Below are 62,200 nucleotides of genomic sequence, written 5' to 3'. Positions count from 1 at the left end.
TTAAAAACGTGTCTTTAATCTGTGGAAATTCAGTGATGATCTTTTTTATGTGGTCTGGTGAGGAAGTGGAGTTAAGGGGCAGAAATTTTCAGTGGCCTAGTTCAGAGGGGGTTGCTCGGTGGTGCTGAGTGATGAGATAGGCTGCAGAGGTCAGAGCGGCTGGTGGCTTTCTAGACCTCAGATTTGATTCTTGAAGCAGTTCTATAAAATAGACATTCTTATCCCTCTTCTGACTTCTCATCCCTGTGAGAAATGGCGAGTCTGAGTTGAGGTTAAAGAGAAGCAAGATGTAAATCCAGTCTTCTGATTCTAAGTCAAGTATCCTTTTTGCTGCCTTCCCCAGGGGAGGGTGGCTATGATGTGTCCTGCTGAGAAGTGGGGACAAGTTGGAGTAAGGGTGGTAAGCCCCAGTTACAGAGTGCGGACGTGAATTGGCTGAAGTGATCGGGGGCTGGCACAGAAGTCAGACGAGGAAGGGGGAAAGGTAGGGACTGCCACGAAGAAGAAAAATGGCCTTTTAGCTGAGTGGAGGAGAGGGCATCTGTTTTTTCCAGTCCTTTGATATTTGCATGTCATTGTTTCCTAAGAAGAGTCCACCTGACAGTTTCTAAATGAGAAAATGGTAGACATCTGAGGGACCCTGTCTCAGGTCTTTATTGCTGGTTAAAATACACCCTTCCTGAAGTTACTTAGCGAGAGATTGCAGGAAAGTAGTTTGGACGTTCAGCCCCAGCCCTGCCTCCCTCTTTTGTTTACTAAAGTCACCTGGCCGTGTCTGTCTCCTTAGTGCCTGGAGACCTCCACCTGCGCGCTCAGAGAACAGGGACGTTTCAGGATGCTAGGGTAGGCCTGGGTCCCTGGTGAGTACGATTTGGTATGGCCTGGCCAGTCGGTGGAGTGCTGAGGAATGGCAGCCCCTGCTGGAGTTGTTCAAGGGATGTGAGCAGCATTTGCATCAAACATGGTTCCTTGGATACAGACCTCAAGGGTCTTGTAGAGATGTGGGAGCTATGGTGGATACTTTGGGGGAACACGTCCAGAAGAACTTACGGGAACAATTGAGCCTGTGTACCTAAGGTTCAGAGGTTGGTACAGTTATTCAGACTGTGTGCCTAAGACTGACTTTGGTGACTAGCACTGTGATGGGTTTGTATTTTGATACAACTTCTAAGATTTTTCTCCAGGGTAGATGAGTTCCATGAAGGTGCCGTGAAAGGGGCGTCACAGTAATCAGTGTTTTCTCTCTGATCTTCACACCTCAGCCCCTCACTCTGGAGAAAATACATTTCCTTACAGTGTACTGTACTGTCCTCGCCCCTTCCATCTGCAGTGGAGATCTTTACATGCAACTAACACTGTAAGTAGGTTCCTTACCCCCATGCCAGTCTCTAAGGAAAGAATGTGTTTTATGTTAATTGCCCATAATGGGTCCTCCAGTACTTACTGAATGGATGTTTGGGTTACTACTTAGCAGGCAAATGGAAGTGGATCCTGAAAGGCGACCCACAGGTTCTCTTCTCATAATTAAATCCCAGTTTCAGGTAGCTAATTTTTAACCCCTTAGTTGTGAACTCAGTACTGAAGTGCTGGCTAACCGTGGGAGTTCAGCTCTCACGTAAGTGCATTTCTGCCAAAGAACACACAGTGCTTCATGTCGAAGATCTCTGCTGTATTTGTATGAAGTAGTGGTCGTGGGGAGGGGGTCCTCTATTGAGAAGTAAGCTGGCTTTGTAGTCCTAAAGGCTGGCTTTGCGACTTTGTAGCTCTGTGACCTTCGGCTCATCAGCTTCTTTGCAGAACCCAGTGTGCTTCCATTACACGTGGTTGTGCAAGTCACATGGGAGACAGTGCCTTTCAGAATGAGGGGAGTGCTGTACACACAAATGGTACTGTTGGTCTGGAAGACCTTTCCAGCTTGTCCTAGCCCACTTCTGTCAGTTTGTGGAACTTAACTCTCTGTGTTCCTTCATGATTTCGTGACCTTTGTGCTTCTTGTTCTCTATGCCTGGAATGTGCTTTTTCTACAGGGCAGACTCCGCATCTCCTCTCCTCCCTCGTGTTTCACGGTAGTTGCACTTACCCCTTATGGCACCAGTCACCCTGTAGGTAACTGGTTGCATATCTCTCCCATTAGACTGAATTCCTGGTTGGACAGGTATCTCAGTGATCCTTCCAACCATTTCCATGCTGGTGCAAAGCAGATGTTTAATAAATATTTTTTGAAGGAAGTTAAAAAACAAAAAACAAAAAATATCCAGAACCAACATTACAGGGTTGAGACTTTACATTACTAGTTCAAGATCCACATCCTCTGCAGGATTCTTACCCTCTGCTTTCAGCTATATTTAAATTCAAGGTCTTTAGTAACCTGCCTTTTTCTCTCTACCTCATTATACAGATTTCCTGTTAGCATCTTCTTATTAGAGTACTTTTGAGGACCCAGAACATCTATGTTCCAGCTCTCAGCTGGGCTACTAACTAGCTTCCTGATCAAAAAAAATCACCTTTGGCCCAGCATCATCACTTATCAGTAGTACTGCAGTATTCTGGAGTATTAATGGTTAATTAGGAAATGTTTAACAAGTAATATTTAAAGTACCAAAGCTTGTGAATTTTTACTTAAAAAAAAAAAATATGTGCTAGAATTTGCATCTTTAAAATAAAGGCAGTCTTGTTTACTTAATTTCTCTAAGAAAGTACCTGTTTTCTTGAGAGGAAAAAGGAATAATTTATCAAAAGCAGTATTTTCTGCTGGATTCATATCCTGGATTCACCCATGAGGCCACATCCTATTCTGAAACTTTCAGAATCTTTGATTTCCCTTCATACAGAAACATAAATAAGGGCTTGTTGCTTCGTTTTTCTCTATGAAGGATACCATAGCAACAGGGACCTTAGTTTAATGAGAAGGTGCGAATATATAAAGCCTTAAGAGCAGACCACAGCAGGCACTGAAAGGGAGATGAGCTACCTCTTTGCACACTCTGGCATGTTGTACTCAGAGGGGCACATCCACCCCGCACTGGTGACGGGTGGCCTCTCATTCCTCATCCGAGCCACTCAAGAGGGCTGTCTGGTAAGTGTGATCTGACTTCAGCTTCTGAATGCCAATGATTTCTCCTCCAGGCATCTTTAACCGGGTCAAATGGCTGTAACAGAGCAACAGTAAAAGCACATGACATTAGCTCTGAAGTCCCTTGTTCTCTCAACCAAGGATGTTAAGGCATCCGTTGGTTCTTAAAGCATTTTCTTTACCTGTCTGTAAAATACTGTGGCTTTCTGCATATCTCACTTCTTGGACACTGTTCATTGGTAGATGATTAATAATATTTAATGGTTAATGTCATAACAGACTAAACATAGGTCTCCTGTCTCCCACTTTATTGTTTTACTGGCCAGGCAGTAGAACTAAAGGAAAAGTGTGACCTTAAGCTCCCTTCTGTGTGGTGTGTGTGTGTGAAGTCTGTCTACTTTGGGGAGGGAGACTGGAAACTAGAAAAAATGAGGGGCAGCTACAACAGAACTAATTACTAGCATACCCCAAAAATCACTCGCTCCACAGTTCAAGGCCATGTTTGCTGCTGACTCAATGGGTGACTTCAATCAAGTTACTAAGTCTTTGAAGCCTTGGTTTCCCCATCTGTAAAACCTTACAGCACATACTTCATAGAATAATGAGGATTCAGTGGGATAATAGACATGCGGTTCTTACTGCAGGGCCTGGGACAGTGAGTGCCTGGGAATGGTCAGCTATTCTAGTAACCTCTGACGAGCACTTGAAAGCGCGCCTGCTGTTACGGCACTGATTGCCACATCTCTGGGAAGGAGGTGGGGCGAACCCAGGAATAAGGTGATGGGTTCAAAACAATGGCGGAGCGGCATCTGCAGTCCAGCACTGATGCCTAATTCGGTTTTCCTTTCACATCACAGCCTTCAAGTCCATCAGAACTGCCTTTAAAACCTGGGTCTGTTGGGTTACTATGACCAGACAGTCCTTTAACTTCTCAGAATCTCATCACCTTCCTCTGCAGCACTGGGCAGATAGTTGGCTCTCAAGAAGTGGTACAAGATAGCACTGCTTAGTTATGGAAGCTCAGTCACTGGAAATAAAAATGATGTAGTGTAATAGATTTTAGGGACAAGAGGTTGTTAGGAGGAAAAAAACTAGACAGAAGTTGTCTTCCCTTGGACTTACCAGAAAACGAGCGAGTAGCCGATGGCCACAATGCAGAGGGCAGCCAAGTAGTGCCAGCAGAAGCACATGGTGATGAACATGAGGTTTGCGTGATCTTTCTGGTCCCATTCGGGTCCTCCAAAAGGTGGGAAAAGCACAAACCCGATCTGGTGGGTTATACAGAGAAGCTGGCTTTAGTTGCTCCTGAGAAGTGAGCTCACTGCCTCCCCACACTCCCCCCATTGTCTATATCTCTCCCACTGCCTCGTCTTCCCCATACCTATACCGGAGGCAGAGAAAGGCCTTTTTGTGCGGGAGGATTACTCTCCTGGGTTTAGCATGAGCTTAAAGACAACATTTCAGGACGTCCATTTCAGGTGAGCAGGCAAGTGGAGCCTGTAACAGTGTCTGCACCACAGGGCAGATGGGGCGTTCTTTAATATGCTCACTCTGTGCTGCGTGGTTCCTCCTGTTAATCCATCAGTAAGATGCTACCGGATGAAATTACTTAAGGGTGGGGGGGTAGGCATGGGAAGACAAGTTGCCCTGCAGAGCCCTTCCTGTGCTGGCCAGGGGGACCTGCCTTACCTGAGCTCAGCGTGGCTCCTGGAATCCATGCGTGTGAAGAGCACCGTTTTGGATAATTACCTGCCAGAACCAGGTGCCCTGAAGAATAACGAGACTGGTTCGGAAGAGCTGCAGCACGATATTGTCCCGGAGGATCACCTCTACAAAGATGCTGAAGGCCCCTCCGAACACGGCGCACAGCAGGAGCGAGTGGATGTGCTGGTCCAGGGGTGGGCGGTTATGGACGTGGTAGTAGAAGAGAAAACCTGCACAAAGCAATTTCAGCCACCATGGGTTTGCGGCATTCTGCTCCGAAGGCTTCATCTGCACTGTTCCCATTCCTAGAATGCCCTCCTACACCTGTCTCAAAGCTCGATCTTTCTCAGCAGTTACGAAGTCAGCTGATACAACATTACAGGGCTACAGCAGATTGATTTCGTGTTATGTACAAAGTGGATCTGTGCTGCAAGGGATGGATCCTTTAAATGCCTTCATGCAGATGCGTAGGTGAAACATGTTGCTGATTTGTGACGGACTGTGTGCGTGTGTACTAGAAGTTCAGTTTTGCCCTCATTCAACCGTTCCACACCACCCCCCCCAGCTCTTCCTGAAGTACAGAAGTAGTAAGAGGAGGTTGTTGGATTACAAAATGCTTTTTCCTTATCTCGGTTAGTGTGAGTTCTGTTGGGAGATGGGGCCTAGCTGCTGAGTGGGTCTCCTGAGGGTTGTGATGGAGTCCAGACAGGAACACACTCCAGGGTGGGAGTTGGAGTGCAGTCTCTCTTCCCCGAGCAGAGGGAGTTCTGATGTGTGGTGGCATCTGGCCAGGTTTGGGAGAGCTACTGTGTGTGTGAGTGTGGATGTGCACACGTGCAAGCATGATGGGGGAGGAGCTAGGGAGTTTGTGCACCGAGAACCAGAGACTTGGGCTCAAAGCCTTATGTTTTCATGTGCTGTTTTACGGACTATGTCCCCTGTATCATCCAGAGCACAGGACCAAGTCCTGTTCAGGTTTCCGAAATTCAGCGATTGGGGCTTTCTGGGGGAAAGTTCCTGTATTTGCAGTATTTGTCTCTTGCTTTGTTCTTTTCCCCATCCGCACCACTAAGTTACCTTCGGTGAATGTCGCCACAGCCATAACCAGTCTGTCCAGCCCCAGGGGAACATGGCTGACGAGGCAGGTGAGCAGATCCACGATCCCTGAGACCGCGAAGAATAAGTACATGGTGCTGTGCTGCCAGTTCATTAACTTCACCCACTCGCTTTCGTGGTACAGGTGGAGGTGGGGCCCGTCGGGAACAAACTGCTCCGCCAGGATCCCTGTGGGGGATGAGAGCAGAGCATGAGAGGGAGGAGGAGCTCAACACAGACGAAAACACCTGCAGGTCATGAGTGAAGCTGAGACGGGTGAAAGTGGCCCACACTTCCTGGGCCTACTTTGCTTCCTCAGATGCAGCTATTTCAGTGCAAAATAAGGCTTTTGCCGGGGAACCTGTGTGGACATCTTGCCTTTGTTCCTTTGGGGATGGGATGCGGAGAGAAGCAGCAGTAGAAACAGTCACACAGGTCCCCAGGATATTTGTTTGGTGACTGAGCTGAAAGCAAGGCACAATCACTTCGGTGAGAATGTGGCTGATGCATTAATCTTTGGGCTAAGTGAGCAGTGAAGGAAATCCTGGAACAAAACCATTAGGTTGAAAATAAGGGGACCCGAGCAAAGACACTGGTGGTGGAGACAGCGGAGTGCGCCTGAAGGGGGAGAAGCAGCTCCCGGTGCGTGTTCATCAGGGCACGAGCCTTCGAGTGAGTGGTTTTCCTGAGCACAGAGTGAGCTCTGTGAGCTGTGAGCCCTTCCCGTAGCTTTCGGTCTCCGTAACCTAAATACTGGGAAAAGCAGGCGGAGGCATGTCACTGGGGTTTCTGTGTCTTACAAGAGGCAACCCTTTGAGGCAGTGGCTCATAGTTCTTAGCCCTCCTACTTCATCATCTGTTTTGGAAGGCAAAAGATTGGCCTTTATGCCCAGTGCCCTGAATGTTGTTGGGGCCTAGAATAATGCTCCATGACAACATTCTGGACCCTGTTCCCCAAACGTTTTTCCCTTAAACCCAGCCCCTTCCCAAATTTATATGTGAAGGGTCAAGGAATTGGTGGCAAGGACCAGGGGAAGAGGTCCCACTGACACTGGAATGGGAGCTCTGTGAGGGCAGGGACTCTGCTTGGTTCCCCACTGTATCCCCGAGACCTGGAATAGTGAGTTCCTGCTGGGTAGGAGCTCAGGAGATCTCGTTGGATGAGCAGTGGTTTTACCCAGCGAAGAGGCCAAAGACTTTTCTAGCTCTTTTTCTAGGCAACACTGATGCTGTCCTTAGCATTTAAGCTGTGTAGTTCCCGTCACTTCTTGACTCCAGCAAGACAAGATGCCCGAATGACTGCCTGGGGGATGGGAAAACCCAGCGGGGCTGGGCGAAGCAAGCTAGGTGCCTCCGCTCACTCCAAGAGGGGCAGCTCCTTCTGAGACGCTGTAGGCCTAAGATGGGAAGCAGCAAAACGCAACTGCAGAATGAAGTCCCATTACCCCTATGATGGGCAGATCCCGAGGAAGAACACTTTCTACTGTTGGCCCTGCGGGCCCCTTCTCGTGTGGCCACGAGTGGAGTGGAAGGGATGACAAGTCACCATGGAAGTGCGAGGGTTTTGCTGGAACGGGCACAGTAAAGGAAAATCCCTTTCCAACAGCCCTCTGCTGGCTTTCTTCAGTCTCTTCCCCTGCCTCTCTTACTAATCCTCTAGCATAAAGTCCCTGTCTTTGTGATTGCTTGAGATATGGGGATGGAGGATATGCCAAGGAATTAGGTGATAACAACTCTTGAGATTCTAGTAGACAGACAACTGGAAGGAAAGATGATTTTTCTAAACTCCATTTAGTACTTCCCTAATTCATGTACATGAGCTTACTCTATTTTTTTTCTATTATTTATGTTTTATCTCTTTCATCAAGTAGGTCTTCTATTCCTACAACTTACACCTATGTCCTTCTAGGGCAAAGAATGTTTATTTGGTAGTTTTTCACAGCGCACTATGGTGTAAAGTGCTATTAACTATTAACACTGACAAAGCTCGGATCACAATAGATACTATAAAATATTTAGTGGTGCACTGAAAATCCTTGTTTTGTTAACTGCCAGTGGAAACATTCCATTTCACAGAGTCCAGAAAAATGGGTTAAAGTTGCTGGGTGTGGTGGGGAGATCCCCTGGACCAGATGACCCCCTTCTTACCAATGACTGAAAACAAGGTTCTGATTGCGGCTTCAATGATCTCGAGACGCTGTTGGTAACGAGTCAGTCGGCTGCTTTTCCCCTTCTGGTGAAAGTATATCAGCGGGTACTTTACTGACCACCACAGCCCAACTATCAAGAAGAAACTCCCTGGGAGAGCATGGCCCTTAAAGTTCGCCATTGTGTTCTCCGGCACCTAAGAAAATAGGGGACAGCTGTCATGTGGCTGGACGAAGAAAACAGAAAAGGATATTTTGGTAGGAAACACAATATGTGACTGAGAATTCCAAATCATAAGCCCAGGGAAGAAGGCCCCCCTCATTCTCATGGGCAGGCGCTCAGCAGATAAGACTTCAAGGGCATAACATGAAGGCTTATTTTATGAGAATGACTATTCCAACCCTGGCTGTCAGGACTTCCACCCCCGAGCACTGCCTACATGGTCTGTTTCACATCTGATGCCCTTACAATTGAGCATCCCACCCTTCCTTAAGAACTTTCCCAAGTTTTAAAAAACCCTTATCATTAAAAACAAGTCAAACCATATTTAAAAGGCTTCTAATGGAAAGCAGCAGCCCTGTGATCCTTCCCTCCTCACCCACTAGTGAAATCACTCTAATTTCTTCTGGTGTTTGCCTGCAGGATTCTCGTGCATTTGTGCAGGCTGCCGTTTGCTCGTCCATCTCGGTGGGGCCTTGTCTGCCAGCTTCCTGGAGCTCTCCCTCCTCAACCCTCACAGGCACCGCAGTCACATGATGTTCATTTGCTTCAATCATCACTTTCATTATTATGGCTCTGTCAATCCAAAGTCCTTACCACGGCTGATAAGCCCTACATGATCCCAGCTATACCTTTGACCTCTCCGACCTACCCCTCCAGCCCCGCGCCATGGGGTCCCTTCCCAGGCCTCCATTCCCAAGCACAGACAGCTCCTGCTTCAGGGCTTGGGCCGTCTGTCATTGCCAGCGGGCTTTCCACGAAAAGCCAACAGGTCTCCCTTCATGTTTCTCAAGTCTCCATTCAAATGTTACTCTATTCCCAGACTACTTTGTGTAAAGTAGCAGGCACGTCCCATTTTTCAATCCAGGTATGCTTTTTTAAAAAATTTATTCATTGTATGTTTGTTATTTACAGCTAATAACTACTACCAAATGCTATCCAGGTATATGTCTAAATTTTCTTTAGAAAGCATGGATCACTATCTGATATTACATATTGATTTTTTTTTAAGCCCCCAGCTCTATCCACTGGAATGTAAAGTCCCTGAAAGTAGGGATTTGCTCTGTTTCGTTATTGCAGTTAGCTCAGTGCCTACAGGGGGGCCCGAGTAAGCACTCAAGTATTTGTGGAACAAATACATGCTCATCCAAGTAGTATATTACAGGATACATTTTCAGCATTTTTTTTTTTTTAGAGCTGTTGTAGGTTTACAACAAAATTGAGAGTAAGATAGATTTTTCACACAGCTTTTGCCTGCACACATGCATAGTCTCCCCCATTATGGATATCACTCACCTGAATGGCGCTTTTTTTCATTACTATGTTAGTCACCATACAGTACATCATCAGTTTTTGATGCAGTGCTCCATGATTCATCATTTGCGTATAACACCCAGTGCTCCGTGCAATCTGTGCCCTCCCTAATACCCACCACCCGGCCAACCCATCTCCCCTTCCCTTTAAAACCCTCAGTTTGTTTCCTGCAGTCCACAGTCTCTCATGATTCATCTCCCCCTCTGATTTCCAACCCCTTCATTTTCCCCTTCCTTCACCTAATGTCCTCCATGCTGTCCCTTGTGTTCCACATATAAGGGAAACCATATAATTGTCTTTCTCTGATTGACTTATTTCACTCAGCAGAATCCCCTCCGGTTCCACCCTGGAGGGATGGAGAATACCCCTCCAAAATGGTGGGTATTGATCCTTTCTGATGCCTGAGTAATATTTGGTGATTTTTTTTTTAACCAAGGATGAATCCACACTGACACATCATCATCACCCCAAGTCCACAGTTCACCTTAGGGTTCACCTTTTTTTTTTTTTTTTTAAGATTTTGTTTATTTGAGAGAGAGTGTGCAGGTATTGGATGGGGGTGGTGGGAAGGGCACAGGGAGAGGGAGAAGCAGGCTCCCTACTGAGCACGGGGCCTAATTTGGGGCTCCATCCTAGGACCTCAGGATCATGACCTGAGCTGAAGACAGACGCTTAACTGACTGAACCAGCCAGGTGCCCCTAGGGTTCACTCTTGATGTTATGCATTCTGTGGGTTTGGACAAAAGTATAATGACATGTATCCATCACTATAAATATCACACAGTATTTTCACTGCCCTAAAAATTCTCTGTGCTCTGCCTATTCATCTCTCCCCCTCCCCCACCCCCGACACCACCCCTTTTTACTGTCTCCACAGTTTTGCTTTTTCTAGAATGTCGAAGGTTGGAATCGTAAAATATGTAGCCTCTTCAGATTGGCTTCTCTCATTTAGTAATATGCACTTTTCTGTCTTTTCATGTCTGGATGTACCACAGTTTATCCATTCACCTACTGTAGGACATCTTGATTGCTTTTAAGATTTGAGAATCATGAATAAAGCTGTTAATCTGTGTGCAGGTGTTTGTGTGAACGCAAGTTTTTATCTCCTTCAGTTAAACACCAAGGAGCGAGACTGCTGGATTGTATGGTAAGTGTGTGTTTTGTAGGAACTGCCAAACCGTCTTCCAGAGTGGCTGTGCCACTTTGCATTCTCACTAGCAACCTACGCAGCACCAGCATTTGGTGTTGTCAGTGTTGCAGACACTGAATTTGGCCATTCTAAGAGGTATGTAGTAGTATGTCATCATTTGAATTTGCAGTTATCTGATGACGTACTATGATGGGGAGCATCTTTTCAGATGCTTATTTGTATATCTTTGGTGAAGTGTCTGTCAAGGTGTTTGACTCATTTTTAATTTTTTTTTCTTCAGTTTTAAGAGTTGTTTATTTTGGATAGCAGTCCTTTATCAGATGTCTTTTGCAAATATTGTCTTCCAGTCTGTGGCTTGTCTTCTCATTTTCTTCTTCTTTTTTTTAATATTTATTTATTTGACAGAGAGAGAGAGAGAGAGAGAGATCACAAGTAGGCAGAGAGAGAGGGGGGAAGCAGGCTCCCTGCTGAGCAGAGAGCCCCATGCGGGGCTCGATCCCAGGACCCTGAGATCATGACCTGAGCCGAAGGCAGAGGCTTAACCCACTGAGCCACCCAGGCGCCCCCCTCTTCTCATTTTCTTTCTTTCTTTTTTTTTTTTTTAAAGATTTTATTTATTTATTTGACAGAGATCACAAGTAGGCAGAGAGGCAGGCAGAGAGAGAGAGAGGAGGAAGCAGGCTCCCCGCGGAGCAGGGAGCCCGATGTGGGGCTCGATCCCAGGACCCTGGGATCGTGACCTGAGCTGAAGGCAGAGGCTTTAATCCACTGAGCCACCCAGGCGCCCTCTTCTCATTTTCTTGATTGTGTCTTTTGCAGAGCAGAAGTTTTTAATTTTAACATTATATAATTATATATAAGAAACACAGTTAGTTGCCAGAGTTATCATTATTATAGGAATCAAATGAGACAATGTATTATAAAGTACTTTAAAAAGCATATTACAAAATGTTTTTATAAACATTTTTATAAACATTAATTTTAGGGGTGCCTGGGTGGCTCAGTCATTGGGTGTCTGCCTTCAGCTTGGGTCACAATCCCAGGGTCCTGGGATTGAGGCCCCCGTTGGGCTCCCTGCCAAGGTGGAGAGTCTGCTTCTCCCTCTCCCACTCCCCCTGCTTGTGCTCTATCTCTCTCTCACTGTGTCTCTCTCTCTGTCAAATAAATAAATAAAATCTTAAAAAAAATTATTAATTTTAATGAAGTCCAACTTACCAGTTATTTCTTTCATGGATTATGTCTTTGGTGTTGTATCTAAAAAAGCATCACCATACTCCAGGTCATCTAGGTTTTCTCTTATATGTCTTCTAGGAATTTTATAGCTTTACATTTTACATTTAGATCTATGGTTCATTTTGAGTCATCTTTTGTGATGGGTGTCTAGATTAATTTTTTTGCAAGTGGATATCCAGTTGTTCAGAGCTACTTGTTGAAGAGACCATATTGCTCCATTGTGTTAGATACCTTGGCTCTTTTGTCAAAGATCAATTGATCAGGGTCTATTTCTGGGCTCTATATTTCTGTTTCATTGATCTATTTACCTATTTCTTTGCCAATACCACAGTTTCTTGATAACTGTAGATTTATAATAAGTCTTGAAGTTGGGTCACATGAGTCCTTTGTTCTTTGTTCTTCTTCAATATTGTGTTGGCTATTCTGGGTCTTTTGCCTCTCCATATAAACTTTAGGATCAATTTGTCTATATCCATGAAATAACTTGCTGGGCTCTTTTCTTCTTTCTTTCTTTCTTTCTTTTTTTTTTTTTTTTTAAGATTTTATTTATTTATTTAACAGAGAGAGAGAGCACAAGTAGGCAGAGAGGCAGGCGGGGATGGGGGGAAGCAGGCTCCCTGCTGAGCAGAGAGCCCTATGTGGGACTCAATCCCAGGACCCTGAGATCATGACCTGAGCTGAAGGCAGAGGCTCAACCCACTGAGCCATCCAGGTGCCCCAACTTGCTGGGCTCTTGATTGAGATTACATTTAATTATCAGTTGAGTCAGGAAGAACTGATATCTTGACCATATCAAGACCTTGTCTTCCTATCCATGCACATGGAATATTTCCCCATTTATTTAGTTCTTTTGTTTCATTCATCTGAGTTCTGTGGTTTTCTTCAGATCTTGTGCTTATTGTGTTAGTTTTACACCTAAGTATTTCTTTTTGGGGGGTTGCTAATGTAAATGTGTTTTTAATTTCAAATTTCTCTTGTTCTCTCATACCTTTTTTGTTCCTCTGTTCCTTATTTACTGCTATCTTTTGTGTATAACATAATTTGGATGTACTATTCTAATTCCTCTTTTCATTTTTTTTAGCTATAGTTTTGAAAATATTCTTTTCTAGTGCTGGCTCTAGAAATTACCGTATGCATCACTGTCTACGGTAGGTTAATATTAACTTAATTCTGGTAAAATATAGCCATTTTGCTAATTTATAGCTCCATATCCTACGCCCTTCATCATGCCATGTTGAGATATGTATTAGTGATGAAGAAATATAAATTTATGTATAAACATCTATATTATAAACCAACAGCATTACAATTATTGCTTTAAATAGTCATTTCAAAAAACTTCTTAATAAGTTTTTAATTTTAATTCCAGTATAGTTAACATATGTGTTATATTAGTTTTAGGTGTACAATATAGTGATTTAATACAAAAATATGTTTGCATATCCTGCTTGTGCAGAGGCTGTGTTAATCTTCTCTGTATCATTCCAATTTTAGTATCTATGCTGTTGAACTGACCAGTAAATAGTCTTACGTTTTTCAGGAAATAGAGACGGATATATAGCCTTTATATTTAATTACATATTTACCATTTCTAGTGCTCTTCATTCCTTCCTGTGCATTTGAATAACACTGTAATCTCATTTACTTCCAACAGGAAGGAGATCTTTTAATATTTCTTATAGATCAGTTCTGTTACCAATGAATTCTTTCTGTTTTGTTTATCCGGAAATATCTTTATTTCATTTTCATTTTTGAAAAATAGGCTGGATACAGAAGTCTTAGTTGGCAGTTTTTCCTTTCAACACTTTGATTATGTCATTCCATTGGCTTCTGGCTGATGAGAAATCAGCTATTAATTATATTGTTATCCCCCAGGGAGTTACTTTTCTTCCTGCATTCAAGTTTTTCCTCTTATCTTTGGCTTTCAGCAGTCTGACTCTAATATATCTTTTTGCGGTTCTTCTGTGTTTTGTTTTGTTTTATTCTTTGATCTTGGCTGAGCGGCTTGGGTCTGTAGCTTAATATTTTTCACCAAACTTGAGAAGTTTTCAGCCATTAATTCCTCAGTTATCTTTTCTGACTCCCCCCTCTCTCTGCCTCCCCTTCCCTGCTCATTCCCGTGTTTAACTCATAGAGCCAAAGATTTTCAACCCTCTAGTCACCACCCTAAACTGCATCTGTTTCTCCTGGCAGCAAAACTACTTGTTTACATAGCTAGCTCCACATTACTTCACAGACCTGTACCCCTGGGGCAAATAATACATTATATGTCAATAAAAAAAAAAAAAGGAAAAACAAGTCATGTTGACTGAGTGGAGGTGTTAATGGCAGCAGCCTCAGGCAAAAAGTCCATGGCCTCCAACTGTTTTGCCTGAAGATATAGTAGCTTTTCAACAACAAAAGCTGCTATTGGGAGTTTAGCTGAATTACTCCATAATACCGCTGTCTCCTCCACCATTTTGTGTGGGCAGGTGGCCAGCAGAGGCCTTGAACTGGCATGAGCCCGTCCTGCGAGCATGCCCCAGAGATCAACTGCAGAGTCATGAGTACACGGAAGTTCCTGGTACCACTATCCCAGGGGTGTGTCCCCACCCCCCAACCCCCTCCACACTCCCCCCCCCACCTCCCCCATCAGGGCCTTCCCCGTGTGCACTCTTTAAATAAGACCCCTATGAAGCTTACCAAATCCTGTTCTTTCTGATTAGAACTGAACAGTCCGGGCCTAGCCTGGGAATCCCAGGGGCTCCACTTGTGGATATGTGTACCAGGTCCTGTCACACTCTCTACCTGCGCTCTGCCTTGACCTCCCCATGTGGTCCCTCAAGGTGTGACTTGCACCTTCTCCAGGACCTTTGAAAAATACAAATCTCTGTTTCAATAGTCATCTTTTGGTGAACAGAGACTCGCCATCAGATGCCCCAGGACTCTTACTTAACAAACGTCAATTTAACAAAGTCACAACAATGTCTTGATTCGTGGTCTGACTTTGGTCAATTTCCAGTTCCTGGAAATGGCTAGTTTTGACAATTTTTTCTAGCTTTATACATTTTTTTGTTTGGTTTGTGCAGAAAGAAATTGCCTGTCTATTCATGCTTCCATTACTGGAAGGCTCTCTTCTCATTCTTTTTAAACCCTGTATTGATCAACATTTTTTTTTTTAAGATTTTATTTATTTGACAGAGAGAGAGAGAGAGATCACAAGTAGGCAGAGAGGCAGGCAGAGAGAGAGGGAGAACCAGGCTCCCTGCTGAGCAGAGAGCCGGACGCGGGACTCCATCCCAGGACCCTGAGATCACGACCTGAGCCGAAGACAGAGGCTCAACCCACTGAGCCACCCAGGTGCCCTGATCAACATTTTTAAAAAGCCTCCATTTTCATTTAATGTTCAACACAGGTCCCCTTCATGATCCAGCCTGTTCTACTCCCTTGTTTTCTTAGCCAGAAGTGCAGAAAAACCAGCTCTGCAAATCTTTCCTGTCCTTCCCCATTTTTTGAGGAGCAATACCCTGAATGAAGGCAGAGTCCTTGTCTGTTCACACCTGTTTGTCAGGCTTCACCCTCCCTTTTTATCTGGTTTCGGGTTCAATCAGTGAATGCAGGGCCTGCAGCACGTCTGTAGACACTATTTCTAAACCTACTTATGCTACTTGGAAAGATGAGTACATTGATTTGATGAGGGAGAGGAGCAGGGAGGTAGATTTCTTCCAGTAACCAATTATTAGATTACTTTACTTGATTAGCTACCTCATAGGACATTATAGTAGAGATATAGGATAGGTCAGTTTCAATAAGGAGGAAAAAGGAAATAACTAACTTCAAATTAAAAAATAAAAATTTAGACTTCTAATAATTTGGATAACACCATTCAAAGAGGCTAAGTCCCTGAGGAGTCTAGCTTAAAAAAAATAATTTAAAAATAAATTAAAAAGCAGATGTTTAAGGGATAAGTCCTTTAGAATTACACTCTAAAATACTTCAGAGGTACCTGGGTAATTCAGTCAGTTAAGCATCCAACTCCTGATTTCAGCTCAGGTCTTTTTTTCCCCTTTTTTAAAAAGTAGGCTCCACAGGGCTTGTACTCACAAACCTGAGATTAAAAAAAAAAAAAAAAATCAATCTAAGAAAAACCCACAAAGAAAACATCAGAAAGTGCTTCTGCAAAGATAATCTTCCTTTCTTATTTCAATATATTTGCTCTTTTTTTGATATTGCACAAGCTACAGTGTGAAGGGAGGGCTGAGTGTTTTGGAGAGGTAGTAGCTTTGTTACAGCTGACAGCTGAGAGACTAGTGGTTTGGGTACCTTTTCATGTCCTAAGGAGATCACTGGACAAGGAACATCATTTGCATAAGAGGTTTGACATGCTTTTCCTTGTCCTCCTTATCTTTAACCATTTCCCTCCTCTACATTCTCTAATTTTAATTTGAGATAAGTGAAATGGAAGACAAGTTGAAGATGTCCAGAAGAGAAAAAAGAGGGAAGAGTAAGGAGGAGGAGAAGACAGGGAAAGAAGAGGACTGGAGAGTCAGAGAAGTAGAGGGAGTGAGCAGAGGAAAGGAGAAATTATGCTTGATGCAGTTTGCCTGTAGTTAAAAATAAAACTTGATCTGGTGCCTTTTGTTTCTTAATAAAGCCCATATTTTCCCTTATTTTAGATGAAGAAAGTAGGGAAAGGATGTATTTAGATGAGTGAGAGAATCAAAAATAAGGAGATTGAATTTTATTTTCTTCCTTGAGTGCCTGGGCTTAGCAACCAGCACTCTCTAACATTAGAACTAAGGACTTGGCATTCATGGAAGGGGGGTTGGAATTAAAGCCAATTTCTCCCAATTTGAGATGACAGGATACAAATGTATAGATTACCAAATATCAGAGAACCTGGACCTCTTCTTAGTTCTAGCCATCCATTTGACTTAGTAAATTATGGTTTATCTTCATGATAGGAAATTATGTAATCATTAAAAAGAATGAATTAGAGCTATACCAGCTGTACTGGAAGGTTTTCCATGAGAGAGTTGGCCGAGACAAGCATGATGGAAAAGAATACTTATAATATGACCCATTTAAAACAAAACAAAACAAAACAAACAAATAATATGAACCATTTGGAGCAACAGTGGTACTGTCCTGCATATGTATATTATATATGTGTACAGGTATATGATTATATGAACAGGGAAAGCAATATGGAAGGGTACTTTGAGGGTATGTAACACTATATATTAAGTATGTCTGGCTCTCTGTCTTCTGGGCACATGGTACGATTGCATTTCTGGCCCCCTGTGGTTGGGTGGGGTCTTGGGAATTGTGGGCAGAAGTGTTAGTTCTGGGCAGAAACATGTGATTGCCAGTTCAAGACACCCCCGCCCCAGAACACATTTCCCTTTACCACGTTACTATCAATGTTCATGACAGTAGCTCTTCTAAGAGCCTAGATTCCAGAGTGAGGAGACATGGGGCAGAGCCCCAAACAAGCCACGATGAACACATGGCATGAGAAAAATAAACATTTGTAATGAGCCACTAAGCTTTGCGGATTGTTATCCAGCATTACCTAAATTGTTCTGAGTCATACGGATGTAAAGGATCAACATGTTATAGGTAGGACACAGGCTTTTGCAGTTTCTTTAAAAAGATATTGGAAAGCTTTACTATTTCAAGGGAAGAAGTTATGATGTCATGAAGAATGGCAGAATTTGTACCAAAAAGTTGCTAAAGACAATTTCGGCAAATTGTATCTGGAACTGTCCTGACTCCCTCCTTGTCTTTCTGATATCTGATAGACACATTTTCTCTTTCAAAATGGTCCCTGAGTTCTTCTACCTCCACCCTACTGCCCTGCCTTTAAAGGCCACAAAATTGGGGTGCCTGGGTGGCTCAGTGGATTAAAGCCTCTGCCTTCGGCTCGGGTCATGATTCCAGGGTGCTGGGATCGAGCCCCGCATTGGGCTCTCTGCTCAGCCAGAAGCCTGCTTCCTCCTCTCTCTCTGCCTGCCTCTCTGCCTACTTGTGATCTCTGTCTGTCAAATAAATAAATAAAGTCTTTAAAAAAAAAAAAAAAGGCAACAAAATTAAAATTCAAGCAAGTGGGGGTCTGTTTGTTACATTGTAAGGTTAACCTCTAGGGCCATTTCTCCAGCCCCCGCCGTGTTCTCAACAGCGGCCATGTGTCTGTGGATACTTTTGGTCATCGTCACAACTGGGCGTGATGGCGGTGTTGTTGGCATCCAGTGGGTGGAGCCTGGAAGTCCTGCTAAGCGTCTTGCGGTATGCAGGACCCCCCCCCCCCCCACGACAAAACAGTTCTGCAGCTCAGCTCTCAGTAACGCTGAGGCTGTGAGACCCAGAGACCCTGATCTATTCTAGGCCAGCTCCCTATCTTGCTTATTTTCTTAAGGAAGCAGAGATCCAGCTGCCTTTATTTGTTGTGTATGTCACCACTTATTAGAGTGTTCTACCTTCAAAACTGTTTATGGGGCATAAACTCACTTTCCTAGAAATTATCTCCCTTGCTTTCCATGATGCTCTTTTTTTTTTTTTTTAAAGTAACAGCTTTATGGAGATATAATTCACATACCATTTTCACCTACAGTATAAAATTCAGTGGTTTTGCATATATCTATGGAGTTGTACAATCAATCACCACAGTCAATTTTAGAACATTTTCATACCCACAAAAAAATTCCCCTAACCCATTAGTGACTCCATTTTCCCAAGTCCTCTTTCCTAAAAGCCCTAGGGAACCACTAATGTACTTTTTATTTCTACTAATTTACCTATTGTGGACATTTTACATAAATTGAGTCAAAAAATGTAGTCACTTGAGACTGACTTTCTTTTTTTAAAAATTGTTTATTTGTTTAATTGCTACACCCAGGATGGGGCTCGAACTCACAACCCCAAGATCAAGAGTCACATGCTCTCCTGACTGAGCCAGCCAGGAGCTCCTAGACTGGTTTCTTTCTTTTTGCATCATGTTTTTCAAGGTTCATCCACGTGTGGTATGCATCGCTACTTATCCCTTTCTATGGCTGAATATTTCATTGTATGCATATAACGCATTTATTGGTTTGCTGGGGCTGCTGTAACAAACCACACTGGGTGGTTTAAAAAAAAAACAACAAAATTTATTTTCTCACAGTTCTGGAGGTTAGAAGTCTGAGATGGAGGTGTTGGCAGGGTTGGTATTTTCTGAGGCCTTTGTCCTGGGTTTGAAGATGACGCACCTTCACATTTATCTTCCCTTAGTATGCGCCTGTGTCCTCTTCTTATAGGACAACAGCTAGATTAGATGAGAGCCCTCCCTGATGATGTCATTTTAACTTAATTATCTCTTTAAAGACCATGTCTTCAAATATAGTCACCTTCTGAAGTACTGGAGGTTAGGACTTCAACAACATATGAATTGGTGGGGGGTGGGGAGCATAAATCAGCCCATAACACCCCATTTTATCTGTTCATCACTTAATTCACAGTTCCATATACTTTTCTAGATTTAATTACTAAACCACTACAAAAGACAATTCAGATGTATCTAAGAAGACACTCTGAAGGTTTCAACAACTTTGCTAAGTGTTCCTGCTTTGTATTCCTGGGACAGTTGTTCCTAATGAATCTGAAAGTCACCCTCATATGGTTCTAGAAGTCTTAGTGCTTTCTTGCTATTTCTCTTTTACTTTTTTCAAACAATAGCTTTGTTGACATATAATTCATATAAAATACAGTACTTTAAAGCATATAATTCAATGATTGCTGGTATCCTCACAGTTGTGCAACCATTACCACCATCTGATTTTAGAACATTTTCATCAACCCAAAGCCATCATTCCCCATTTCCCATTCCCCATTTCCTCCCAATCCCTCTGACCCTGGCAACCACTAGCCTCCTTTATGTCTCCATGGGTTTGCCTATTCTAGATATTTCCTATAAGTGTAATCATATATCTCTGCCTCTTTCACTTAGTATGGTTTCAAGGTTCATCCAATCTTGTAGCATGTATCAGTGCTTCACTCTTTTTATTGCAGTTGTTGTTTCAGAGGGAGAGAGAGAGAGAATGCAAGCAGGAGGAGGAAGAGAGAGGGGGAGAGTAAGAATCCTCAAGCAGACTCCCTGCTGAGCGGGGAGCCCAACTTGAGGGACTCTATCTTATGACCCTAAGATCTTGGAAACCAAGAGTCGGATGCTTACCAACTGAGCCACCCAGGCACCCCCATTCATTTTTATTGTTGAATAATACTCCATTGTACAGATTTGGCATATTTTGTTTAGCCATGCATCTGGTTTTTAAATTTTAATCTTTCAAAAATCTTTAAAAATATTTATTTGAGGGGCACCTGGGTGGCTCAGTGGGTTAAAGCCTCTGCCTTCAGCTCGGATCGTGGTCTCAGGGTCCTGGGATTGAGCCCCACATGGGGCTCTCTGCTCAGAGGGGAGCCTGCTTCCCCTTTTCTCTCTGCCTGCCTCTCTGCCTGCTGTGATCTCTCTCTGTCAAAATAAATAAATAAAATTTAAAAAATATATTTATTTGAGAGAGAGAGAGAGAGGGAACGAGCACACAGGCAGCAGAAGCAGTAGAGGGAGAGGGAGAAGCAGGCTCTCTACTGAGCAGGGAACCTGATGCAGAGCCAGATCTCAGGACCCTGGGATCATGACCTGAGCTGAAGGCAGATGCTTAACCGACAGAGCCACCCATGCATCCCAGAAGCTTTTGATTTTAATGAAGTTCAGTTTACCTATTTTTTTCTTTTGTTGTTTGTGCTTTTGGTGTCCTAAGAAACCATTGCTTAAATCAAGAACATGAAGATTCACTCCTGTGTTTTCTTCTAAGATTTTTACAGTTTTATTTCTTACATTTATGTCTATGATCCATTTTAATTAACTTTTGTATATGGTGTGAGGTCATGATCCAACTTCATTTTTGCATATCCAACTGTCCCAGCCATCTGGTGAAGAGATTCTTTTCCCCTTTGAATTGTCTTGGTGCCTGTCTGTTTACCTTTCTACTCTTGAAAATGGATTTTGTCAATCTTCAGAGAAGGACCTTGACTACAATAAGGTGAAACTCTGGTGAAGAAAGAGTACTTCAACTCTTATGACACATATATTAAATATTTTAATAGAGTGTGCAGAATTATGACAATGAAAGGAGGACTCTGACTCACCCCGCAAGAAATAGGAGAAAGATTATAGAAGGAAGTGTCCTAAAACTTCCTTGAAAAACAGGTAAGCATAGGTAGGGTGGATACAGTGCCAGGCAGAGCAAATAGTACATGCAAAGGCGAAGAAGCAGGTGCAGCAAATCATCCATATAGTCAGAGTTGAGACAGGTAATGTTGCTTACTCTCTTCACCCTGCCATTCCTACCTTCTTTATCAACAAAGACCAAATGTCACTCTCTTCCATGGGTCGAATCCATTAACCCTTGAAATTATCTCAGGGGAATGAACAAAGCAGTATACTTCAAGTCAAATAAGCCAAACTTTGGGGTCCTGTGTGCCCAAGGGTCTCTGGAAAGGATATGAACCAACTCACAAATGGACCCGAGGAAGATTAAGTTAGAAAAGATGCAAGTCAAGTTTTATATTAGTTCGGGTGCATTCAATTTCCCAGATTTCCCTAAAGGAAACTAACTGGGTTCTTACATGTTCCTTTAAGGGGAAATATAGTCACATGATACATAATAGAAATTCTACATAATACAAAAATAGAAATTCTATTCTACATAATAGAAAGAACATGAACTATGGAGTATATAGATCCTTCTTTTGCTACTCCTGCTGGTAAGAGCTTGCATAAGTTCCCTAACTTCTCTGGATTTCAGTACCCCCTTTTCCAAAACAGGGACCTTAACAGAAGCATCTTGTGAGGATTAACTGAGAGTTTCTAGCAGCTAACTAGAGTGAGTGTTTAACAAATGTTAGTTTCCTCTCTTCTCTGGTATTCTTATACTTATTCCCACAATTAATGGGGGGAGAAACCTGGGCTTCTCTCTTAGGGGAAGTATAATTATTGAACTAAGGCTGTTGTCCTTAGCCTTTTGTACTTATTTCCAAGTGGGAAGGGAGGAAACATATGGCACATTTACTGATCCTGGAGAAGGTAGCCGTTGAATATCTTTTTTTTTTAAGGTTTTATTTATTTATTTGACAGTGAGAGAGGGAACACAAGCAGGGGGAGTGGGAGAGGGAGAAGCAGGCTTCCCACTGAGCAGGGAGCCCGATGCGGGGCTCGATCCCAGGACTCCAGGACCACAACCTGAGCTGAAGGCAGATGCTTAACCACTGAGCCACCCAGGCACCCCCGGTTGAATATCTTTTTAATAGGAATGGGATGTGTGTTTGGTCAGTAGGCAAGTAGGTTATGGGGAGGATATAGAATATTACTTTACCCCACGACACGGTTTTTATACTTTTTGAATCTATTCTTGCCAACAGAAACACTCAGATGGCTTCTGGTCTGAGTTTACTTTGGAATATAACCAACCCTACCTGACTCAGCTTTCTGTTACTCTGCAAATAACAAGCTTAATACCCCTCCTTCTTCTATAAGCTGCTTGGTAGTAAAATGCAGATAAAGCAGAAGTACAGGGGCGCCTGGGTGGCTCAGTGGGTTGAGCCGCTGCCTTCGGCTCGGGTCATGATCTCAGGGTCCTGGGATCGAGCCCTGCATCGGGCTCTCTGCTCAGCGGGGAGCCTGCTTCCCTCTCTCTCTCTCTCTCAATCTCTCTGCCTGCCTCTCCATCTACTTGTGATCTCTCTCTGTCAAATAAATAAATAAAATCTTAAAAAAAAAAAAAAGCAGAAGTACAGAGGTGAAAGTTCTCTGTTGCCCATAGCTGATGTGACAGTGAACTTCACTGAACTTCAGGCAGAGTGTACCCCTGCTTTACAGTAGCCCGAGAGCCCTTACGTCACTCTGGAAGCCATCACTCTTTAACATTTCATAGCTACTACTGTCACTGTTATTTTCTCTGTAGGTGGGTAGGTGTGTCCTTAGAACAACTGGTCAGAAGGCATAAGACCAGAATAAGAATCTGAACTTTGTCTGGCATGAGTTCATGAGCTATGGAACAACATTCCATGAACTTAACATGGTTTCAAGGTTCATCCAATCTTGTAGCATGTATCAAGTGCTTCATTCCTATCAGAGCTCAGTTACTTTCCAGCTGAGTTTGATTTCTAAGCAAAAGATGGTCTTAGTCCTGCTTTCTTTCTTTCTTTCTTCCTTTTCCCCCTTTATGTGATCCTATTAACTAGAAGACTCTGTGCTGGGTGATGAGGAAATAATAAAATGAATAAGAAATGACCCCTCCTAAAATTTGTATGGACCCACAAAAGATCCTGAATAACCAAAGCAATCTTGAAAAAGAAAAGCAAAGCTGGAAGCATCACAATTCTGATTTTAGTATATGTGCTGTGGAAGCAAGTACAGCATCACAATTCTGAACTTCAAGTTATAGTACAAAGCTGTAGCAGTCAATACAGTATAGTATAGTCATAAAGATAGACACAGAGATGAATGGAACAAAATAGAAAATCCAGAAACAAACCCACAATTATATCATCAATTAATCTTCGATGAAGCAGAAAAGAGTATCTACTGGGAGAAATATAGTCTCTTTAGCAAATGCCATTGGGAAAACTGGATGGCAACATGCAAAAGGATGAAACCAGACCACTTTCTTTCTTTCTTTAAAAAAAAAAAAAGATTTTATTTATTTATTTGACAGACAGAAATTACAAGTAGGCAGAGAGGCAGGCAGGGGCGGGGGGAGGACAGGCTCAGAGCAGAGAGCCTAATGTGGGATTCAATCCCAGGACCCTGAGATCATGACTCGAGCTGAAAGTAGAGGCTTAACCCACTGAGCCACCCAGGTGCCCGTGGATCACCTTCTTATACCATACACAAAAATAAATTAAAAATGGATTAAAGACCTAAATGTGAGACCTGTAGTTATAAAAATCCCGAAGAGAGCACAGGCAGTAATTTCTCTGACACTGGCCATAACAACTTTTTTCTAGATAGGTTCCTTGAGATTTTTTTTTTTTAATTTATTTGACAGACAGATCACAAGTAGGCAGACAGGCAGGCAGAGAGAGACAGGAGGAGGCGGACTCCCTGCTGAGCAGAGAGCCCGATGCCATGTGGGATAGGTTCCTTGAGGCAAGGGAAATGAAAGCAAAAATAAACTACTGGGAGTACATCAAAATAAAAAGCTTCTGCACAGTGAAGGAAACAATCAGAAAAACTAAACCATGACCTATGGAATGGGAGATGATATTTGGGAAAATGACATATCCAAAATATCCAAAATATATAAGAACTTATAAAATTCAACACTCAAAAACCAAATAATCCAATTAAAAGTGGGCAGAAGACATGAGCAGACATTTCTCCAAAGAAGACATACAGATGACCGACAGACACATGAAAAGGTGCTTATCATCACGCATTATTGGAGAAATGCAAATCAAAACTATAATGAGATATCACTACACACCTGTCAGAATGGCTAAAATCAACAACACAAGAAACAGCAGATGTTGGCCAGGATGTGGAAAAAAAGGAACAATTATGCACTGTTGGTGGGAATACAAACTGGTGCAGCCACTCTGGAGAACAGTATGGAGGTTCCTCAAAAAGTTAAAAATAGAGCTGTCCTATGACCCAGCAATCACACTACTGGGTATTTACCCAAAGAATACAAAAATACTAATACAACAATACTATTCAAAGGGATACATGCACCCCATGTTTATAGCAGGGTTAAATAAGTACAATAGCCAAAATATGGTAACAGCCCAAGTGTCCACTTCATCCATCCAAGTGATGAATGGATAAAGAAGATTTGTGTGTATATGTATATATAAGAAATATGTATTTATATATACATATATGTATACATACAATGGAATATTACTCAGCCATAAAAAAGAATGAAATCTTGCCATTTTCAATGACATGGGTGGGACTAGAGAGTATTATGCTAAGCGAAATAAGTCAGTAGCAGAAAGACAAATATTGTATGATTTCACTCATATGTGGAATTTAAGAAACAAAGCAAAAAAAAAGAAAAAGAAAGGCAAATCAAGAAACTATAGACTCTTGGGATGCCTGGCTGGCTTAGTCAGTTAAGTGTCTTTGGCTCAGGTCATGATCTCAAGTTCCTGGGACCAAGATCCGCATCAGGCTCCTTGCTCAGTAGGGAGCCAGCCTGCTTCTCTCTCTGACTGCTGCTCCCCCTGCTTGTGCTCTCCCTTTCTCTGTCTCTCTGACAAATAAATAAAAAAGGAAAGGAAAAGGAGGGAAGGGAAAGGAAGGAAGGAAGAAACGGAGGGAAGGAGGAAAGAAGGAAGGAAGGAAGGAAGAAACTATGGATTCTTTTTTTTTTTTTAAGATTTATTTATTTATTTATTTATTTGACAGAGAGAGATCACAAGTAGGCAGAGAGGCAGGTAGAGAAAGAGGGGGAAGCAGACTCCCCGCCGAGCAGAGAGCCTGATGCAGGCCTCGATCCCAGGAACCTGAGATCATGACCCGAGATGAAGGCAGAGGCTCAACCCACTGAACCACCCAGGCGCCCAAAACTATAGATTCTTAACTACAGAGAACAAACATGGTTACCAGAGAAGAGGTGGGTGGGGGATGGGTGAAATAGGTGATGGGGATTAAGGAGTGCACGTGTCATGATAAGCACCAGATGATTAAAATAAAAACTTAAAAAAAGAAAAAAGAAATGACCCCTATCCTTAAGGAGTTTATAATCTAGTATGGAGCTATATACTTGTGAAAGTTTGAATGTCAGGAAATATATGGATTGTAATTCTCTAGTCACAGAGGGGGCTGGCATTACAGTTGGGCCTTTCTTAATTGCCTCTTTCAATCTGTCATGAAAATTAGTCAGTCTTACTGGAATCTTGAATTAAAAACTGAAGAACATATCTGGGCTAAGTTCCATGATTTCTCAAGAACTAATAAAGAACACTGGCCTCTGAGTCAGCTGACCTGGATTCTAGTCCACGTTTTTTTTTTTTTTTTTTTTTAAAGATTTTATTTATTTATTTGTCAGAGAGAGAGAGAGAGAGCGAGCACAGGCAGACAGAGCAGCAGGCAGAGGCAGAGGGAGAAGCAGGCTCCCCACAGAACAAGGAGCCCGATGTGGGACTCGATCCCAGGACTCTGGGATCATGACCTGAGCCGAAGGCAGCGGCTTAACCAACTGAGCCACCCAGGCGTCCCTCTAGTCCACGTTTTGTTATGAACTTACTTTGTGACCTTGAGCAACATATGTAACCTCTCAGGATCATAACCTCTTTGTTAAATGGTAGTTTGGAAGAGGTCCTCTCCATGGCTTCTCTTAGTTCTAAAATCACTTTCCATGTTCGCTCCTAACACAACACAAAAAATGAAGTGAAACATGAAAAGGACAGAGCAAGTTCAGACATGAACATGGGGGGGAAATGGAACTAAAGCTGTGGATATGACCAAAGAGGACAAGCAGTCACTTCAGCGTACATTAGAGCAGGAGGGGCATCCCTGGACTTGAAAGGCTGGCTTATTTTTAAGCACCAAGGAACCATTTCTCGTGTATTTTTCCTTCCTTCTGTACTATCAGTGAGCGTGTCTGGCATTTACATCAGTGAACAAGGTGGATGCTGGGCCTTCTACTGCACTCAGCAGTGCTTCTGGACACATGCAAGGTCTTACTTCCATTTCCCATAGACTGGTGTCTGAAAACTCGTCCCTTCCCTCAAAGCTGAGTTCACTCAACCCTGGGTAAACCTTTCCTCTCATTCCATGAACACAATCGAGACTACAAGGCACCAATCATCTCAATTTCCTTTTCCTCACCTATGAATTCATATCTATCCACACCTATTCTTCTTCTCAAATTCACCCGTCTGATAGGCCAGTCTTCCATCTGTGTCCTCTGGGTCTACATCTATTACTCAGGAACTTCTCTCACTTGTTGTTGCTTTCTTCCTTCCAACTATAACCAGGCACAAGGCTTTTCCCACACAAAATAACAAAAGAAAACAGGAAAAAGAAACAAACAAAAATCTGCTTTGACCCTGGCTCTCTGAAGAACCCCTGTGTACCTTTCCCTATTTACTATTTCAAACATAAAAATAACATAGCTAATGTATATAAAGAGTTATAAAGAGTAACTTAACAACTGTGTCCGATGACCCAGCTTAAGAAAGAGAACATTACTAACATCCTTGGAGCTTCCTGTTGACACCTCTTGATGGCTTCTCCCCTTCCTCCCTCTTGAGAAATAAGCATCATTTTGAAATGTGTGTTTAGCATTCACTCACTTTTGTTTTACTATATACTATATACTTACTACATATTTACTACACATATTATCTCCAAACAAAATACAGTTTAACAAAGTTTTTAACTTTATATATGTATATTTTTTCTCAAATTATGTGGATCTTTTTCTCACCATCTCCCCTAGTCCAGAGCCAAAATACCTTTGATAATAGGTCTACTTATAGATAATTAAAAACAATTTCTAACATTAAAATTCTTTGACAAGTCAGTAATTACTGAAATAAATTACCACTTACATGAAATTTTCTTTGGATAGAAAGGAATTTTGATGGTTTTGTGTAATGCAATCAAACATTGTCAAAATCATTTAAATTTCTTGGAAAAACTTGGAAATACAACTGCTTTTTCCATTAATTGCTCCTCCTTCACCACCATGACAATGAAATGATTCATAGATGTCACCAAATGTTCCTCATACTGTTTCAATGAAGTCTTTAATATATCATGTGAATAGACCTCTCTTCTGTTCTTGTGCTGCTCCAGTTGAAGATGTCACTTAGTCACTTAATTTTGGAATTAAGCTTCTGTTTTTGGCTTTCATGATACTCTTCTGTCCTGGCTCTCTTCATCTTCTGTAATCTTCCTCTACTTTGACTTCCTCTCCTTTGACTCCTGTCCTGTCTCTTAAACACTAGCAGACTTTGGTCCACTGTTCTTCTATATATCTTCTTCTTGCAAGAACACACACACACCCATAGTTCAATAACCATCTGCACACTGATGACTCTTCTCTCTAGCCTTGACCTCTTCCCTGAGTTTCAGACTCATATATCTAACTACCTGCTGAACCAACACACACACAAACACACAGATTCTTCTTAGACATCTCAAAGTCAACATGTCCCAACCCGAATTCATCATCTTCCTTCCCCATCAGTTCGGCTTCTGTTCTGTATCTCAAACTCAGGTAACAGCTTAACATTCAGTCACTCCTAAAGTCAGATTCCTAAGACTCATCCTAGACACCCCCTCATCCTCCACTCTGCCCCGCAGTATTCCAATTTCACAAGAGGCTAAAATACTCTGCTTATTTTGTTTCTCCAAATTTTCTGGTGTTCTGTTTCCTTTCTGTTCCTACAAGAGTTATCTCATTTGGGCTCTTATTGTCTTTTGCTTTGACTACTGTAATGCTTATAATCATGCCTTCCATAAATCCTCCTTCCATTCTGCTACCAGAGTCATCTGCTTGCAGATCTTACAATCTGACTACACTACTATAAAATTTAAAATATTTCATTGACTAACCACCACACCGATGTAATCCGCCCCTTTGCATGGCATATACCCAGAACCTGGCTCTTAGCCTGTCCCTTGAGCCTCATTTCCCATTTCTTCCCACCACAAACCTGATAGTATACATTTTGTTCATGTTATTCCCTCCACCTTTTTCAGTTTTACCATAGTATCTTATACATATCTTGATTTTTATCACTTAGCTTGTCATATGAAAATTACACATTTACATGCCTTACTCATGAGACCATACGTACCTCAAAAGCAGAGATCTTATCTGCTTCACATGAAACTTCCCATGGCTTAGCACAAAACCTGCCATATAATAATAGTTCTTGATCTGAACTGAACTGATTCACCTTAGCTATAATCCTGAATCATGAGGAAACTAGCTCCTAAATCTAGTAATTAGTAAGGCTGTGGCTAACATTACTTTTGCATATGATTTTTAGAGCTAAATGAGTCCTTCAGAGATCATCTTGTACTATGCCTCTTAGACCCATGTATGGTTAAGCCAAAATATATTTGGAATCACATGATCACATGGTTATCATCCTGGAGTACCAATTTCACTTCAAGATTTCGGAGAAAATGATTTTCAAGTTAAAACAAATAGAGATGTACTTTGGGGTAGCATAGACTTTTTTAGCATTAAGAGAGACTGTAGCTTAAGCCATCCTAATTTCATCCAAGACTCCATGCCATGAGAGTACAAGTTCTGTGGTAAGTAATAGTGTTTGAGAGACGCTAATCTACCGATCACTGTTTTACAATGATCTTGTAGTTTAGCTCTTGTTCTAGAGCCTTCCATAGAAAAACAAACAATCCCAGTGGGAACAAAGCATAGAAACAATCCCAACAACAGCTAGAAGAGAGAGATTCTTCATTCCGCAATGTGGGTTAGTTTAAAAAGATGTCTGCCCGGTTGTCAGGTAGGGCTTTTGAAATTAGTACGTCACTGTGCTTTCTGCAAAATATACCAGAGGGCAGATGAAGGTAGGGGAGAGGAGGCAGAAAAACAACATTAGAACAGAACAAGGAGAAGGTCTGGGCCAAAGCGGGGGCCAGATCAAGGAGTGGGAGGAAGCAAAGGACAGTATAAGTGAGGCATGGAACATGAGGGGAAAAAAGCATTCAAATAGAACTGTGGTTCAAGATGGTACCAGACGTAGGGTGTTTGGTGATGACCTAAGAAATTATTACGTCTTCAGTAAGATGATATGGGAGTTTTTATCCCTGGAAATTATACCTGGAGTCCTGGTAGAAAATCTTCCCAGTCTGTTTTTCAACACATCTACACATCAAATTTGAGAACGAGATATCACCTTCCAGAAAAAGTGACATAAAAAGATGCAAAAGAAACAGAGGAAACAGCAAGGGGACCATTAGGAAGGGTTAATTTAAAACGGGTAATGGGGGTGCCTGGGTGGTTCAGTTGGTTAAGCAACTGCCTTTGGCTCAGGATCCTGGGATCAAGTCCTGCATCAGGCTCCCTGTTCAGTAGGGAGTCTGCTCCTCCTTCTTACCTTCCCCCTCTCATGCTCGCTCTGTCTCTCTCTCTCTCTCTCTCTCTCTCAAATAGTAAATAAATAAAATCTTAAAAAAAATAAATAAAATGGGTAGTGGGGTTGATTTGATTCAGGCAACATTTACCCAGGGCCTCTTGTGTATCAGCATGGTTCTCAGTGCTGGAGAAACAGAGATACCAAGGTTGGGCCCCAGCCTGAAAGGGCTTTGCAGTTAGTTGTCTTTAAAGGTGCCTGAGAAGGAAGATCCAACAGTAGAAAATCTGGTATCTCATGCCTAAGCTTTCCTGTGAAGACATCACTGAAAGCTAAATCAGTGAACCATATTATCTGGTGACTTTATGTGATCTAAAACTTTCCTAGCAAAGAGGAGTGCCGAATCTGCCCCAGGTTTAGGTTATCACATGTCAGGCTGAGCAAAGAAGGAAAATAGTATGGATTTGGAGAGTGACTTTCAAGGGCAGAAAATTCCTCCCAAATTCTGTAACTAAGACATTCTCTAATGGTATTAGAAAAATATTTTCTCAATATAACCTCTTAAAGAAGAATACTAAGCTAATTATAATTTTCCATCTTAGTTAAAACCTTCTTCTAAATGACCTGTTAAGAGGTAACCTGGTGGCTCAATCTGCCACCCAGCTCTTAAGCATGTACCCTCAGCTCAGGTCATAATCCCAGGGTCCTGGGATCAAATACCACCCTCCCCCACATGCTTCTCCCTCTCCTCTTTCCATGCTCATGCTCTCTCTCTAAAAAGAAAAAAAATATATGTTTATATCATATATATGATGGTAGAAATGTAAAAATTTAATATGAGGATTGGAAGACTTATTAGAACTAAAAGATGAGAGGTTTTTTAAAAATAGAAATGAAAAATTGGGGTGCCTGGGTGGCTCAGTGGATTAAAGCCTCTGCCTTCCGCTCAGGTCGTGATCCCAGGGGATCGAGCCCCACATGGGGCTCTCTGCTCAGCAGGGAGCCTGCTTCCTCCTCTCTCTCTCCGCCTGCCTCTCTGCCTACTTGTGATCTCTGTCTGTCAAATAAATAAATAAAATCCTTAAAAAAAGTAGAAGTAGAAAAGATAAAATAAGAGGGCAGATGCAAGAGATCCAGCATCTAAGTAATTTAAGTTGCAGAAAGTACAAGTTGCAGAAAGAACAGAGGAAATTATGCAAAGAAGAAACCTGAGAACTGAAGAAAATGATTTTTAGATTGAAAAGGACTTTAAAGTACCAATACAATGACTGGGGGTGGGGGAAGCCAAAGCCAAAATCAACTAACAACATCATGACATATCAGAACAGGAGGAATGAACAAAAGAAAACCCTACAACCTTTCAGAGATAAAAACAAAATATAAGGGATCGGAAATCAGAATGGCATCAACTTCTCAACCAAGCTATTTAAAGACAGAGGAAAATGGAGAAATGCTTTCAATATTTGAGGGGAAGTTAATTCCAGTTAATACCCTATATTCAGCCAAACCATCAATCAAATGTGAAGGAAGAAAAATGATATCTTGAATGTACAAAGTCTGAAAAAGCGGCAAGGTCTTGTGGGGCCGGCATCTTGCATAATTTGGGGAGCCCACTTTAAGAAAAAGTCATCAAATTACAAACACAAAATTGGGTGTGGATGTGAATATTTATTTAGATTGAGAAAAGAAATCACAACAAATGGGAGCCTTGGAGGCTCACAGCTCTTCTAAGATCTCTTTAAAAAATGTGTCACAAATGCTTCATGATGGCTTCCTGGCTTTTCCTCCCCGTGAGTCAACTTGCAACAGGTTGCAAGCCCTCACAGAGGCCATGTGAGCTTCAGCACCTTCAGGACAAATGCACCTCATCCTCCACATCCCCTTTCTCAGGAAGTTCTGCTCCAGCAAAACCAAACTGAGTGAGAAGGCATGTATTCCAAGAATCAGAATCCAGGACCATCAACAAGATGGCAGCCAGGGGAGCTCCCAGGGTAACAAGGGACTCAAAATAACCAGTCCCAGAGAATGGGGTGGGGGGCGCTGAGCCAGGATGCTTCCAAGAAAAGCAAATCAAACTGACTACTTAATTGATGCTTTATTGGGAGGAACTTTACCCTCCTGTCAAAGTTTTGAGTCAGAATTGTAGTGAGTGTTCAAAAAACACTAAGCAACTGAAGAAGAGGTAGCGATGACTAAGTCCAGGGGATAGAAAAAGCTTGTATGAGAAAGGAAGTGTAGAAATCATGGTTTATCACACAGCTGGGTTGTGAATAACATTTACAGAGTCATAATAATGTAAATACCAAACATTGCTATATCAAAAATGTTAGGCTATAACTACATTGGGACCTTGTAAGAAAGGGAAGCAAATATGATAAAGAAAAATGAGGGCATAAGGGAGAGATCCTTATCCTCGCAGGTAGGATGTCAGTAGATACTATCCAGAACTGGGAAAAGAAAGATAAATAGCCAGTATTAGCATGTTATTTGGCAGTATGATGGTAAATAGGATAGAAACAGCTGAGAGCACTGAAAATAGTTGCCTCAAGGGAGGTAGCTCAGTGTAGACTTCGTAAGAACCTTGTAGAACTTGTGACTTTTAAGACTACATATTTATTAAAAAAAAAAAAAGACTACATATTTATTTATATTGACCAAAATAGAAAATTTAAAAAGAAAGTAATAGCTTCAAGAGGAATGAATGAGCCAGGAAAGACTTTGGAAATAAACTGAAGGTGCCTCTTCCAAACCACTCCCCAATTCCATGTTTTTCAAATTGTGCTCCTGTGACCACCTGCATTCAAATTATCTGGAGTGCCAGTTTATATAATTCAGATTTACAGACTCATCCCAGACCTAAATTATCAGCATTTCTTGGGCTGGACCTCAGAATCCATAATTTTAAAAAGTTCTCTACAACCACTGCATTACCTATTGCTTTTTTAGTAAACCAAAGAACAACAAAAAGTAAAAATAAAACAACAAGAATAATTCATGTAGAAACAAAGAGTCAATGACTCATAAAACATACTATGGCAGGTACTGCCAGTTGTTTACCCAATATCCATTCTCCTCTTCTTCCTTGAAAGAATCCCTACTTTGTTGTATTGGTCGGCTAAACCACTAGATTTGCTCAGGCTCCCTTACAGTAAGGAGCGGCTTTGTGACTTAGTTCTTATATGAATGAGGTAGAAGAAGTCTATTGGGTAGAGCTTTCAAGAATGATCTATTATTATAAAAGCACAGTTTTAGCTGGCACACACCTTCTGTCCTTCGTTGTTCTCTTTTTTCTGGTAAGCTCCCTCTGAAAAGAAGAGGTGCCTGTCTCTCAGTGAGTAGGAAAGCCATATACTAAGGATGGTGGTACAGGAAGACAGAGGAAACTGGCCCCGTCCTGAGCTTCTCACCTCTAGACATCTAGTTATCTGAGAAAAACAAACTCCTCACTTATGTTACTCTGGTGGGATTTTCTGTTACTTGTAGCTGAATGAAGTCCTAATGACATCTCATACTTGTTCAAATGTTTATTTGATGGGTATTGAACACATTTTGTTGAGCGCCTCCTGTGCTTAGAATAACACAAGGCACCAAACCAATTAGGCTCTTTCCTTCATGGAATGTGGAATCCAGTTAGAGGTGAAGAATCTACAGATATTTGAGTCCAGATTCAGAGAGGCTATGGTTTGCTATCACAGACACCAAAGCAACAGAGTACATCAAACTGAACAACTTGATTTATATACATATCTAGGAAATCCTCAAGAGACCACATGCTGGAAAAAGTCTGAACGCCGGGAGGCCTAACTTCTAACAAAGTAGGTTTGGGTACTTGCTTAGTTTTCCCTGTATCTCCCCTTGCTCTTTGAAAAAACTAAAAGATTGGGCTTGGTAATATTTCAGGCTATGCTCAGCTCTAAAATATTTTTGCAGTTACACTGAACAAAGGTTCGCACAAAATCTACCAAACAAGAATGTTTCTGAATTTAGATTCTAAGAGTTCAAGTCAGAGACTATATTCAATAAAAAAGTCAGGAGAAACTATCACAAACAACCCCTATCCTCAAATTAAATGAACAAATAAAAAGACACCGTGTAGGGTACTGAGGTATTATGGAAGAAGTTCTGGTTTGAGTCCTGGCCCTGCCACTTACCAGTTAGATAACCCCAGGTCAGATACTCAGTATTATAAGACTCACCTTCTCCATTTATGAACTAAGCAATTACTCTTTCCTCACACTGCTGCTTATGGAAATCACCTTGTACACTGTAAATCCCCCTTACAAGCAAGATATCAATAACAGCTCATTACATCTAAATCTGCAAGGGAATACATGAGTATGCTTTGGTATTTTCAGTTTAAATTCTTCGTCACATAAGGCGGATACATGTTTTGAGTTTCTCTGTCCCTTCAGGAGTGCAGCCTGTGACACAGAGAAAAGAGAAGACAAAGACAAAGATCTAAAATTCAAATCACCTCTAGCCCCCAGCAAAGGTCTGGGGGACAAGACTGGTTAAAAGGAAGGCTGAGTTCAAAGGAAGTGTGGGGATTACAGGACTTACTGGTTCCTCTAATTGTTCATACTGGATATTATGTAGTACTGTGCATGATCTAGTTTGGGTCTTGCAACCTGTCTCTAGAAATAAATACAGATGTGAAATCTGTCTGGTATACATCCATTAGTTGATGACACAGTGGTGACTTCCACTCTCTTAAGCGCAATTATAAAAAGTTTTGCAATAACAGAACTTTGGCTATGGGAGCGGTTCTACATATGGTAAAACTGCCCTTATCCATTTCCAACAGGCAAACACATTTGAGGAAAAGAGATAATCCTTTGATTATAATCAACATAAGTAATATCTGTACTTTGACCGATTAAGCATGGCAGCCGTTGGTACCTTTCAAGTTAGCAGATGTCTGTCTTTCTTTTTACTCCTTTTCTCTCCCCATCTCACAGTGCCATTTGCTAAGATTAGGTAAGAGACACAACCAAGGACATACTGGGGCACACCCCAAATAGAATCACCGGTGTCAGACTCCAGCTTTGATAGGTTCACCTGGGTCATCATAACCATTGCCCACCAGAAGGGTGAGGGAGGGATCCACAGAATACAAGGAAAAACCTGCAGCATGAGGTAAGGAGTGTACTGTCGCTACCTCCCATGGAAGAAGTGAGAGGAAACCAAAGTCCTTTCAAAGGAAACTGAATGCGTGGCTGTCCTCACACCAGAACTAATAATGCCCAACCAGAAGTAACGCTTCTCTTCTGCTTACATTAGGCATTCTCCCTTGTAAAATCAAGACAATTCAATATTGTCAATAAGGCCTTCATATCAATTTCACGTCAGTTCCAGAAACTCCAGGAGCAGAGGGCAAGCACAGCCTCACGAAGCGGAAGAACCCTCAGCCCAGAAGGGCGCCGCCGGAAGTGACGCCGGCCCGCGTCTTCCGGTATGTTATGACTCTCCTCCACAAGGTTTGACACCAACAAACTCCAGACTGTACCGAACAGGTTAAGTAGTACATGTTTCTTAGAACAATAAGCCGCACTACCTATTAAAGTGAATGTAAAGACCCAGATAAGATTCTTACGCCACTTTATGATCCCAGCAACCACTGTTGGAGCGGTGGGCGGGGCCGGGGGGGCAAACGGTCAGGGATGCGGAGGAACATGGCAGCTGTGGAGGGAAATGGCCGGAGGGCATGTGGAATAAATGGCCGGAGGGCATGTGGAATAAATGGTCGCTTCGCAGAAGAGGTGGCTGTCTAAAATTTTTTCAAAGATCTATTTCATGATGCGACCGGTTTCCCTTTCTGAAGCGCAAATCCTTCCTACATCTGGGGCTGGAATGTATCTCCAGAGGTTAGACTCTGGACCCAGACGGGTCGCCTGAAACGATGTTTGGGTCCAGTGTAAACCTCCCCGAGCCCTGCTCATCGCCCCTCGGCCCCTGCCCACGGAGGCCGCAGTGGAAGCTAAGTCACGACCCAGGGAGCTTTGTCGGCCGGTCGCCTGTTGTTACTGAATCCTGGGCTTCCTGGCTCAGGGAGAGGCTCCGGCTCGTCGTATTTGTGGGCAGGCGCTCACGAGGCCGGACGGTAGGGCGCTGAGTGCCCGCGGCGACGTGGGACCGGCCGGTCTCCGGCCCGAGAGGAGCCGTGCGGGCGGGGTGTCCTCGGATCCTGGGACCCGCGGAGCGGAATGGACGGCGGGGCTTCGCACTTCGAAGCTCCTCTGGCCCAGCCGCACGGTCTGCCTGACCGGCCGCGGCCGCCGGCGACCCGACAGCGGTGCGCGCTCAGGGGCCTCCGGGATCAGCTGCCCCAGCCCTGGGCGGGCCGGGCCCTCCGACTCTCCTGCCCGCGGCATGCCCCCCACCCTTCCGCCTCATCCACCCCGCCGGAGGCCGCGTCCCCTGGCCCGGCCCGCTGGCCGTCCTAGCCCCCAGCCTTCAGCGGCGGCTCACCTGCGCCGAGCGCCCCGGAGCCTTCCGCTGCCCGCGTCGAGCGCCGACTGCCGCAGTCACTCGGCAGGTGCGAGCGCCCAGCCCTGCCCAGGCAGCGCCGCCAGCCGGCTCTCCCCGCCCTCGCGGGCGTGCGGGGCCTCCGGTCCCAATGCCCGCACTTCCCTCCACGCCCCAGACACTCCCGCCGAGGTGTTCTCGGGTCCCAAGACACGCCCTGGGGTGTGCTCGGACGGCGGCCGGTTCCTGGGCACCCGAGGCGGACGGCGAGCCACCGTGACCTCCTATGATGCAAAGCGCTTGCAGAGCCTGGGAGGCGGCGAGGCTTCGGGAGCAGAGGCTGTCGCAAGAAGGTGTTTACCGAGCGGGCAGTCGCGGTGAACACACCCGCGACCCAGTCACGGATCTCCCTGCAGCAAAGGAATGCTGTGGAGTCATATCCTGGACCAGAGTCCGATTTTCTGGTTTTAGCTTAGGGTCACACGCAGATCTGTAGCATGTTAGATCCGCACACTTCTAGGCCCTGGAGAAAGAGCTGCGAAGGAAAGCCCCTGCTGGAACGGGCTCGCTTCCGACGAAGAAATGCGCGACTTTCTTTGGAGTATGGTGCAGGCTCAGGGCCCTCATCTGTAAGGGGTTGGCCTCGTAGTTTCCTACTCTTACTCATAACACCTTGCAGAAGTTAAAAACTTCCCCCTTAGCAAGAGCTAAGGCTCCACGTCAGACCTACCGATCCGAATCTGGGAAGGAGTGAGGGCAGAAGGACCTGTTATAAAAGTTACCTAGGTGACCGCAGGAAGTCAGGGTTGAGAACCTCGCTTCTAGATCTCTAAGATGCCTTCCAGCTTGTTCCATTGTTGTCAGTGCTGGAAACCAAGAAAGCCTTCATGGACAAGATGGTCTACGTAGGTTTTAAAGAAAGGCGAAGGATATACAGGAGCAGGGCGGCAGGGGCCCAGATCCCAACTACAGCTCTTTTGATCAAGTAACCTTTCTTTTCTATAAAGTCAAATGGATGCGCTTCTGAGAATAAGGCATCAACCTGAGCAAATCTTTCCTCTATGAGACAGAGTGAATGAGGCCTGATGGAAGATAATGGCAGAGAGGCGCTGCTATCAGTTAAAAGGCTAATTGAGCCACGCAATTCAGATGGATTGTGTGCCAGCCCCAGGAGCTGGGAGAGCTCCTCTTTTATTTTCCATCAACTTGGGCATTTAGCTAGCGACCAGACCTCATCTTGGCACTTGCTCACAAACATTGTTTTTGAAATGGGTGAGAACGTGGAGTCCTGGATGTCTGTTACCCTGGGAAACTCTGTTCCCTGTCGCTAGAAGATCCCTGCAATGGTCAGGCTTTCTCTTCAGTGATGTTTTCCTCTAAGGCTGTGGGGATGAAACAGATGTGTGACCTTTCAGTTGTAGTTACTGCTGGGTAGAGATGCTTCTTAACATTGAAAAATTGGAACTAAGAAAATTATACCTGCCTCAAATTATAATATCCAAGTGCCAGGACAAACTAGTTTTTGCAAATTAAGTTTGACTGTCCTTAACTTGATCTGTACAAACAACACAAATCAAGTAGCTTCAATCAGTTGACAAAAAATAAGTAATATATCAACAGCCATAAATTATTACAAGAACAGCTACCAATTATGATAAAACCATTTAATATAACAAGGAAACAGATTAGTGTCTAGAAACAGATCCAAGTGTATGTGGGTCTTGATAAACACAAGGATGGCTTTTGAATTAAATTCAATGGGAAATTGTTTGCTTTATAAATACTGGGGACATAATGGGCTGTTCTTTTGGAAGCTCTTATCACAGACTTGACCATTATCTGATCTCCCCTGGGCCATCATGATACTAATAGGGCACATGGACACCTGGAATGAGTCCCATTTTTTCCAGCCTCCCTTTTAGCTAGGATGGGTTGTATGACTAAGTTCAGGACAATAGGCAAGAGCCGGAAGTGTGGTACAGGCAACTGCTGGGTGGAGTCTAGAAAAGAAGGGGATGTGCCCATCCTCTCCCCCGTGCTGTCCTGCTGACTAGAATGTGGAGGTGGTAGTGAGCCATCTTGGAAAATGACTGGTGGAGTAAGAGGATGAAAGAAGGCTGGGTTCCGTACCAGTCCTGGAATGCCCATCTCCAGGTGGTTATGTGAAAGAGACATAAAATTATATCTGGTATAAGTCCCAGCAGTTGGAGGTTTTTGTCATATGCAGCCAAATCCATAATCTAACTAATGCAGAGCATCTTTCCTCCTTGCTTTAAACTATGAATAAACAGGGGCGCCTGGGTGGCTCAGTGGGTTAAGCCTCTGCCTTCGGCTCAGGTCATGATCTCAGGGTCCTGGGATCGAGTCCCGCATTGGGCTCTCTGCTTGGCAGAGAGCCTGCTTCCTCCTCTTTCTCTCTCTCTCTCTCTCTGCCTACTTGTGATCTCTCTGTCAAATAAATAAATAAAATCTTAAAAAAAAAACTATGAATAAACAAAAGTTGAGGGTAGATTAAAGAAAGACCTAAATATACTATTTACTTTGCCCAGTAATTGCAGTTTGAAGGCTCCATTGTATGGAACTGATACATCATATGAATCTTAAAGATTTGGACCACAGCATTATTTATAATAGCAAATGTTTGTAGTGTGGGAGTGGTTAAATCGGGCATAGCATGTCCTTTTATGATATAGTGTGCAGTTATTAAAAAGGCTGAATTTGATTTGTATATCGGGACCAGGAAAATAGTCATGGTATATTGTTAAAGAGTTTGCAGAGTGGTATGGGATGTGTGTGTGTGTGTGTGTGTGTGTGTGTGTGTGTGTGTGTGTTAAAATATAGAAAACATAAAAATTACCATTTTAACCATTTTAAATTATATACAACAGTGGTATCAATTACGTTCACATCAATTACGTTCACAATTACGTTCACATTAATAATGTCATTACCACCATCTATCTCCAGAGCTTTTTCATCATCCTATACTGAAACTCTATACCCATCAAGCAGTAACGACACATTCCTCCGTTCCCCAGCCCCTGGTAACCACTTTTCTAGATTCTGTCTATGAATTTGACTACTCGAGGTATCTCATAAAAGTGGAATAATACAATATCTGTCCTTTTGTGTCCAGCTTATTTCCATTAGCATAATGTCTTCAAGCTTCACCCATGTTGTAGCATGTATCAATTTCTTTCCTTTTAAGGCAGAAATATATATGACACACACTACATATAATATGCTACATTTTGTTTATCCACTCATCCACCTTTTGATTGTTCCAACCTTTGGCTATGTGAACCATGCTGTTACAAACTTTGGTATACAAATAACTCTTTGGGTTCCTGCTTTCAATTCTTTGGTGTATATAACCAAAAGCAGTGTTGCATCAAATGGTAATTCTGTTTTTTTGAGGAACTGCCTTACTGTTTTCTGGAGCAGCTGCACCATTTTACATTCCCACCAGTATACACAGGGTTCCAATTTCTACACATCCTCGCTAACATTTGTGTTCTGTTTGTTAATAATAGCCATCCTAGGGGCGCCTGGGTGGCTCAGTGGGTTAAGCCTCTGTCTTCAGCTCAGGTCATGATCTCAGGGTCCTGGGATTGAGCCTCATGTTGGGCTCTCTGCTCAGCAGGGAGCCTGCTTCTCGCTCTCTCTCTGCCTGCTGCTCTGCCTACTTGTGATCTCTCTCTCTCTCTGTCAAATAAATAAATAAAATCTTAAAAAAAATAGCCATCCTAATGAGTACAAAACCAAATGAATATTTTTGATTTGCATTTCCCTAATTATTAATGCTGGTGAATATCTTTTCTTGTGCTTATTGGCCATTTGTATATATCTTCTTTAGAGTAATGTCTGTTGCTCATTTTTGAATTGGGTATTCTGCTGTCATTCACTTCTAGGAATTCTCTACATATTTGGTATTAATCTTTTATCAGATATGTGATTTGCAAATATTTTCTCCCAATCTGTGGGTTGATTTTTACTCTGTTAGTGTCTATTGATGCAACAAGTTTTAATTTTGATAAAATCCAGTTTTCTATTTTTGCTTTTGTTGCCTGTGCTCTTGGATATGATGTCATATCCAAGAAATCACTGCCAAGTTCAATGTCATGAAGATTTCCCCCTATGTTCTCTTCTAAGAGTTGCATAGTTTTAGCTCTTAATCTTTAAATATTTTATCCATTTTGACTTAATTTTTGTAAATGGTGTTAAATAAGCATATAACTTCATTCTTTTATCTGTGGTTATCTAGTTTTCCTAGCACCATTTGTTGAAAAGATTATGCTTTCCCCACTGAATCATCTTGGCATGCTTGCAAAAAAAAAAAAAAAAAATCACTTGATTTTATATGCAAGGGTTTATTTTGGGGATCTCTATTTTATTACCTTGATCTATATGCTTGACTTTATGCCAGCACTACACTGTTTTGTTTATTGTGGCTTTGCAGTGAATTTTAGGTCAGGAAGTATGAGTCTTCCAAATTTGTTCGTCTTTTTCAAGATTGTTTTGGTTATTTGGGAATCCTTGAATTTCATATGAATTTTTGGATGGATTTTTCTATTCCTGAAAAAAAAAATCTTTCGGATTTTGATAGGGATTGCACTGACTCTGTAGATTGCTTTGGGTAGCATTAAAATTGTCTTCCAATCTGTGGACACAAGACGTCTTTCCATTTCTTTATGTTTTCTTTAATTCCTTTCAACAATATTTTGTAGTTTCTAATGTAGAAGACTGTCACCTTCTTGGTTAAGTTAATTCCTAAGTATTTTATTCTTTCTAAAAAAATGTATTTATTTGAGACAGAGAGAGAGGGGAGGGGCAAAAGGAGAGGGAGGGAGAGAATCCCAAGCAGACTCCCCGCTGTGTGCAGAGCCTGATGTAGGCTTGATTCCACAACCCTGAGATCATAACCTGAGCTAAAACCAAGAGTAAAATGTTTAACTGGCTGAGCACCCCCAGTACCCCAATATTTAATTCTCTTTGGTGTTTTAGAAATAGAATTGTTTTCTTAATTTCTTTTTCAGATTTTTGTTGTTGGTGTATAGAAACACAACTGATTTTTGAGTGTTGATTTTGTATTCTGCCACTTTGCTGGATTACTTTATTATTTCTAACAGTTCATGTGTGTGTAAGCACGTGTGTGTAACAGGGTTTTCTAAATAAAAGATCATATTATTTTTGAATAGAAATAATTTTATTTCTTCCTTTCTAACTTTTCTTGCCTGATTGCTCTGGCTAGAATGGATGAAATGAATGAATAAGAATGAAAATGAATGAATATGAACGGAAAAAGTGAACATAATTTTCTTGTTTTAATCTTAGAGGAAAAGCTTTCAGTTTCTCACCACTGAATACACTGTTAACTGTGGATTTTTCATATATGATTTTTATTATGTTGAGGTAGTCTCTTTCTATTCCAAGTTTATTGAGTGTTTTTTGTGAAGGGGTATTGAATTTTCTCAAATGCTTTTTCTGTTCATTGAGATGATCATATCAAGTTTTCTCCCCCTTCGTTCTGTTTATATGGTATATTACATTGATTGATTTTCTTCTTCTTTTTTTTAAGATTTTATTTATTTATTTGATATATAGAGAGAGACAGTGAGAGAGGGAGCACCAGCAGGGGTAATGGGAGAGGGAGAAGCAGGCTTCCCACCAAGCAGAGAGCCCAATGTGGGGCTCCATTCCAGGCCCCTGGGATCATGACCTGAGCCAAAGGCAGACACTTAATGACCGAGCCACCCAGGTGCCCCTCAGTTGATTTTCATATGTTGAACTATCCTTGCATTTCATGAATAAGTTTCATTTGGTTATGTTATATAATCCTTTTGAGATGTTGTTGAATTCTATTTGTTTGTATTTCATTAAGGATTTCTACATCAATGTTCATAGTGATATTGGTCTATAATTTTCTTTAATTGCAGTGTTTTTATTTGGTTTTGGTATCAGGAAAAGGCAGACCTCATAAAAATGAGTTGGAACATGTTTTTTCTGCTTCAATTTTTTGGAAGAGTTTGAGAAAGATTGGTGTTAGTTCTTCCTTAAATGTTTGGTAGAATTAATCTGTGAAGACATTAGGTCCAAGACTTTTCTTTATCAGGAGGATTTTGAGTACTGAGTCAATGTTTTTAAGAGTTAGGGGTCTGGGGTGCTTGGGTGGCTCAGTCTGTTAAGCCTCTGACTCTTTTTTAAGAAAATTAAAAAAAATTTTACTAATTTTTTATTTTTTATTAACATATAATGTATTATTACCCCCAGGGGTACAGTTTTGTGAATCACCAGGTTTACACACTTCACAGCACTCACCATAGCACATACCTTCCCCAATGTCCATAACCCCACCACCCACTCCCTACTCCCACCCCAGTAACCCTCAGTTTGTTTTGTGAGATTAAGAGTCTCTTATAGTTTGTCTCCCTCCTGATCCCATCTTGTTTCATTTATTCTTTTCCTAACCCCCAAGCCTCCCACGTTGCCTCTCGACTTCCTCATATCAGGGAGATCATATGATAATTGTCTTTCTCTGATTGACTTATTTTGTTAAGCATAATACACTCTAGTTCCATCCATGTGGTCGCAAATGGCAAGATTTCATTTCTTTTGATAAACCTCTGACTCTTGATTTTGTCTCAGGTCATGATCTCAGGGTTGTGAGATTGAGCCCGAGTCAGGCTCCACATTGGGTGTGAAGCCTGCTTAAGATTCTCTCTCTCCATCCTCAAGAAATTAAAAATAGAACTTCCCTATGACCCTGCAATTGCGCTACTGGGTATTTACCCCAAAGATACAGATGTAGTGAAAAGAAGGGCCATCTGTACCCCAATGTTTATAGCAGCAATGGCCACGGTCGCCAAACTGTGGAAAGAACCAAGATGCCCTTCAACAGACGAATGGATAAGGAAGATGTGGTCCATATACACTATGGAGTATTATGCCTCCATCAGAAAGGATGAATACCCAACTTTTGTAGCAACATGGACGGGACTGGAAGAGATTATGCTGAGTGAAATAAGTCAAGCAGAGAAAGTCAATTATCATATGGTTTCACTTATTTGTGGAGCATAACAAATAGCATGGAGGACATGGGGAGTTAGGAGAAGGGAGTTGGGGGAAATTGGAAGGGGAGGTGAACAATGAGAGACTATGGACTCTGAAAAACAATCTGAAGGGTTTGAAGAGGTGGGGGGGTGGGAGGTTGGGGGAACCAGGTGGTGGGTATTAGAGAGGGCACGGATTGCATGGAGCACTGGGTGTGGTACAAAAAACAATGAATCTGTTATGCTGAAAATAAATTAAAAAATGATTAAAAAAAAAGATTCTCTCTCTCCTTCTGCCCCTCTTCCCCTTAAAAAAAAAAAGAGAGAGAGAAAGGAGTCTGTTCAGGTTTTCTATTTTTTCATGATTCAATCTTGGTAGATTGTGTGCTTCTAGGAATTTGTCCATTTCATCTAGGTTACTGATTGTTGGCCTACGGTCATTCATAGTACAATTGTTCTCTCATATTCCTTTTTATTTCTATAGAATAGGTAGTAATTTGTCTGCACTTTCATTTCATATTTTAGTACTTTGAGGCTTCTCTTTTTCTCTCAGTCAGGCTAGCTAAAGGTTTGTCAGTTTTGTTGATTTTCTTGAAAAACTAACTTTCAGTCTCCTTGATTTCCTGGTCTCTCTTTTACTTATCTCTTGGACATAATTTTTATTATGTCCTTCCTCCTGCTACCACTGGGCTTATTTTCTTTTCTTTCTAGTTCCTCAAGTGGTTAAGCTAGATTGTTAATTTGAGATCTTGATTTTAATGTAAGCATTCCTAGCTATAAATTTCCCTCTTAGTATCTTTTTGTTGCATCCCATAAGTTTTAGTGTGTTGTTTTCATTCTCATTCATCACTAAGTATTTCCTAACTTCCCTCATGATTTCTTCTTTGACTCATTGAGAATTTAAGGGTGTGTTATATAACTTCCCACAAATTTATGAATTTTCTCGTTTTCTTTCTGTTATTGATTTCTAACTGCCTCCTCTTGTGTTCAGAGAAGATACTTTGTATGATATCTGTCTTTTAAAATCTATTTAGAGTTGATTTGTGGCTTGACATATGGTATATACTGGAGAATGTCCTATATGCCCTTGAGAAGAATGTGTATTTTGTCCTTGTTGGGTGAAGCATTCTGTATATGTCTGTTAGATCCAGTTTATCTTTTCTTCTCTTTTTGTGTGTTGTTTCATTCACAATCATGAGGTTATACTACATACACACACACAAGTGCAGAGTGTGTGTGTTACATGTATGAGTAAAAAGGAAAGTGTGAAAAGCTACCTTGATTATCTCATGAGAATAACAACACTGGACCAGAGACAGAACTTTTTCAGAAGTGTGCCCCAAGCTAAAGGGCTGGTGGGGGTGAATTAGACTGGGTCATATGTGATGACCAGTCACAGCCTCAGAAGCAGCGGAGCTGTGGGGACTGGTGTTTGTTCCATTAATCCTTTTGCAGAAATGGAGATCAGCCAGGGCATGAAAGGAACCCCTTGATGGATTGGACTGAAGAGAAGGATGAGTGCCTCAAAATGGATAGCACTAGACATCTCTTGTTCAACCCCTCAGAATCATCTCAGTCACACTTCTCAATTTAGTTGCGGGTGTGGTGAGCAGTTCAGCTGAGCTTTGACAGGCTTCGTGTAGGTATGGTCACAGAGCGTATCCCTCCTGGTTGTGCAACGGTCTCTTGTTTCCTGCCTTGGGGCTTTTTTGAGGCTTCCAGGATGTAGAACATTGGCATGACCCCACTCGGTGGTCCTGAATGTGCAAGTGGGAATTTGGGAAGAATAAATGCCATGAAGCCATTCTCCATCAATGGGGAATAGTATCTAAGCAACAAATGCTTTCCCTTTTTGTCCCTTGGGTGGATAGTTTTTTTTTTTTTAAAGATTTTATTATTTATTTGAGAGAGACAGCACACAGGGGGAGAGGGAGAGGGAGATGGGGAGCCCGACAATGGGGCTCGATCCCAGGACTCCAGGATCACGACCTCAGCCAAAGGCAGATGCTTAACCGACTGAGTCACCCAGGTGACTGGGTTGATAATTCTGATACATATTTTAAAAAATTCCTCAAGAAGTACCAGTCAAAAAATTCCCAGTGGCCAACTTGTCCATCCTTCCTGCGACACTCCCCTCTCTGCGACACTTCCTGCTCTCTGGAATCACCTGCCCGAATATACTACTTGCATAAAAACTTTTTTCTTAGGCTTTGACTTGGGGAAACCTAGGTAAGAACAGGAGCTTTGTCAAAAGGACAAGGAAGCTAGCTTGAAGGGACACTCTAAAGATGCGACAAATTGAAAATCCAATAGATTCCCAACCATTTATAAAAACATAGTGATATTCGGGGCACCTGGTGGCTCACTTGTTGGGCATCTGCCTTCGGCTCAGGTCATGATCCCAGGGTCCTGAGATCAAGCCCCGCATCAGGCTCTCTGCTCAGTGGGAAGCCTGCTTCTTCCTCTCCCACTCCCCCTGCTTGTGTTTCCTTCTCTCGCTCACTGTATCTCTCTCTGTCAAATAATAAAATCTTTAAAAAAACAAAAACAAAAACATAGTGATATTCAAAAGAGAAAGATAAATAAAAATGTTGGGTAGTAGGGACGCCTGGGTGGCTTAGTCGGTTAGGCGGCTGCCTTCGGCTCAGGTCATGATCCCAGTGTCCTGGAATTGAGTCCAGCATCGGGCTCCTTGCTCCACAGGGAGCCTGCTTCTCCCTCTGCCTCTGCCTGCCATTCTGCCTGCCTGTGCTCTCTCTCTCTCACTCTAACAAATAAATAAATAAATAAAATCTTTTAAAAATGTTGGGTTAGAACACTGCACTGGTTACCAATCCCAGGAGAGGACCCTTACTGCACAGAGGATAGCAAAGCTCATCATAGTGTCAATTACCGGGAATAGCAATCCACACATTCTGCCACTGCCTCTTGGTTTCAGAGTCAGCAAGGGAAAAACACACTGTAAAGCACTGGACAGAGCAATGCTTTACTCACACGGAGAAGAAACAGTTCGAAGAGTGTGCCTCTCTAGCCCTGGCAGCCAATGTAGGGCAACTGGTCTACATGCATCTCCTCACGCTAGAGCAGAAGGACCCCAGCTCCTCTGCCGTAGAGTGTGAGAAACTGAATGCTGGGGTATGCCTGAGGGGCACTGATGCAGTCTCAAGCAGAACAAAGGAACATACACTGAGGCTGAAACAGGGACAGGTGTTCCTACACAAGGCTGGAAGCCCAGCACAGTTGTGTGGGCTTTCTGTCTTTTGGTGAGGAAGTGTTCCAGACCTAAGACCCATCCTTATGGGGCCTTGAGGGTTGAAAGACTGCACATGAGACTGCCTTTCTGAGCCTCCCACCCCCAAATCCTCACCCATTCACTGAAGCAGCAGATGAAACACATCAAATCAGCAGGACCTTTGCCCACCTTGAATTGGGAGGTGAATCTGGTCTTATGGGGCCACTAAACCACCTACTAGATGGATGTGGTTTGTTGCCTCTCCGTTATTTTGAGACAACACTTTACTAGTGTTATTAGAAGGACCAAACCCAAGAGGATGGCCAGGCCTTCCTGGAGGATGGTCTTCAAACAGAAACCCCAAGTGCTCGTATTATTTCAACTAAACACATTAAGGTCTACGGGGATCTGCGAGCTGATAACCATTCCATCAGAGCCTGGATTTTCTAGTTTGGTTTCTACATTCCCTGAATTATTGATATTTTACACAGCAAGAGGCATTGGCAACAGCACAGATACCGCCCTGTTCCATCACCTCCACGTCTAGCGACGGAGAATAGCGTGGGGAGCAGTGTTAATTATCTGCCATAGTTAATGACATACCATTTTTTTTTCCAGGGCATGTGAGCCTTTGCCAGGTATGAGGACACAGTCAGCAGAATGGAACCAGTTGTCCAGTTGTTTTTCTAGTAGTGTCTCTGGAAACCCTGCAGTGTGGCCCAGTTGTGGGGCCCTTCCAATTTAGAGTATCATTTTGTAGCAACACCCAAGAACCCTGAAATTCCAAAGAGAAAGCCCCCTCTGAGGGTGACAAGCACTTCATAAACCAGTGTACCCCTCAGAGAACATCTGACTCAGAGGAGCACATGTCTCTCTGGTCAGGGAGCACTCATTAGAAGAGTCTCTAGACCAATTGTATGAAGCTCATGGCTGGTTTAACTGCAGGTTAGGTGGCAAAGTAAAGTTGCCTGATGGATGACGGTCCTCTACCATCGGTGATATTTAAAGTCTGCCTCTCGCTCGGTGTCTATGTTCCGGGAAAGCTTCATGGATGGGGTACAAGGTACCCTATGGATCTGAACCTGCACTGAGGGCATCAGCCTCTGACCAGAACCACTGATGGCTTGGGACCCCCATCAAAGGAGCAACAGGCCACACGTGGACTGTTTGAGCCTGGGGGGGAAAGGCTCAAAATATGTGGGTGACAGATCCCGTAACACTTTGAACCTCCCTCTTGGTTGGATGGTATGTCCATTGGCAAGAATCCCAAGATTGTACTTTGTCCTTAGTCTTGCCATCTTCCAGCATCACTACTTGGGCCTTTGCATTTTGCTGCATCTCAAGTGGGCTTCCATGTCCAGTTCATTGATGTATCCATTGGGCTACTATCGTTACTCCTTGGGCACAAGCTTCATTAGTATGAGAGTTCATTCATGTTCCATTTAAAAAAGTCCTTTGCCATGAGCATTACTATATATTTTTCCTTCCAGGCAGCAAGCTGCTGATGTAGTTCTTGTCCCCACACAGGGAATCCCTTAATAGTCCAATCATTCAGTTGCCATTCTCCCGACCACATGGCTAGGCCATTGGCAATGACCCACAAGTTGGTGAAAATGTAACAAGGGTTGGTTACATTGTATGGGTGGCCCGCACAACCATCACCACAACCACCACTGGAGTTCAGCCCACTGAGCAGAATGTCCATATCCAGTCCCAGCCAAAAGATGACCACTATGGCTAAATGGTGGCCACAGCTGTGATGACTTTGTCTGTCTTTAGTTTTGCAGAGCCATCAGTGAACCATGCCACATTGTCAGCAAGCATATCTTTGAATCTTGGGCACTGAGTAGCCATGGAGGTAAAGCAAAGCATTCCCTCTGGGTTGCTCAACCCTTCCTGGTGAGCTGGCTTGTTCATGGAGGCTATTGGTCCCTTGGGGCCATGGCTAGGCCTCACCTTGGATATACCATTCCTACTTAATAATTGAGCTCTATTGAGCTTGTCCAATTTTATTGGTGCAGTCTGCAAGCACCCAAGCAAGAATGGGCATTTCAGGTCACAGAGTCACAGGTGGTGCTCTGGCTCTGAGATGTTTAGTCTCTACCAGTACTGGAAAACAAGCTAGGAGTTCATCTTCAACAGGAGTGTATCCGGTGGCTGCCTTAGGCAACTTAAGGTCCAGAATCCATGAGGCCAGCACCCCCTAGTGGCAGTTTTTTGTTGCCACGTACCCTAATCAGCATGTAGGGAGGCTGTGGACACCTGTGGTGTCTATGTTCTGAAGGTCCCAAATGCAGTGGCTGGGCCACAGATAGTTGATGAGCTTTCTAGACCTGCTGCAACAAAGGGCATGATTCAAAACTGATAGCCTTGTGGGTCACCTTAACTAGGGGGAACAAAAGAACATCCAATTGGGGTACATGCTGTCTCCAGGACCCAAGAAGGTCTATGAGATATTGGACCTTCTTTTTAGTAGTGGATGCCACCAGAGCCAACAATTCCTTTACTCTCTCAAGGGTACTTCTTTGGCTTTGTGCCCAAGTGACCCCTAGGAAATGCACCTGCTGTTTTGGGTCCTGTACTTCCCCTGGGTTTATAGCCCAGCTGCCACTAGTCATTGTACCAATGACTAACTGAAGTATCACCTCCTCCTGTTTTTTGGTGGACTTTCCAGCTAAGATATCATTGATGTGATGGATGGCCAAAACACCTGTGGTGACCTGGGTTAGTTGAAGGTCAAGTCCCACCCAAAGTTAGCATATTGAGTATATGAGTGCCTGTCTGCCATGGGTCACCTCATTTACCCCCAAATGTCCCAAAGTCATTAATTTTCAGGTCCTTATGGCACCTGTATCCAAGAGCCCCATAAAAGTCTCGATTTCTCTCTTTTCCCTTTTTATCCTGACAGAGGTACAGGGCCACTGACCTCGGCCCCATCCTTAACTGTGCCCCCCAGACTGAGACATTTGGGTCTGCAGTGTCTCTTTATCAAATGGAAACACCAGCCATGCTGCAAGATATTACCCTGGCCTCTGTCTGTATCTGTCTTCCAGTTTTTGTATTTCATTTTCAGATAAGGATCTTATTTCAACAGTTTTGTGTTTAGCAATGCCATCAGTAGTTTGGCATTGAGTGAAAACAGGTCTTATGTGAGGCCCCAAAATGAGGGGGACTAGGTGGAACTCCCCTCACAGGGCTCCCTTACTTCCCTTGGACATCACTAGTGGTTCACAACTTTGGGAGCCTCCCAGAAAAAATCTGAAACTGGTCACCATACCCAGAGGGCAGGAAGAGACTGAAGAGGCAGGCCATTCCAGATTGGCAGATGGCAGGTTTAACAAGCAAGGGAACTTAAATATGAGGCTTGTCTTGGGCAGCTACAAGATGAATAGAGCTCTATACCTACCTACTGAATCTCAAGTTTGTGTAGACGCCTTACCTGGGTTTAGTCGTATTTACTATCCAGATGGTCTCAATATTACATCACTCTGTCTTTGGCTATATCCACTATATCCAAGGCTATATCCTTGGGGCAGCTTCTGGGAGCTGGAAAGCTGAGCAGGATGCACATTCTAAGGACAGGGAGGGGACGAAGAGCCTCCATTGCCTGAGTCCAGCTTGCAAGTCAACCGGCAGTCATGTTGTCTCAATGAGCTCCCCCGACAGACCTTTGGGATACCATGGGAGTTGGCTGGTGGTGTGGCAATGCGAGGGTGGCCAAGAGCCAGGGTATAGGTGTTCTTAGGACCCACCTCTTGTATCTCTGTATCCCTAATACATTGCAGCAGCTCAGTCCTATGGACAAGGAGATTATCTACATCCCATTTATGCCCATAAGGCAGAGGAAAGCAGCCCATGATCCTTGAGGGGCCGGCACCACCCCGGGACAATGCAGATGACAAGCTCTTGTGCTTCCACCATGCCACAGTTGGGCGACCCTGCTCACTGTGCCAGACTGTCAAGCAGAACACAGTGAGGGGAGGACTCCAACTACCTAGAGGATAGCAAAGCTTATCACAACGCCAGCCACCTGGGGTAGAAGTCCATACACTGTGCTCACTGCATCTTGTTATCAGAGGCACCAAGGAAAACAAAGCCAGCAGAGCACTGGATGGAACAAAGCTTTACTCTCACAGAGAACAAAACAACACAAGATCAGTTCCAATAGTGTGTATGGCCACACCGTGGCCACCAAGGTCCCCCTCCATTCCTGACAGCCACTGCAGGGCAATAGGTCTGTAGGTGCCCTTCTTGTCCAGAGTGGAAAGACCCCCAACACCTCCCCATGTTGCCTGAAATAACGAATGCTAGGGGTGTGCCTGAGGCCATGGACATGTTAAAGCAGAAGAAGGCTATAAGCCTGGAACAGGTATACAGGCTCCGTGTCTCTTGGTAAGGAAGTGTTCCAGGCCCAAGGCCCATTCTTAGGGTGTTGACTGGGGATTGAAAGACTGCACATGAGATTTCCTTTACCAATGAGCACAACTAGTGAGTTTTGGGGGTTGCTGGAGTGCCAACTCATTAGTAACTAAAGGGAAGAAATTAAGCATTTATCCTGCCTTTCTTCTTCCTCTTCCTCTTCTTCCTCTGCCTCCTCCTCCTCCTCTCTTTCTCCCCCTCCCCCTCCTCCTCCTCCTTTTTCTTCCCCTTGCCCTCCTCCTCCTTCCTCTTTCTCTTCTCCTCCTCCTCCACCTCCTCCTCCTCCACCTCCTCTTCCTCCACCTCCTTCTCCTCCACCTCTGTCTTCTTTAAAAAAAAGAAAAACTTATTTAATTATTTTAGAGAGAGAATGAGAGCATAAGCAGGAGGGGCAGAGGGAGAGGGAGAGAGAGAATCTCAACCAGGCCCTGTTCTGGGCTTCCAATGTGGAGCTTGATCTCATGACCCTGAGATCAGGCTGGAGCTGAAACCGAGTCAGACACTCGACCAACAGTGCCACCCATGTGCCCCTATCCTTCTGTCCTTATATGAACAGTAAAGCTGAGAAATTAGATAGTTTTAGAAAATGCAGGAGAGTATTTATAGAAAAATTCTATCTAGGAAGTACAGAATGGATGATAGAATTAGAAAATTACCACTTGGAAATTTTTTTTTTTTGAGAAAGAGTGAGAGAGAACAAGCATGGGAGGGAAGGAGGGGCAGAGAGAGAATCTTAAGGAGGTTCCATGCCCAGCACAGGGAGGAATGAGGAGAGCCCTCCATCTCACGACCCTGAGATCATGGCCTGAGCTGAAATCAAGAGTCAGAGGCTCAACTGAGTGAGCCACCCAGGTGCCCCACCATTTGGCAATTTCTAATGAGACAATTAATTTAGGTAATCATCATTAATAAATAAATCTAACACAATATGTCCAGACTGCTACCCAGAAACCTATAAAACAGCACTGAGAGAGTTGGAAGAAGACCTATGTAAAAGAGAGATATATCATGTTCACATTTTGAAAGATTCAGTATGATTTGATCTATAGAGTCAATGTGATCTCAATCACTCAAGATGTGTGTGTGTGGAAAACAATAAACCGATTTTAAAACAGACACCGAAATGCAAAAACAGTAAGAACTGCTAAGACAAACTTGAAGAACAAAGCTGAAAGACTCATGTTATCAGATATCAAGACTTACTACAAAGTTGCAGTAAGGACGATAGTATGGAAATTAGCACAAGAACAGAGCAGTTAACAAAAAGAACAGAAAACAGAGTCCAGAAGCTGACTCATGCATAATCAGTCACTTGAATTATGTCAAGGTTTGCAGTGCACTGGTGGAAAGGATAGTCTTTCAATAAATAGAGCTGGGTCAATTGTACACCTATACAGAAATGTTTACACATTGATGCCTCCCTCTCACTGCTCCCCAGAATGGATTACAGAGGATTGGAGATCTAATTGTGAGGGGCAAAATAATAAAGACTTTAGAAGACAATATGGAAAAATATCTTTACAACCTGGGGAATAAGAAACTATTTCCTATATGGGGAGCTGGGTGGCTCAGTGGGTTAAGCCTCTGCCTTAGGCTCGGGTCATGATCTCAGGGTCCTGGGATCGAGCCCGGAGTCAGGCTCTCTGCTTGGCGGGGAGCCTCCTTCCCTTCCTCTCTCTCTGCCTGCCTCTCTGCCTACTTGTGATCTCTGTCTGTTAAATAAATAAATAAAATCTTAAAAAAAAACCCAAACTTATTAAAAAAAAGAAACTATTTCCTATAAAGTGCATAAAAAAGCACCAATTATAAAAGAAAAGACTCATAAATGAGACCTGATTATAATTAAGAAGTTGTGTTTAGAAAAGGACAAGTTTAAGAAACTGAAAAGACAAGCCACAGATGGGAAGAAAATATTTGCAACATGTATTGATAAAGGAGGTGTATACAAAATAGACAAATAATGTCCTCAAGCTGGTGAGAAATAGGCAGAAAGCACATTTAAAATATAAACAAAGGAGGGCACCTCTGTGGCTCAGTGGGTTAAGCCTCTGCCTTCTGCTCAGGTCATGATCTCAAGGTCCTGGGATTGAGCCCCGCATGGGGGCGGGGGGGGGGGTGGGTGTCTCTTCTCAGCAGGGAGCCTGCTTCCCTCTCTCTCTCTCTGCCTGCTTCTCTGCCTGCTTGTGATCTCTCTCTCTGTCAAATAAATAAACAAAATCTTTAAAAAATATATAAACAAAGGAGTTAAATAGCCACTTAAAAAAGAGGAATAAATATCCAGTAAAATATGTAAAAATTCTCAATTTTTTTCAGCTTTATTGGGCTATGATTGCCATATAATATGTCAGTTTAAGATTTACAATGTGATAACCTGATATATGTATATTTTGGGAAATGTTTATCACAATAACATAGTTAACACATCTGTCACTTCACATAATTACCATTTTTGGGGAGTTGTTGTTACAGTGGGATCATTTAAGATCTATGCTTAGCAACATTCAAGTACACAATACAGTGTATTTATTATAGTCGCCCTTCTGATATTAGATTTCCAGAACTTATTCAACTTATAACTGAAGGTTTATACCCTTGGACCAACATCTCCTATTTCCCCCACTCCCTAGCCCCAGGCAATCACCCATTTACTCTCCAGTTCTATGAGTTTGGATATTTAGATTCCATATATAAGTGAAATCATATGGTATTTGTCTTTCTTTGTCTGACTTTTTTCAGTTAGCATTATGCCCTCAAAGTTCATCTGTGTTGCAAAGAGCAGAATTTCCTTCCTCTTTATGGCTGAATAAAATTCTATATGTAGATAGATATAGATATGGACAGAATGACATATCTCATGTTTTCTTTATCCATTCATATGTAGATGGATTGTTCCCATGTCTTGGCCATTGTGAATAATGCTGCAATGAACACAGAGATGTAGATATCTTGATCAGATAGTGATCTCATTTTATTGGGGTATACACCCAGGAGTGGGATTGCTGGATCACATGGTAGTTCTATTTAAAAATTTTTTTCCATACCTATTCCTGTAGTAACTATATTCTATATATTCAACTTACATTCCCACCAACAGTACACAAAGGTTCCTTTCCACAACCTCACCAACATTTGCTATCTGTTGTCTTTTTGATATTAGCCATTTCAACAGGTATGAGCTGACACCTCATTGTGGTTTTGATTTGCATTTCCCAGATGATGAGTGATGTTGAACATCTTCTCATGTACCTGTTGGCCATTTGTATGTCTTCTTTGAAAAAAAAAAAGTCTATTCAAGTCCTTTGCCTATTTTAAAATCAGATTGTTGTTTTGTTTTTTGTTTTTGTTATTGAGTTGTATGAGTTTCTTAAATATTTTGGATATTAATTCCTTACCAGATATATAATTTGCAAGTATTTTCTGATTCCGTAGGTTTTGCTTTCATTTTGTTGATTGTTCCTTACGTTGTGCAGAGGCTTTTTATTTATTTATTTATAAAGATTTTATTTATTTGAGAGAGAGAAAGAGAGGAGAGAGATGAGCAAGGAGAGTGGCAGAGAGAGAGGGAGAAGCGACTCCCCGCTGAACGGGGAGCCTGATGTGGGGCTCAATCCCATGTTGCTGGGACAATGACCTGAGCCAAAGGCAGATGCTTACTTCACTGAGCCACCCAGATGCCCTTGTGCAGAACCTTTTTAGTTTGATATAGTCCCACTCACTAATTTTTGCTTGTGTTGCTTCTACTTTTGGTGTCACATCCAAAAAAATCATTGTCAAGACAAATGTCAAGGGGCTTTTCCCCTATGCCTTCTTCTAGGAGTTTTATGGTTTCAGTTCTTATGCTTAAATCTATTCAATTCCTTCTCCCATTTTGAATTAATTTTTGTGAGTGGTGTAAGACAGGGGTCTAATTTCATTCTTTTTCACATGAATGTCCAGTTTTCCCAACACCATTTCTTGGAAACACTGTCCTTTCTTCATTAAGTGTTCTTGGCACTGTTATCAAATATTAGTTGACCATAAATGCAATGCTTTATTTCTGGGCTCTTGATTCTGTTCCATTGGTCTATGTCTATTTTTATGCCAGGATCTTACTATTTTGATTACTATAGCTTTGCTGTATAGTTTGAAATCAGAAAGTGAGATGCATACAACTTTGTTCTTCTTTCTCAAGATTGCTTTGAGTACTCATGGTCTTTTTTGATTCCATACACATTTTAGAATTGGTTTTTCTATTTCTATGGAAAAAAACCCATTGGACAGAGATAGATAAAGATAGAGACTCCACTGAATCTACAGATGGCTTTGGATAGTATGGACATTTAAACAATATTAAATCTTCTAATCCATGAAAATTAGATATTTTCTCATTTATTTATGTCTTAAGTTTCTTTAATCAAAGTCCTATAGTTTTTTTTTTTCAAAGATTTTATTTATTTATTTGACAGAGAGAGATCACACGTAGACAGAGAGGCAGGCAGAGAGAGAGAGAGGGAAGCAAGCTCCCCGCTGAGCAGAGAGCCCGATGCGGGCCTCGATCCCAGGACCCTGAGATCATGACCTGAGCCGAAGGCAGCGGCTTAACCCACTGAGCCACCCAGGCGCCCCAAAGTCCTATAGTTTTATAGAAAATTCAGCTCTTTGGTTAAATTTACTCTTAAGTATTTTCTTTTTTGATGCTATTTTGAATGACACTTTTCTTGACTACTTTTTTTCCAAGAACTTTGTTGTTTTGTATAGCAAGAAACACAACTGTTATCTCTATGTTGATTTTCTATACTGCAATTTAAATGAATTTATTAATTTTAACAGTTTCATTTTTTTTTTTTTTAAGATTTTACTTGTTCATTTGAGGAAGAGCGAGAGCAAGAGCAAGAACAAGAGAGGGAATGGGAAGGAGCAGGAGGGAGGGGCAGAGAGAGAGGGAGAAGTAGACTCCCCACTGAGCAGGGCGCCTGATGCGGGGCTCCATCCCAGAAGCCCTGGATCATGACCTGAGCTGAAGGCAGATGCTTAACTGACTGAACACCCAGACGCCCAGTTTTAAGTCTCTTGGTGGAGTCTTTAGGATTTTCCACAAGACTGTATTATCTACAAAGAAAATTTTACTTCTTCTTTTCTGATTTTGATATCTTTTATGCCTTTTACTTGCCTTATTGCTGTGGCTATGGCTTCTAGTACTATGTTGAATAGGAGTAGTGAAAGAGGCACTCTTGTAGAAGAAAAGCATCATTTTGGGGGTGCCTTGGGTGGCTCAGCCATTAAGCCATTAAGCATCAGCTCAGGTCATGATCCCAGGGTCCTGGGATCAAGCCCCACATCAGGCTCCCTGTTTGGCGGGAAGCCTGCTTCTCCCTCTCCCACTCCCTCTGCTTGTGTTTCCTCTCTCATTTTGTCTCTCTCTGTCAAATAAATAAATAAATAAATAAAATATAAAAAAAGAAAAAAGAAAAAAGAGAAGTGTCATTTTGCCTGCATTATTCCATCCCCCAAACCAGTATTGATCAGTGCCAAGAAGGAACTCCCCAGCAAATTCTCTTCTCCAAAATTAATTATCAAACCTGGACTAAATTTTCAAAACAACCATTCCAGGGCTCTGGAGATTGACCAAAGGCATATGACTAATTTAGAGGTAGTTATTAATGAAATGCTAAATTTTGAATTGAAACAGTAGGTTCTGGGGCACCTGCATGGCTCAGTCAGTTTAAGTACCTGACTTCAGCTCAGGTTATGATCTCAAAGTCCTGGGATGGAGCCCTGTGTTGGGCAACCCGCTCGGTGCGGTTTTGTGTGCTTGTTCCTCTCCCTCTGCCTCTTCCCAATGCTCATTCTCATTCTCTCTCTCTCTCTCCCTCTCTCAAATAAATAAATAAAATGTTAAACAACAACAACAACAACAACAACAACAACAAAACTCCAACGAACAGTAGGTTCTGTGATTCTCTTACCCGAGGCTGCTCCCATTTCTTCCACCTTCCACCTTGGTTTGTGGGATATTCTACCAAGGTGTTCAAACTGTGAACACCCACAGCTTCACCATCAGAGGGGGCTCACTTGGTTTTGAATTAAAAAAATAAATAAAATAAAAACCTACTCCTAGCAGGACTGGTAGGAAGAGGATCTCAGGAGCAAACAGAGAGGTAAAACCAATGGCTCAGCTATCCTGAGGTTGTAGTCCTGGCTGGCATTAACAATGAATGGGGAGGGGCACCTGGGTGGCTCAGTTGTTAAGCATCTGCCTTCGGCCCGGGTCATGATCCCAGTGTCCTGGGATCGAGCCCCATATCGGGCTCCCTGCTTGGCAGGGAGTCTGCTTCTCCCTCCCCCTCTGCATATATGCCCTCTCTGTCTCTCTCTCTCTGATAAATAAATAAAATCTTAAAAAAATATTAAAAACAAAACAAAACAACAACAAAAAAAACAATGAACTGGGGAGCTGGCCAAAAAGGTAACAGGAAGATCTGGGATATGAGACAGCCATAAGGTCTGGATAAGTTTCTACATGTCTGCACAGGATGGACCAAGGAGGACCCAAGATATCCATACCAACAGCATGATTAATGAGAAAAAATGTGATAAATTGGACATGATCAAAATGAAAAACTCAAAAGATACCAGTGAGAAAATGAAGATGAGCCACGGACTGGGAGAAACTACTTCCAAGTTATGTATCTGATAAAGGGCTTTTATCTAGAATGTACTAAGAAGACTTATAATTTAATAATAAGGGGGCTCAATTAAAACACTGGCAAAATAATTAAAAAGATGTTTCACCAACAAAGGTATATGAATATTTAAAAGCCCACCCAAACAGGGGTGCCTGTGTGGCTCTGTTGGTTGGGTGTCCAACTCTCAGTTTCAGCTCAGGTCATGATCCCAGGGCCCTGGGATGGAGACCTGTGTCGGCCTCCATGCTCAGCGGGGAGCCTGCTTGAGATTCTCTCTCCCTCTCCTCGTACCCCTCCCCCTGCTTGTGTGCTTTCTCTCTCTCTCTCTCTCAAAAAATAAATCAATCTTTAAAAAATAAACAGAAGCCTATAAAAGGATGATTAGCAAAATTAGAACTAAGAAAATGCAAATTAAACCATAATGAGATACCAATACACACACTAAGTTAGATTAAAAAATAAAGGAACCCCGCCCAAAACCCAAGTGGATATTAATCAGGAGTAGTTGTGGAAATAAAAATAAAATACAGGAAATAGTAAGAATTGGGGAGCATATGGATAAACGAACCCTCGTATATTGCTTATAGCAACATCAAGCAGAACGGCCACTCTGGATTACAATTTGGCAGTTTCTTAAATGTTAAACAAATTTATCATCTGACCCAGAAATTTTAACTCTTGGCTGTATACCCCCCAAAATGAAAACATGTATCCGCACAAAGGCTTACATGCACATTTTCATAGTAGCATTATACGTAGTATTCAAAATTGGAAACAATTCAAAGGTCAGTCCACTGGTGAATGATAATGTGTTACATCTATAAATGGAATCCTACTCAAGAGTGGAAAGTAATGAATTACCAAAATAAGCTTCGATAATATAAGCTTCAACATGTATGGCTGTAAAAACTACGGTGAGCGAAAGCAGCTAGTTAGAAAAGACCACATACTATTGATTCCATTTATAAGAAATGTTCAGAGAAGACAAATGTATAGAGATTGAAAGCAGATGAATGGTTGGTTGCTTGGGGCTGGAGCAGGAGCAGGGGTAGGGACTGATGGCAGTTGGGGAAGATGGAATATTCTGGGACAATGGAAGTTTTCTCTGACTGAGCTGTGGTGATGTTTGCACGTCTTCTTAAATTTACTCAAAATCATTGAATTGTGCATTACAATTGGTGGATTTTTGGGTAAGTTATACCTCAGTAAAGGTATCAAAAATCATAACCCACCACGGGTACGGGGTGGAGAAGTACGGATGAAGCAAGATTGTTGAAGCTGGATGATAAGTAATAAAAGTTCATTACACTATTCCTTCTACTTCTGTGTGTGTTAACAAATTGCATAATAAATTGTTCTAAGAAGCTGAGGGCTAGCCCTGTTACATATGAATTAAGTTGTTGAACTTACACTTTTTAATTTCTTTTATTTTTTTAAGACTTTAATTAATTATTTGACAGAGAGAGACACAGCGAGAGAGGGAACACAAGTAGGGAGAGTAGGAGAGGGAGAACAGAATTCCTTTGGAGCAGGGAGCCTGATGCGGGGATGAATCCCAGGAATCTGGGATCATGACCTGAGCCAAAGGCAGACACTTAACGACTGAGACACCCAGGCGCCCCTATGTTTTGAAAAATTAAAAAAAAGATTTTATTTATTTATTTGAGAAAGAGAGAGAGAGAGAGCGTGCACAAGCAGGGCAGAAGAAGAGAGAGAAGCAGACTCCCAGTTGAGCAGGGAGCCTGATGCAGGAATTGATCGCTGGACCCTAGTATCATGAACTGAACCTAAGGCAGACAACCCACAGAACCACCCAGGCTACACTTTCTGAATTTAAATTTTAATATGCTAGTTAAGACAGTGTGGAACTGGTGTGAGTATAGGTGTATAGATCAAGGGAACAGAACTGAAAGTCCAGAAAGGAATTCTTACATTTATGCTTAATTCATTTTAGACAAAGACAATTTAAAGAATTAACAAATAGCCTAATGGAACAAAACAGAGAGCTCAGAGATAGACCCACCTGTTTATATAAACTTGATACATGACAAACATTGGTGCCACAAATCAATGCTTAGTAGATGTTCTTGAAAAATTGGTCCATGAATAGAAAACTAAAACTGCATCCCTTCCTTATCTTTCCCTATTTATAGAGGTGGACTTTAGATGTACCAAAGATCTAAAGGCACATTCCTAAAAAAGCTTATATAAAAATATCTTTATGGCAACTTAAGACCACAAAGCACAAAGCAGGAAGCAAAAAAATTTAATGGATTTCATTGTATCAAAACTACAGATTTTTATTAAATGAAGGATCTGGGAGAATATATTTGCCATATCTAAAATTGACAAGAGACTATTAGTCTCTAACTATTAGCTAGAATATACAAACAACTCTTGTGAATCAACAATGAGAAACTCAACAGAAAAATGGGCAAATGATATAAACCATAATTTACAAACAGAGAAACCCAAATGAAAAGTAGTAATGAGGTACTCTAGTTCATTAGCAATTAGAAAAATGTACTCTGTATTAAAAGACTGAACATCAGATTTGCAAAAATTAGAAATCATCATAATGCTAAAAAAATGTAAGAGTGTGGGAAAAATAAGAACCCTCCTGCATTGCTGGGGAAGTGGTGATATTGGTACAGTTTTCTTTGGAGAGTGGTTGTAGTATTGGGTCAAATTAAGCATTCATGAAGGGGTGGGGGGTGGGAGGTTGGGGGCACCAGGTGGTGGGTATTGTAGAGGGCACGGATTGCATGGAGCACTGGGTGTGGTGCAAAAATAATGAATACTGTTATGCTGAAAAAATAAAAAAATTAAATACTGAAAAAAAAATTAAGCATTCATATGTTGCAGAGAAATTCACATGCAGGCTCACAGCAAGGCATGTATATAAATGGTCGTTGTAGTTGGAGACAATTAGACATGCAATTGATACATATTAGGGAATGCTGTGCGCATTAGAAGCAACAATGAAATGTATGTAACAACAAGGGTATGTTGTGAAAACGGTGCTGAGTAAAAATAGTAAGAAATAATACAAGGTCTATACAGTAAAATGCCCTTTATATAAATTTAAAGCATGCGCACGTGTGTGCGTGCGCACGCACACACACACACACACACATACACACACACACACCATTATCATCACCACCAACATGGATGAAATATGGAATTTAGAAGATACATACAAACACATTAAATCATTAAATACAGAATTTATTAATTTTTTTACTTTTTTAAGATTTTGCTTATTTATTTGACAGAGAGACACAGAGAGGGAAACAGCGGGGGTGGGAGAGGGAGAAACAGGCTTCCTGCACAGCTGGGAGCCTGATTCAGGGCGTGATCCCAGGACTCTGGAATTAAGACCTGAGTTGAAGGCAGACGCTTAAGGACTGAACCACCCAGGCATCCCAATATGGAACTTAGAAGACACATAAAGAACTCGTTTGAATATTATGTATAATGCTACTATGAGAATCATAGTTAACAATGAAAGTGAAAACTGGAGAATGGGATTCATTCAATCATCCTCATTTGAGATCCAAAGGTGGGAACAGGTGAGGGGGAAATCATGTATGAGAACATCTTCAGCTGAGTGATTATTTGGTGGGATATAGGGAGAAAAAGAAGGGGAGGGATCTGTATTGGTTTTATCTGTATAGTTTAATTTTTTAAAAAAATAGATAATCCATTCTATAGCCTCTGTATTCGTTAAAGGCAGTAGAGTTTATGATCAAAATCATGGGCGCTGGTTGTAGATGATCTGAGCCCAAACCCAAATCTGCCAGTTATCAACCGTGTGACTTACTGCCATCTTCAGAACTCAATTTCTTCAACTGCAAAATAGGAATGATGATAGTATCTGCCACATAGGGCTGATCTGATTACCAACATATGTATTTCACATGAGAGTATGTACATATGTGCACGGCTCTGACTGGGCTTGGCACACAGCAGTGTACTGTAAGTGTTTTCTGTTATTTGAGAGCTCTAAAGCAAAAAGGACAAAATTGAAGCATCCACTTAATAGTGGCCAGTCGTAAGCTGCGATGTGCCTATATACATATTTAAGTTTTTGTTTTTGAAATCTTTTTTGTTAAAAATAAAAACAAAAACAGGAATATACTTACCAAGAGAAGGGAGGAACACACACGTGATGTAGGAAGAATGGAACGCAGTCGAGAGTGAAGCAGGATTTGAAACCCTGAAGCTTAGAGAATTCCCCAGGAGCAATCTGTCAGTTGGCCTTTGGTTGTTCTTTCCTTTTAACAACTTTTTGGTTTATTAGCACCAAAAATCAGGGAAAGGAAATCTGCCAATTCTGAAACCTTGAGGCAGCAT

At 42.3% G+C, this 62,200-nt stretch overlaps 1 protein-coding gene and 1 pseudogene across 4 annotated transcripts; both read right to left on the bottom strand.

The window, feature by feature from the left end:
- Positions 1–2,884: 2,884 nt before the first annotated feature.
- TMEM45B (transmembrane protein 45B) lies at positions 2,885–36,614 on the bottom strand. 4 transcript variants are annotated; one of them, XM_047690850.1, is made up of 6 exons: positions 36,480–36,614; positions 8,021–8,216; positions 5,855–6,061; positions 4,823–5,007; positions 4,196–4,341; positions 2,885–3,149 (listed from the first exon to the last, which is right to left on the bottom strand). In XM_047690850.1, exons 2-6 carry the CDS (start codon positions 8,199–8,201, stop codon positions 3,041–3,043), a joined length of 828 nt encoding a protein of 275 aa, XP_047546806.1. In that variant the 5' UTR covers positions 8,202–8,216; positions 36,480–36,614; the 3' UTR covers positions 2,885–3,040. The 4 variants fall into 4 exon arrangements, with proteins under 4 accessions (XP_047546806.1, XP_047546809.1, XP_047546807.1 ...); XM_047690853.1 differs by lacking the exon at positions 36,480–36,614 and adding an exon at positions 20,271–20,290; XM_047690851.1 differs by lacking the exon at positions 36,480–36,614 and adding an exon at positions 15,922–15,988.
- On the bottom strand, positions 13,362–13,454 carry LOC125080259 (uncharacterized; annotated as a pseudogene).
- Positions 36,615–62,200: the final 25,586 nt, after the last annotated feature.

Source organism: Lutra lutra, chromosome 10, assembly GCF_902655055.1.
Source record: "Lutra lutra chromosome 10, mLutLut1.2, whole genome shotgun sequence".
In the NCBI taxonomy this organism is placed as follows: domain Eukaryota; kingdom Metazoa; phylum Chordata; class Mammalia; order Carnivora; family Mustelidae; genus Lutra; species Lutra lutra.
This window is presented reverse-complemented; position numbering and strand designations above follow the sequence as displayed.

Coding starts and splice junctions, on each gene's coding strand:
- TMEM45B (XM_047690850.1), bottom strand. CDS start 8,201: ATGGCGAACTTTAAGGGCCATGCTCTCCCAGGGAGTTTCTTCTTGATA. Junction 6,062..8,020: donor AACCTTGTTTTCAGTCATTG/GTAAGAAGGGGG, acceptor CATCCCCCACAG/GGATCCTGGCGGAGCAGTTT. Junction 5,008..5,854: donor TGTGGCGACATTCACCGAAG/GTAACTTAGTGG, acceptor TGCTTTGTGCAG/GTTTTCTCTTCTACTACCAC.